General features: G+C 38.8%; 1 protein-coding gene across 1 annotated transcript; it reads left to right on the forward strand.

Annotated features, from left to right (window-relative positions):
* Window positions 1-5,854: 5,854 nt before the first annotated feature.
* On the forward strand, window positions 5,855-51,110 carry OSBPL3 (oxysterol binding protein like 3; the record flags this gene model as incomplete). The annotated part of the gene is made up of 22 exons (XM_080340024.1): window positions 5,855-5,947; window positions 15,499-15,615; window positions 15,817-15,870; window positions 16,079-16,192; window positions 16,695-16,865; window positions 20,688-20,814; window positions 21,637-21,740; window positions 21,889-21,981; window positions 22,583-22,739; window positions 25,214-25,344; window positions 28,140-28,247; window positions 31,082-31,216; window positions 31,921-32,014; window positions 34,950-35,200; window positions 37,047-37,184; window positions 41,025-41,088; window positions 44,033-44,111; window positions 46,208-46,352; window positions 47,660-47,804; window positions 48,679-48,805; window positions 49,375-49,497; window positions 51,014-51,110. The coding sequence occupies 22 exons, from the start codon at window positions 5,855-5,857 to the stop codon at window positions 51,108-51,110; spliced, it is 2,667 nt and encodes an 888-aa protein (XP_080196150.1).
* Window positions 51,111-61,884: the final 10,774 nt, after the last annotated feature.

Consider the following 61,884-nt stretch of genomic DNA (forward strand, 5'->3'; position numbering starts at 1 on the left):
GACTGTGGACTCCTCTGTCACTGGGTCACAAACAAGTTCCTGTGGTCCCCTAGCTCCTGGCTTCTCAGTTGTGTGTGTGCAAGGGTCTCGCAAGGAGCTGGAGGGGACATATGAGTCCCCACTCAGTCTGGTGGCTCCTGCTGGAGAGCCCTGAGCTGTACTTAGAATCACAGAATCATTTCAGTTGGAAGAGACCCTCACGATTGAGTCCAACCATAACCTAACTCTGGCACTAAACTATGTCCATAAGAACCCTGAACCTTAGTCAAATCTTTTTGTGAAAGGGGTGGGGGGGCAAGAAGAATTATTCATTATTTAGGACCTAACTGTGAGCTAGGTCAGTCTTGTTAGTTGTGTTTCTCAACTGTGATTAAAAGTTGAGTGGAAAAGGTGGTTTGACAGCTAACTAATTACCATAATAATGCAGACATTACTGCATGTATTTTCCTTATTGCTAGTCACTAAGATTTTTAACATATCTGTCTAGAATATATACGCAGCAAATTCTTTTTATAGAAGTGTCATCTATTGCAGATCTCCTAGGGGGTAGAAATAATGTCAAGATTATGCATTTAAAGTTAATCATGTTGCATGCAGACTAATTGACCTATTTCTAAATTTCTGTAAAATTTTTATAATATAAGGACTGGATTATTTGCCTCAAAGGCTAGTAGAACAGCAGATATTTGCTTTGCTTCAGGAGTCTGAGTAGCCGTGATATGGAAGTGCAGTGCTCTTTGATGTCTTCTTTGGGATGTATTCTGCTGGAGTGTTTCTGGTTTTTTGGTTTGGATCTTTGTTTTCTGTACATTGGAACATGCAGGATTTTCCTTTATCATGAAATGAACATTATATATGAAATATAATCAGGTGTTAGATGGAGTATATTTGTCATTTTTCTACCTTTTTCCCCACTCTGTGTAGCTCTTGATTAGGCAATTCAGCGAGTTTTGTTTGAACTAGATTTTCCTCTTTTGGGTCAGTGTGATTTAATTACTACAACAGCCTCCCTAAGGAGGTGGGCTAGATGGAAATAACTGTTTCTTTGCATCACAGACTACTTCAGAGAGTAGCATGTGTCTATGGCTAATGAAAGCATCTGCTCAGCAAAGGTTGTGATTTGGTTGATGTCTAGAGATGGCGCCGATCTGATGGTAGGCAGTTCTGAAATACTTCCTGTTGTTCAAATGTTTGCTTTCAAAGATAATTTAATAACTTCGTTGTTTTAAACCATTTTATGCTTGTTTCTGCAAGTTTTCTTCTGCAACACTACAGTATTTGTGCACTTTGCCCTTCAATAATATGAATCTTATGGTAAGTCAGGAACAGCTAATACCCTCCTCAGAAATACACATCCAGTAGTTATACATAGCATATCTGTAGTCTATGAATAATTCTTTCCTTTTTTTTCAGCCAGATAAGACACTAGGGTAGATTAAAGCTGACAACTTGAAGTATAACAGAGAAAGCCATGAAAGCGTTAGTTAGAAAAGGCTATTGTTTTGTTTATTCAGGTGGGCATGAGTGAATGTAACTCAGTCGTTTAATAATAGCTACAGAGCAAATGTTTCAATACAGATTCTTTTTCAATTCAGTGACAGTCACTGAGTGTTGCTGGCAAGTCTGATTGGGATTGCTCCGTCCTGTGCTTGCTGTGTCCACATGACTCTCATCAGGCTTTCTGTTGTTCCCATTCTTCTATCCACAAAACCTTAATTGACTACAGTTATAGAATGAGACGTACGCTTCCAGTTTTGGTGCTCACAATCTCTCTTCAGTGTTCTTTCACTGCTGAATCAGCTCTGAAGCAGCTGCTAAGGCTTTTTTTTTCTTCCAGAGCTGTAATAAAAATAATTGCATCATGTTGCTTTTTTTTTTAGTGCAGTTTTCCATTTTTTCCGAATTTCTGCTTTTCTTCTTTTGTGTGAGATATGGAAGAACTTGGATTTTGCTGTAATCTTATTGCTTTGAGAGTTGCAAGAGATTAATTGTGATACTGAGAAGCTGCCTTGAATTAGTGCAGTTTTAAAGGTTTGAGGACAATTTAGGATGGTACTTTTTTTAAAAAAAAAATAGGTTTTCCTGTTGTACATAGCATCGTGTTTGCATTAGCTTTAATTGATGTAGAATGATAAGGTTCTTAGTACCAGATGATAAGTAGAGATAAGTGCTGTTTATAAGTTTAGGCTGTAGTAGCGATAAATAACACTTGCCTACTCATGTATTCTTAATTCTTTAAAATGCACCTGGTGAGGTCATTTGCAAAAGTACTCTCTTGGCCTACTTTTGCTGCTGTTGACTTGATAATGAACAATTAGGCCAATACTTAGCACCTGTGAAAATTTCCTGCCCTAAATTTATTCGGATTAGCCTCAGTCTCATACCTTTGATTCATCTTTTTGGAATAGACAGAGTAAGTGGTACTGTGTGCTCTGGAGGAAAGGTGACCACAAACACAGTGTGGCTTGGGGAGAAGCAAAATGTATTGCACCTGGATTATAATGGCCTCAAAACATTAATTTTAGCTGCAATCTTAGCTTAGTTAGCATAATACTGATCTTAATGTCTGCTTTACAGTTGTAATTGGGCTTGTACCTGGTAGCCTTAAGTTCCACCAGTAATGTAAAATACCAGTTGCCCTAGAGAGGCCCAGTCACTGCTGCTGGCAGCCAGAATATGAGAGTCAGTTTGGGATGTGAGATCAGTGTTTTCGCACCTTTCAGGAAGAATAAATGGGTTATTGTTGAAGGGCAACCAGTTTTCTTTTTTCTCTCTCTTTTTTTCCCTTACCCTGAACTTGAAGAGATTTTTTTTATTTTTTATTTTTTTTTAAAATGGCACAAAGTAGCTGCTGGAGCATGCACCAGTTTTCACAGATAAGCTGGGGCCGTGTTAATTATTCATATGCACTTGCACATTCAAATCTGGAAATCTCAAGGTAGTAGGTTAAATTACTGGAAAACACACATAAAATAATAAAACAGTTTGAAGAGCGGGCACACTTCACTCCTGACTTCTTCAGGGCTGGTACTAAAAGCTTTTTCTTCAGCCCATGTAGTAGATAATTTGAAGGAATAAAGGGAAATTCCAATGCCCCATTTTGGAAGCAGACTGACAAAATACTTGAGGTGCTCTCTGTCAGATTTACCCCACCTGTCACCTGCTCCTCATTTAAGCACCTCTGGTTAGGTGGCTGAGTCACCTTCAGCTTACTTGAACTCTGGAGAAGTGCCCGTCTCTCTCTCTGATTTGAGAAAGACAAATGATGTTGCCCCGGGAGATCTTAAATACTTAGGTGGTGTAAGTCTGTGTCTAGTTGTCAGTGTAAGCAAGTGGAGCAGTGCAGTAAAAGTGAACCTTTGTAGGGAATCAGTTAAAGGTGAGGACCCAGCATCCACACCAGGACGGGACTAGTCAGGACTAGCTCTAGTCTGGTCTAGTGGACTTAACGCTATGAGCACTGGGTGTGCTCCTAGAGCACAGTTCATCCAAAAGGGATTTGCTTTCCGTGTTTCAAGACTGTCCTGCAGTGCAAACCTAAATGTTGCAAGACTAGGGGCACCAGGAGATTCGCAGCAGAAGTTCCCTTCTGCTCTGTCCTAAAATACTAATACAGCCACACCTTAACTTCCTTTAGACTCCACACCACAAATGTGATGATAGAAATATTCTTCTGATTATATGGATTGTTTTTGTGTTAAAGTCCATGAGACCTCATTTTTTTTTATTTACCTGATGCTTCCAGGACATCACAACCCCTGTGTTATGTGTTCAAACAGGCAAAGGGCATTGTATAACTTGCACACAGTGTGTCCTGTAGATACACCCTCAAGGTACCAATGACAACAACTTTCAGTGCATTTTACTGCAAATTAGAGCCTGTTTCTTGCCATACGCTCTGCCAAGCTTTTCCAAAAAGCCAGATAGTCACCAATGAAAGCCAAGCGATAAAGTGGTCATTTTGGATGTGGAGCAGTGAAGAGGACAGGTGGTTATCTGAGCAAACAGTGTGCCAAAAAAGTAAAGCACTTGCTGCATGGTACGTGCAAGAGGGTATCCGAATGATGAGTTTGCAGGAAGTGTGTTTCCATTCCTGTGGTGAATATTTGACCTCTGCTTCTCAACAGAGATGTTATCATTAAACTCTTTTACTAAATGCAGCTTGAATCTAAGCAAGAAAGTTATAGTTTATGCTTACTCTACAGTTTAAAACCTGCATAAATTGAGAGAAATCTAAACCTGTTAAAAGTGCTAGTTCTTAATGAAATGCCACACAAATTTATCTTTTAGATAGGAAGTGACTATATATTCTCTTAAACTCACTATTCCTAATCTCAGTAGTAATTTCAGTGTAAATCCCATGAGGGTAACTGAGTATTTCTAACTAGAGAAGGTGAAGAAAGACCTTGTTGCAGGTGAAAATAGGGCATGTTGGTTGAAATGTTACAGCAAACTATATTGCCAAAGAGGCAGTGTAGGTTGGAAAAGTTTTTTGTTTGGAATTTGGGTGCTTCAGACTATCTGAATAGGGAGAGAAGTTTTCTGCAGCATACTGTTTTCTTCATTTAAGTCTAACACCTGGGGTTTGTTGGTTGGTTGGGTGTTTTTTGTGTTTTGGTTTTTTTAAGAGAAATGAATTCTGAAAATACATAAAGTGCTTTACTAGAGATCTTAAAATGCTGCTTCTGTCAGTATAGGTTTCTGAGCCTCTTCAAGAAAAGATTAATGGTAAACTTCAGTAACCAGTGAGCCCAGTTCAGGACTGTTCTGACACTGCAAGCAAGAGGACTGTGAAATAGTTGCCTCCCTGTTTCAGCAAGGAAATTTCTCTGTGTGAAAACTTCCTTATCTTCCTCAGTGGTGTTTTTTACACTTTTCCTAATGTGCAAATCCCTTGCCTAAGTGACACGCAATTCACAAAGCCGCTCTGCTACTCCAGGTTTTGGAGAGCATCACCCTTGTGTTATGTCCTCTGTTTGGTTTTCAAAAAAATATGCAGTTACCATGACAGCTCCTGCCCACACTAGAAATCCGTTATTGGGAGTCTCTGGCTTGGCTTTTATTTGCACATGCTGCAAACAGCACTGTTATTAAACAGACTGTTAATTAATCTTCCAGTCACTGACTGAGACAACTGATGTGACAACAGTTAAAACTTTCTGATTCTAGCAAAGAGCGGTCATGCAAACTGAGCTGAGTTTGCAAGCTCACTGCTTTTATGTATTGTTTGTTTATATAGAGATATTTATTATTTTTTCCTTACAAGCTGAAACCATGTTTACTTGATTAATTTATCAAGAAACTGGGAAAAAGAGGGGTTTTTTTTTTTGATTAGTCACCATCTTTTTTGGAAAGTATTTTCTTAGATGCTTTCTTCACAGTTTGAGGATATTATGTTCCATTTTATATAGATATTTATTGTACTATGTGTGTCTTTATTATTTTTTAAAGAATTTAAATATTCTAAAAGATTCTTGATACTGTACTTTGTCCTCTGAATAAATAGTGACAATTGAAGCATGTGTTTAGGATCCAAAATTCATGTTGTTCCTGTTTGAGACTTGATTGCTAGGTGTATTTCTAATAATGTACAGTAGTGCAGTCAGCTTGTATTACTGAAGGCTTTATTATGATTCATGCTACAGAATGACAGGAAGAGACAGTATCTGAGAACTTGACTTTTTGTTTTTCTTTTCCCTTTTAGGAATTTCCCGGGGATGCAGATCATGCCACTGGACTGCATTTGGGTGAAGGATGAGTTCTGCGTTTCTCTCAAGAGTCTTCCAACACATTTTCTTAATTACCTTTTAATGGTGTTCTAAGTGAGCTTATGTGAAACAAATGGTATTGCATCATGAGTGAAGAAAAAAGCCTTGGTGCATCCCAGAAAATGTTGTCTCCTTCAAGAAGTACTAGCAGCTGTTCCTCCAAGCAGGGAAGTCGACAGGTAGTACAAACTTTTTTAACCAAACTGAAAGCATTACTAAGTCTGCCTGTTACTTTTGCTCTTGAATATCAGCAAAACTCTTAAACTCTCTTTTCCTGTTGCTTGTTTATTTCATCACTTCTTTGTTTTCTCTACTCTCTTTTTGTAGTTGGTAGCTCTATCTTATTTTGAGGTGCATTAAACACATTACCAAAGAGCAGGCACTTGCACAACTGGAATGCCAACAGGGACTTTGAATTTCTGCCCCGTTGTATGTATGGTGTCTTTATAGTGAAATATTGCTGGTGTAAAGGCTTGGTCTTAGTGATTTGATGCTGAAATCCCAAATCTTTCATGTAGGATACCACTTTTGTGGTAGGATATTGCATACCTGCTCTTCTTATCGCAGGTTTCCAGGGAAAGGTGTGCCCGTGTGTCTGAAGGAGAAGGCATTTTTCTTAAACTTGAACTAGGGCCTCTTTGACAATGAAAAAGTGCCTGTGAATGCCTGGTTGTTGCTGTAGAACTCTAGTTAAGAAAATAAGTATTTGTGTAATGTGGTGCATCTGGGTGACTAATGCAAAGCATGCTTTGTTTTCTGCAGAGCTGATGCTATACTTTAAACCTCACAGTTTTAAAAGACATGTTTACGAGTGTTTGCACCAGACTGCTGAAGACAGCTTTTGTTGGTGGGCAAGAAACATTGACCTGCAGCCACACTGAGAATTAAGCTTAAACACACTCAATCCATGCTTGCGAAATTGTGAACAATGTGCTCGACATAAACTTCTTTTTTGTACAGCTCCTGGCTTAGTGGAGCTCTTGAAGCTGGCTCAGGTTGAAATATTAATTGGAATTGAGCATCCAAATCCCCCTAAAGCTTTGGAGACCTCAGCTGTGTTTTGAAATAGCACCTGCTTTTCTGGGACTTCTGGCTCTCTACATAAAATTGGCAAGGCAGACAAATCTCTGAACAATTTATGCCTTTTAAAGTGCTCTGCTTATAAGGAATGCTGTGCATGTCTAGTATACTGAGCAAAGAAATACTTGCTTTTGGCATGTCTTTTTTTGTTTTCCTGCAACGTTATTTTTTTGTATCCTCAGTATGAGATTACCTTTAAAAAGTGTAATTTGAAACATTTGGTATTGTCTGTTTCAACAGTTTGTGTCTACTAAGTGTAATAATGTAGTATTTTAGTAACAAGATTTGCATGAGCATGACTAAATCCACTGATGTGTTAAGCAGCCTGTATAAGGAACCATATTTATGCAGAAACAATTTCTGCAAGAACCTCGCTTATTGCCATTTAACATGATTAAATCTGTTGGCTAGCTCAGGTTTTTGATGCTATTATAGTGGGTTCCATTCCTTGTCCATTGTGTCCTCACCTGCTCTCTTTGGAGAAAATGAATAGTTCAGTAAGGTTTAATGTTATCTTGTCAGTCCTGAATTTTTTTTAGTCTCTGATCCTTGTACAAAAATGTGAAGTGTACCTGGTCAAGGTGAGAGCTGCACCTTGGTGCTTTTCTTGCATTCCTGGTACATCCATGATCATGCATTATAGCCAGGCAGATGGTAAATTGCCTCATACACCTGTCAGATCAAGCTAAATGGAGGTATAAAGTAGGTTGTTTCCTAATGTATATCGAAGAGTGATACAGTTGATGTTTCTTTGCGGTATTATAACATGGGACATCATGATAAGTATCCCCACTTTGATCAGTGTTTCAATGTTAATCTTTTCATTGTCAGTCATTGCAATACCAACAGTATACTTTTGCATCTAGGGAACATACACTGGTTGTCTGGCTGTCCATGTTTTCAGGGGCTGGTAATGGCAGAGGCAAGACTACGGAATTGAGGAGTTCGTGTGACTTGTTATGTGCTGGGAAATGATCAAGCTCTGCTTGCTTGCTTTTGCGACATAGTCTGAAAATTTGCAAACATGTTTTTCAGAAATTATGTGTGCTTTTTAAGGTTCAACTGGTCTATTATTTTTATTTTTAAGTAGGAACTTCTGATATTTGTAAGGAATGCTTTCATACTTCATTTCCTTCTTTACCAAGTGCAATAACTTCCTAGCTTATCCTGTAACTTGTTTTGCGTCTGCTAAAGTGATCTAGACGTCTTCCTTCAAATTAGTAAAATTTAGAAAGATAAAAAAATTCTAAATTACAGTTTCTTTCATCATTGTCAGTGTTCATGTGCATGGCTGCATATTGCTGACCATTAATTCCCTGGTGTTTTTCACGTGGCTGGTTTTTCACACTGAAGTTGTCTTGTAGTTTACAGAACAAACTGTTTTGCTCGGGAAAACAAAGATTTAAATATCCCGTGCAGTATACACTCTGGATATTTACTTAAAAATAACATGTGTGTGGTTTTTTTAAAATGTATTTGTTAATTCCTGTTTGTGACAATAGCATGTTTCAGTGGATGTTTTGTTAGACATACACTTCCGTGCTGCATGTGGAAAGAGGGACGCTTAGGTCTAGCAGAGGCAGTATTCTGCAAGACTTACTGGCCTGGACGCAGCAGTGCTTTGGGTGAGAATGGCTATCTTCTCCCTGTTCCTGCTCCCCAAAAGGCTCAGGACTTGCAGATTATAAAGATCTTTACCTTGATAGATAGGACCTCTCTTTAGTTGTGTAAACCGCATAGTATAGTATATATTTTAAAATCTAAATTGTTGGTCTGGGCAGTGAGGAGGTTGAGATTTCTTGTGTCCTGTCCCTTTGCTTCCCCCTTCCCACGCAGGAGTTGTTGTCACACTTGATCGAGTAGTTTTGTTTATTTTGTTAATTGCTTCTTTTCTCACTCAGCCTCCTGTATTGGTAAATTGCAGCCTCATAGTCCATCCCTGCTAATACCCACCTGCTCAGGGCTGACAAAACTGGGCATGAGTGATACCGCTGTCTGAGAGTTATTTAATTTGTTGTTTTCCATCTGTGTGTTAGTTTAAATGACAGCACTTTAGGTGCTCTATTAAGTTAACAGCAACCATCTAAAGTTCTATAAATCTGTTAAAGAAAATCCCCTAATTTAAAAAGTACCACAGACATTTTTTAATTTTTTTTTTTTTTTTTTGCAAATCCCTAGTAGAAAAGAAATACTGTTACTAATACTTTCTTATGCATAGTGCTGTGAAAGTTTAAATCATTTTGCCATATGCTGTGCAGATTGAGGAGTGTAGTGCTATGATTTTGATATTCTTTCCTTCATCTTCCAGCTCCACAGAGGGCTTCTTGTTCCTCCTTCAAACACTTGTGCCTCTCTCAGGGACCTTCAGAGCTGGGCTTGCTGCTTGCAGGTTAACAACAGATCTGCATGACAGGTCTTTTTCTCTGTGCTGCTGATGTGACACAGCAGTTCTTTTAATCTGATAAAGTAGGAAGAAATTCTGAGACATGCAAGGGAAGGGACCTGGACAGCTCATTTGTTTTTCTCCCCAAAATAGTGAGATCTGAGTTTTGAGTCTCTCTGATTTCCTAGGCACAGACTGTGTTGCAGGTACACACTGGCACCAAATAATAAGAAGCTACCCTAGACTGGGCTATGGAACCCCATAGTGCAAAGTACAAGTACATGTGTCTGCGGTGTAGAGTATAAGTAAAGTCCTGTGATGCAGAAGACAGGCCACTGTGCCAAAAATGAACTGAATTAAGCAGAGCTGCAGACTTGGAGGGGCCTGCTCCTTCCTTTGCTAAACTTGGTGCCCTTTTTCCGCCAGATGCAACACATCTGCAATGTGAACTGAAGATGTTAACAGTTAATCCTGTTCCACGAAGTTCAGCTTCACCTTGAAGGCCAATAGCAGGTTGGAGGCTACTGCCACATCCCACCTCTGCTTTCATCTGCTTTTCTACTTCAGTCATTGAATGAGATCTCTTACACAAACCCATAATTCAAACTGTGTTTTGTGAGGAAGGAAAACTGGTATTGATCTTCTTTAAATTTAAATTGACCTGTAAGCAGAAGAAGATATATTCTAGTAGTTATTTTTAAGTCTAATTTGTTAACTAACTTTTAAAATAGATTCAGTAGGGAAAAGCTCTATGTCAGGAGAACTGCTTAAAAAAGCTTGTGTTCTAAAAAAGAAAATTAAATCATTTCTGCCAGTTTTATGAACCGTAACGAATGCTGTAGTTGCAGCTGATGCCAACCCTTATCCTCCACAAAGCGGGCTTCTATTTTTGGCACTTTAAAATATTCGGTACAACTGACTGCATTTTACACTGGAGAAAGTCTGGTACTGTCATCTGTTTCGTTCAGGGAGCTGCAAGTGCAAGCATCGGTCTGAGAGCTGTTCAAACTCATTACTTCATCCTTTCTCCTGAAATAATTTGCTTTGAGGAGCTGTATAGTACAGAATATTGCAAAAAATGAGGAGTCATTTGTTTTATTTAATAAAGGAAAGGACTACTGTTACCTAGTGATAGACTCACCTCTGAAGACCAAAGTGTATGTGTTTTATTTTGTTTTGCTTTGTTTCTCAGCCACAGAGCAGGTATAGCCAAGTAGCAACTACTGCAGGGTGAATTTCCAGTGCTGCAAGGGGTACCTCTGGGCCTGAGAAAAGTAAAGAGTATGTTCCTCCCTCAGCCTCGAGTGAAACTTCTGCCTGGGCAGCAAATGCAGTGTTGATCATTTTGTGCAGATATTGGCCCCTAATGATAAAAAAACCTTTTGTAGTGTCATAACCTTGACACTACCAATCTGGACATCAGGCTTATGCTGGAATTGTTAATGCCATTCAGCTGGGAGTTTGTTGTGCTTTTTTTTTTCCTTTTTTTTTTGGGGGGTGGGGAGGTGGTGGTGGTGGTTTTTGGTTTGGTTGGTTTGTTTAATTTAGCACTGTGGTTTGAGGTACCTCTTCCAGTTCCCTGTTGCAGGATAACAACCAGCAAAATAGAGCGTAACCTGAATTATTCCAGTAGCTTTTAGGAAATCCTGTGTCTCCAATTTGTTCCTCTGCTGTTTCAGACAGATGAGAGCAGTTGATAACCAACCAGCCTGATTAATTTACCTTCATTTTAGAGAGTAAGCAGTTTTCTTTTGCTTCTGCAGCTGCTCCCAGCAACAGCCAACTGACGCTTTTTCCTCATTAAATGAGATGTCAGATCTCTTGCTGAACAAAATACTGATCAAGACCCCGTAGGGTTTGGATCAAGAGTGAATGGATCCAAAATGAGTTGCAACAGCTGTGTGTTGAAAAATGTGTGAGTTTGGGGGCTCAGGTGGGAAAGGTTGGACTCTTTTTGAGAGATACATGTGGAAGGGGACCAAATGCTGTTACTGCGCTGTTGTGCCATGCATATATCCAGCAGATGCCCAAAATGTTAATTCTCTGAGCTATTCCTTGCCTTTCCTTGGGCAACTTAGTTGATTGAATAGTCTTGTGCTTTTAAAAGGATTAATTTCTAATCCAACTAAAGCTACGTTTACATAAAGTTTGCAGTTGAAGTGTGAGGTTCCCAGAGCAGAAATGTGGGTAATAGACTTGCCTTCAGCTGAGACTTGGCAGGACATTGGGCCTGCTTGATGGGAAGAAGTGCTCTCGCTTTTCTTCCTGCTTTCACACTTTTTAATGGTGGAGGCACTTTCTTGGCCACTTCACTGACCTGAAGAACAGTGAGAAATGTGGTTCTCCTGCAGAAACATGGGAGACACCTGGTGCCTGACTGCAGGAGTGGCCCAGACAAAATTTGAGTTGGAATGCAGGCCAGAATATACTCTGTATCTTAAAGTTTTACCAAAACTATTTGACACCATGTCTATTCCAGATGGGTGCAAGTGGCTGAGTAATTTCTCAGCTGCTTCCTTCTGTTCACCTCTGCAAGCAGACCACTCTTATCAACCTTCAGTTGTTCAAGCTTAACCAGAGTCTCTGAGAACTTGATCCGAAATTCTTCGCTAGGTGTAACACTGGAATATTGAAAAGTATCTGCTGTTCACTAGTCTTAACTGCTGCCGGGTTAATTCTCAGTGGAAAAATTATGTGTTTGGGTACTGTAGTTTAATATATTTCAGCTGAGGCAATTACTGAAGCTTGCTCAGTAATCAGGCAAAACAGCTTTTAAGCTCTTTTGGCTGATTTAAAGAAGAAAGAAACAAAAACATAAACACAGCATTTTTCTCAATCTTGCAGATTGTCCTGGTGGTCCTTAATTAGAATTATCTTTCACTACTTCCATCAGGTTTCTCACTTTGTGAGCCATTTACCTTTTTCAAAGTCTCCAATTTGAAACCGGCTAATGTCAAGATTAATTTTTATATTGGCTAATTTAGTAGATAATATTTTCTGAGAAAATGAGATTTCATCCACATGTGGGCATTTAAGCAGCAATAAGTTCAGCTCATACAAGTAAATTGTAGCATTATACTATATTTAATGATATTTAAAGAGGCTGCTCTCTATCATCATAACAGTCCCACTCCTTGTTATCATATAAGGCTTCATCAGTAATCTTTAACAGGAAAAAGAAATCCAAGCCCACTACGGAAAGCACTTAGTGTCACAAAACTTACATTTATGGCACAAGAGGTGGTGGAACGTCATTTTTCTTTGGCTTTCAAGGTTTTGGACTGGAATGTTCTGTCAAAAAGGGAAAAAAAAAAAGAGAGGGGAAAAGTCCTTAATATTGGAGGCTTAGGCTGCCTTTGTACTTGAGTATCTGTCAAACTGCAGCTGGCGAGCTCTACCTGCTGTGCCTGGTGTTAGGCTGATGTACTGGACACAGCCCAGGAGGCTTTCTCCTCTTCCTTCAGCCCAATAAAATAGTGGTATCCATGAGTAGCTTCTCTGTTCCCTCATCTCATATTATAGTAATTTACCCCAAAGCAGGACAGGATTCATGATTATTGAGAATTTTAAGTAAGTCCCAAAGTAGTAAAAATACAAAGAATATGGAGTGTAACTTATGGTTTTCAACAGGAAAAACATGATTTCCTGATCATTGTTTCAAAATAATGGTATCTAATGCGCTGTCAACACACCTTCAAAACTGGAGGGAATAAAGAAGCTATTTGTTACAAAACTGACAAGGATAAAATCCGAACCTGTAGGGATAAAAAAATAAGTGTGCTATGATAACAATTTCAGTTAGAACAACTGCAGTTTTAACTTACCTTCAGGTAGTAGAACATCATTGCGTGGCCTGTAGGGTGTTGAATAACAGGAGCTGCTCAGCACCACATTTCTGCTGCTTGCAGCCTGTTGTGTAGCGCTGGCACGGAAGCAGAGCAGCTTTCCAGTTTGTTCCATGAAGTGCAATGCAAGAAAAATAATAACAAAACAATGGAGTGCTGCCAGCAATGTGGTAGAAAGGAGATCGGATTCCTTAGGCTGTTTAGTGAATGTCTTTTCAAAGATGGTTTACTGTTAGGCCTTGTTACTCAAGTAATCAGCATATTACCTACTGTAGTTTGTTGGGTTTTTTTTGTTTTGTTTTGTTTTTTTCCTTGGTTTCTAGGGGTGAATTTTAAGGATTCTGGAGATAGATAAATGTGGTGGGTTGAGCCTGGCTGGACACCAGGTGCCCACCAAAGCTCCTCTATCATTCCCTTTGATCAGCTGGACAGGGAAGAGAAAATAAAATGAAAGGCTTGGGGTTGAGATAAGGACAGGGAGAGATCACTCCTATTCAGAGTAAGATAATGAGAAATAAAACCAAATCTTAAAACACCTTTCACCCACACCTCCCTTCTTTCCAGGCTTAACTTTATTCCTGAATTCTCTACCTATTCCCACCCCCACAGTGGTGCAGGGGGACAGGGAATGGGGGTTGTGGTCAGTTCACCCCACATTTTCTCTGCCACTCCTTCCTCCTCACACTCCTCCCGTGTTCCAGCGTGGAGTCCCTTCAATGGGAGACAGTCCTCCATGAACTCCAACATGAGTCCTTCCCACAGGCTGTGGTTCTTCATGAACTGCTGCAGTCCAGGTCTCCCATAGAGTCACAAGTCCCGCCAGCAAACCTGCTCCAGCCTGGGCTCCTCTCTCCATGGGTCCGCACATCCTGCCAGGAACCTGCTCCAGCTTGGGCTTCACATGGGGTCACAGCCTCCTTCGGGCATCACCTGCTCCAGTGTGGGGTCCTCCATTACAGGTGGATTTCTGCTCCACCGTGGACATCCATGGGCTGCGGAGGACAGCTCAGCCAGGCTCACCATGGGCTGCAGGGGAACCTCTGCTTCAGCACCTGAAGCACCTCCTGCCCGCCTCCTTCCCTGATCTGGGTGTCTGCAGAGCTGTTTCTCTCAGATATTCCCACTTGTGTCTCTGACTGCAGTTGCTGTGCGTGTGTTTTTGCCCCCTCCTTAACTGTGTTATCCCAGAGCTGCTACCACCATCGCTGATGGGCTCAGCCTTGGCCAGCGGTGGGTCCATCTTGGAGCTGGCTGGCACTGGGTTTGTCAGACACACAGAAGCTTCCACACCTGTAGCCTCCCAGCTACCATAACCTTGCCACACAAACCCAATACAGCCAACTAGCACTCTTGCTGACTTTTCTTTCATTTTTGTTTTAAATTTTTTTTGAGTCAGTCAACTTTTTGGAGGGTAATGCTTCCCTATGTATCTTACAGGGAGGACCACAGGTACTCACCTACCTGGGATAGTTCTGTTTTCCCCAAAGTGTTTCATGCAAGTCCTTTTTTGTCATTAAATTCTATATGTTAAAGTGTTCTTTGTCTTTTTCAAATAGATGGGGATGATACTAGCACATGCCATTTCCTGTCAGTTGTTTGTAATTCTAGATCTGTCAAATCCTATGGTTGCTGGTAATAAATAATTTGTGAGATCTTTGATCAGAAACCTTGAAACTCGTGTTACATTTTCATTAGAGTCAATCCATAAATAAGAACTATAAAAATGTTATGAGATATACTCTCTGTTACATTGCTGCAGGGCCTTTCTTTTAAGAGTTCCTGATGGCAAAAAAGAGATATCCTCTCTTAATTAGAGGTGTATCTGATGAAGGGTTTTTAAAATTTTTCTTGTACACTCTCTTTATGTTTGATTCCTCATAGTACTCTCTAAACAGAGTTATTTCCTTGGCTTTTTCATTATTTCTACTTTATGGAGGCTGCAAGTCACACTAAGCACAAAACCTTGAGTTACTGAATGTGAGCAGAAGAGTTTTATATAAAAGGTGTCTTTTATTTCTGCTTCATAGCGTACAAAGCATGTCCTTTTAGCATAGGCTTTTTGTGCCTGTGATGGCAGAATGTTTTGTATGCTAAATTGAGAGTAGGCTGTGGCTGTACACTGTGTGTATGTATGTACTTACAGAAAAATATACATATAAAATGCTGGTAAGCATATATATTCAACAAAGCGTGTTGTTATGAAAGTAGTGTTTTATTTAGTTTGTATTATTTGTATCAAAATTTTAAAAAAGAATCTTGTCTCTTGGAAGATACATAACAAAGTATAAAGACGGATCTAAGCTTAGATTTCAATGTTATTTGGGTTTTTTGCATTTATAGCCTTCATCCTTCTGAATCTCTCTTAACAATTCTGTTCTTTTGAAGAAACAAGATCTAGATTTGGATTTTCTTTTTTAAGCAGGACAGCTGGGAAATTGTAGAAGGACTCCGGGGAGCAATGAATTGTACCCAGGAGCCCCAGAAGCAGGAGGGCTGCTTGCTGAAAAAGAGGAAATGGCCTTTGAAGGGCTGGCACAAGGTAGGAAAGGAATGTTTGTCTGAAAGCTCCATGTCATGTGAGTGGGACTTGCTTGGTGTGGTTTTGTGGCAAAAAGGTTACTTAAGAACAGAGAAAGTGTTTTCCAAGTAAATATAAGGGGGGATGTTGTGGTTGCTGTTTGTTTGTTTGTTGGTTTTGTTAGTTTGGTTGCTTTTTAATTCTTCATATTTCTGGTTACAGAGATACTTCTTTTTGGACAGAGGGATTTTGAAGTATTCCAAATGCCAAGGTGATGTAAGTGATCAGAAACCCTTTAAGGCCATTTTAAGGTAACAACACTGTTTTGTTCAAAATGACGATAAATTGGTATTGTTGACAATGGGAAATAGAGTTTCAGCAGTTGTAAATGGTAGGTTGAAGGAGGGGAAATGATGATTTCAGTAGGTAATATCTATCCTTTTGCTTTATTCTGGAGTGATTGTATTCTTTTTACTTTTTTCAGATAGAGAGAGGGAAGCTTCATGGCTGTATTGATGTTGGACTTTCTGTCATGTCTGTAAAGAAATCAACAAAATGTATAGATTTGGATACAGAAGAGCAGATATACCATCTGAAGGTAGGTCTTCAAGATTGTTATAACCTTGCTCCTGAAATAACAACGTTAGGTACAGTGGATATCTTCTTTTCTTTTTAATAGTAAGAGGTCTGTTAGTTACAGTAATAACTTAGTTTTTAGTCTCAGCAGACTAGTCTACACTTTATAACTTGAGAGGCCTTAGTGTACAGTTCCAGAGTCAGTAACCCTGTTTCAAATAGAAATATTGAAGATGCCTCACATTTAGCAGCACTCTTTTCACTCAGCACCTTTTTTGGCAAAGGGTATGCACTTGTTGCACAAGTGCTTTTGTTTTCAGTAGTTGTATCTTGCTCTTTGTCTTACCTATAGAGGAAGTATTTTCCACAGTCAAATGTGTATGTAGAAGCATAGTGAGAAAAACTTTTCCAATATTTTGCCAATGAAGGTCAGACAAGCTAGCTGTCTAGTCAGCACACAATACCTTAGTTTATTTTTTTCCGATTTTGAATGCGAATGTTAAAAACCCCGAAATTTTGTGCAGGTGAAATCTCAGGAACTGTTTGATGAATGGGTAGCAAAACTTCGTCACCACAGAATGTACCGTCAGAACGAAATCTCCATGTTTCCTCATGACGTCAATAATATTTTCTTCCCTGTATCTACTACTGCGGACTCTTTCCCTGGTTTCTGTGATTCTACTCCGGGTAGAAAGGTAATAGTTATGATTTATAAATAATCACCTTTCATCAGGGATTAAATTAGTCTGATTTGTGTTTATTAAGTAAAGACTATAATGGAAGTTTGTGGTGGGGTTTAAGTTATGATCTAAAATGTCAGGAGGAAAATTATATTATTTATTGATCTACTCCCAGCAGTTTTCTCTATGATGCTGTTAAATTTTATAATATTGTTTTAATGCAGTAAATTATATTTTGTAATGACTTTTAAAACTGGATATTGAGTTAGAATTCTCTTAACATTTGAGGCATGTATCAGTATTTGTCTGATATGTGCTGGTGAATATTGGTCTGGGTCCCAGAAGAGCACTTGGCTACTTTTTTTTCCCTTCAGCATTTTTTCATTTAGACGTTAGCTAATAAAACCTCTACCCTTTTACATTAATGAATCTGCCTGTGCTTACCTGAGAACGATATAGGAATTATCTGAGAGCCACCACCTGTGACCACTATTTTTATTTTGAACTGAGGTAGAAGAATTATTCAAACCAATCCAAGGACCATGCTGTAGGTGGGTATGGGGTCTGGATGCGCCCGGTTGGCAGTGTACGTCTCTTTAGGTAAATTCTGTGACTTAGTTTCACAAATGACCTGACAAATGCTCAGTCCATCACTATGACTTAATCTCTTTGATGCAGTCTCAAGAAAGAGTGATTGTGCCTGAAAACAATGTCTGTGCCTTCAGCAGTCTTGCTGATGTTCACCCAAATAAGCTCTTCTGTTCCAATCTAGAACCAATGATCTCTTCTGAGAATAATGACTATTTTAGTAATACTGTGTTACTTAGTATAACTCAAACAGCTGTTTCTGCCAAATCCAGAAGAAGTGTCTCCTAAGCAGCAATCACCTCTTTCTCATCCTCCTACCTAAGTTTTTTTTTTCCCCTGGCTCTATTGCTGTAGGATCTGAGTGGGCTTGTTCCATGATACTGGTGGTTCATCACTTTGGTAGGACTATCCTTTCACCAAACAGAAATATGAAGGGCAACGAAGTTGGTGATGGGCCTGGAGCACAAGTCTGAGGAGCAGCTGAGGGAACTGGGGCTGTTCAGCCTGGAGAAAAGGAGGCTGAGGGGAGACATTATCGCTGTCTACAACTACCTGAGAGGAGGTTGTAACATGGAGGGTGTTGGTCTCTTCTCCTGAGTGACAAGTGACAGGACAAGAGGAAATGGTCTCAAGTTGTGCCAGAGGAAGTTTAGTTTGGATGTTAGGAAATGTTTCTTCACAGAAAGGGTTGTCAGGCATTGGAAAAGCATGCCCAGGGAAGTGGTGGAGTCACCATCCCTGGAGATGTTTAAAAGACATGTAGGCATAGCACTTAGGGACATGGTTTAGAGGTGAACTTGACAATGTTAGGTTAACAGTTGGACTCGATCTTAAAGGTCTTTTCCAGCCAAAGTGTTTCCATGTGCCTGCACAGGTCTTTGCTGGTGGCTGAGAGGCAGAAGATCTGTGTGAGTGGGTGGCTGAGCAAACAGTAACTCACCGTGTGTCAGTAGCAGGACTGTTGTGCAAAGAGCTGCCGGCGAGCTCTCTGCTGTGCCAGCACCTCTGTGGCTCTGCCAGCCTGCTCTTCCCAGGCTGTGTCTGCAAGAAAATGGCAAACATCTTGTGGCCATTTGATGATTTTCTCCCAAAAAACAACTGGGATAGAGGAGGAGAATACCGAGGGCAAAACTGGAACATTGCAAAGCCCCTGATATCTCTATCCCTGTGCAATCCCTCTCTCTCTCTCAAAAAAAAACAAAACAAAACCACCCCAAACCAACCACAACAACAACAACAAAACAAAACAAAAACACAAGGAAAAAAAAAATCCACGTGGCCAGCATATCTAAAATCTATGTTCCTTGTCAAGAAACTAACCATTTCTTCTTTGGCATGAAATACTTTAATTCACTTATAATTTATTAATCCAGATTTGCACTGCAAAGAAGCCCTACTTATTTTCATGTGAAAAATAGAACGGGATAGTTCTTAAGCTGCAGTTAATCACCTTAGCTCAGCTGAAGCTAAATGGAAGTTTGCCAACTTACACTAGCCCTAGCTTGATGTTACTTGATATCAATCTACCAGTTAGATTATTGTGAGAAAAATATACCAAGGGAACTTTGCATTACATTTTATTTGCCTTTAGAAACACACAGTCAGTTTTCACTTTTTTTAATTTTGTTTTTTTCAGTTGTTGTTGAGACGTAGGTTTATCTACCTACATACGTTTGTGTGGAATGCTTGGATTCTAAAGCTTAGCCATGCTGATCAAAACTAAAGCTATGCTAACTGGAGCTACACAAACTCTATTTTGCCTGTTTCTTGGTAATGCCTGCTTCCTTCTACCCTTCTGCTTGTGTGCCCTTCATGTATATGAATTCTGGAAAAGCTGATTATATGAGCTAGATTTCTGAAGAGATAAATGTGGGATTTGTTCACAAAGTGCCACTGCAATTGCTCATCTTTAAATTCAGTTTACTTGTGCTTTTAAAGGTGCTGAGGTTATTACATGAGTATACATATATAGATAACTAGAGCTCATACAATTTTATGTATGAATAAAACAGCTAAGCTACCTAGATTAATTTTAAAAGTGTGCTTATTGCATACTGACTATATGAATTGACACCAAACTGAATGACATCACATGGATAGGGCATTTTATTTTATTCTGCAACTCAAGTTGAAGCTTATACTGTAAATTTTAAAAGACCTACTAAGAAAATGGTAACTGACTGAGATGTAGATGATGTTTCCTATGAACAGATTTAAAACCAGTGCTACCTAAGCTACCTGAGTTTTGACATAAGGTGAGCAAGGGGTAACAAAGTTTGTGTTTGCTTTAGAGAAGAGCCAAACACCTTAGTCAGCTTTTCTCATAACTAGTAAAACAGTCATGTAATATTGGTTTAGATGAAACATTGTAAAACTGATTTTAAACAAGATGTTGACAAAGCATGTCATTTGTGCAACTTCTGGACACAGACGTTATTAAAGATGAAAGGTTTTGTAAGGTCTAAAATTAATTAGACATTTGAATCACTATTATTTGTAGTTACATTAGAGAAGAAGACAGCATTATAGGCCATAACGAAGTGACAGTAGTATTGAGTAGAAATTTCTTCCCACTGGAAACTTAATTGCACTGCCTAATGAGCTCTTACACAGAATTTCCAGCATCTCCTGAAGCATCTGGCAGGGGCACTGCTGAAAATGAGATAAGTTTGAAAATGATCACTGAGACGTTGTAAAAGGGTGGTATTTACCCAGATGAGGTGCATAGTCACACATGTATTAAGGCCTGTCAAGCCAAATCACATACTACAGTCACATAACCTTGAGTAAAATTTTTAAATAACATCTAGTAGGTCTTGCTATCTTCACTGGAAAACAGCATGAACAAATACATGCCTGTTGCATTTAAGCTACTTTGAAGGCTTCTTTGGGGAGAATGGAGAGGAACAGAATGTCCAGCTTTGGTCCTGTTCAGATATGGTTCTTTAATTGTATAAAGTTTACTTAATTGATGCAGAATTTTGCCCTTCCTCAAAATTCAGTTTTCAGCATTTTTTTTTGGTTCCTTTAGTATTGCCACTGTTCACGGACAGCAGTTATGTTAGATATCCTGACGCTATGCTCAATGACTGTACACCTAGTCTTGTTCATACACTCTTTTTCTTCCATGTTATTGATGCCTTCAGTCCTTGTGCCTGACTGTGGACCTCAAGAGTTGTTTGTCAAAATTTGTACATACGACACTAAAATATCATTTGTTACTTATTCACTTGTTCTTGTTTGGAACAGGCAGGCGGCTTGACCAAGCAGAATTCGTTGTCAGCTGGAGGTAACTTGTCATTTTCCTTTTCGAGTAATGAGTCCAGGATTTCATCTTGGCTACAGTCTTCTGAAGACATGGAAAAATGTTCAAGAGGTAATGATATTTGAAGGAAATTGAAAATAGGCTAATATTTCCCCTAGTTTTTATTGACAGTGAGAGTACTACACTGTAAGAAGTCATTATAGTTATGAGTTTTGTCTGAAACTGAGGGAGCAAAGGGGTGGTTGTCGATTAGTTGGCAAATCACTTGATTTCAAAAGGACTAGTGATTTTGGATGTTGGGGTATCAATTGTGGGCACCTCTTCAAGGAAGAAATATATTTTATACATTTTCTTTTATATACAAACATCACCTTCAGTAGTAAGTTTTGAACTTTCTTAAGCCGAGCATTCACAAAAGGGAAGCACACAAAATCTAGTCATTTAAAAATCACTAACTGTAATTCAAAGTCACCTTCTGCTTTCACACTTCCCCAGTAGCATGAAGATGTTTCTCTTGTTGGTAATGTCTATGTGATACTTATTTGAAAAGGTTCTAACCACCAGTGAGTTTCAGCTCTAATACAGAGGAGCCTCATCTTTAGCTCTAACTATACAATTCAGTCTTGATGCCTATGGAATTGTTACCCTCACCACGAGGAGCTCTGACTAGTCCCAAACTGCAGTAATGATCACATTATTCTTACTTTTCTGCAACCAATTAGGATAAAATATAGTGATCATTATACACACCATGTAGATACATGTCATATTTTGAATTTGAACTTGAAGATAGAAGGATACAAGCTTTTCATCCAGTCATCTAATGAATAGCTTATATTAGCTATAATAAAAATAAAACTAACCTACAAAGAAAAAACTTCCAGTGTGTCTGTTACTTTAGGGCAACTGAAAATATTCTCTTGTTCAAAACAGACCTCTCGAACTGTCACACATATTTACTGGAAATGAACCAGCTGTTACAGAGCATGGATGTTCTTCACAGGACGTATTCAGCGCCTGCTATAAATGCTATGCAGGTTTGTTGTTCAAAAAACAAAACCAAAAAAGGCTTTGCCTTGCAATTCCAAAAAACAGCCCCAAATCCTAAAGTCTCAATATATTTCTTCTTAGCTCTGCTAGTTTTGTGGCAATCTGTAAAATTTTTGTCCTGCATGTTGTTAAAAGGTTGGACCTTTTGAAAGCCCAAAGAAGGAAAAGAGAACACACAGGAGGTGGCGGTCCAGGGTTGTTGGGAAAGAGGCTAAAGGAATGCTACAGGTAATTTAAGACCTTTCAGTTCCCATCTTTCTCTAAATCTTAGTTACTGATCACTTCTTGGTGTAACCAGTTTAGGAAATATGAATCTTTCCAAGAAGTGTCCTGTGCTACTTCATTCTAAGTGATCAGACAAAACACAGAAATGTTGTCATTGATACCTGCAATAGGATCTGCCCTGTTACCTTCAGGAAACTGGCCACATTTTTACCCATTTTTTCAGTCTGTCTCCAATTTGGGGTGTTGTCGTGTTGGTTTTTTTCATCAATATAGATTTTTGCAAATTCTCCAGATAGTTTTGTACACATTTGCATCCAGAGACCATGTGATAAGTTATTTATAAGTGGGGCAAAATAGTATAGTGATATGCTACAGCTCTCAATGACTTATTTCTTGGAGTTTTGCCAAATCTTCAATTGTGACATCTTGGGCAAAGTTGTATCTATGGTTTCATTTGACAGGTGTCATCCATTTCAAGCCTTTTGGTAACTGTCAGTAGTTTTTCCATTTTTGGTGTCTCCAACATGTAACCCAGGCGGATACAATAAAACAAAATTGTCTTTACAGTTTATGAAAGCGTCACAAATGGCCATCCTCCTTACAGGTGCCTTCAGTATTTTCTGCCCCTATGAGACTGCATGCTTCCAATCCTAACTTATCAACAATAGATTTTGTAGAGGAGAAAAATTACTCTGACGGCTCTGAAACATCATCAGAATTTACTAAAATGCAAGAGGACTTATTTCACATTGCACATAAAGGTAAATGAAATTGTCTTTCGTGGGTGGTTTTATATCATCACAATTTAAATTATGATGTGAAGTCTGAGAATGCTTCCTGTTTGATATTTAGGAAAAGCAGAAAATGCCCTCCCTTCCTGTCATTCCCTTGAGGAATTGCAAATGTTGAGATCTTGACTAATTTGAAAAAAGTGACTTAAACGTGTTGGTTTTTTGTGTTTTGTTTGTTTGTTTGCTGTTGGTTTGTTTTTTGGGTTTTTTGTCTTTGTTTTTTAATTTTTTTTTGTCTAGTAAAGGACAACCCTTTGTTTTATGTGCTAAACTTACGTTGGATTTTTTTGCCAAAAGATAACAATCCTAAAATCAGCTGCTATAAATACAACAGCAGATTTATACTCTTTTGTCTTTGCATGCATGTGTGTATGTGAGCACATGTATGTTTGTGTATTTGGCATGCTTCACTGTGTTTCGGAGTCAACATTTGTTGGTGATGCAAGGGTTGCTATGGTAGTAACCTATTTTTAGTGAATACAGAAGAGTAAAATCATGTAAAGCAGCCAGAGGGGCAGCTTGACTAGAAATGGTTTCTTCTCAGAATCATTTTTCATTAGCAGCCCTTTGCTCCATCATCCTCGCACCAGAAACATTCTTTTTGTTGAAGTGATCTCTGTGAAGAAGGCACTTAAGCATTTATAGACTTTTGGGAGTATTGGCTTTGTCCTCTTTTGCAGAAGAAAATGATTGATGCTATCAATAAGCATTCTTTGCTTGTTTTTCCCTTCTAGTGCTGATGTGTCTTGATTCTTTTATGTAAGAAAAGTATCTAAGTAGTAAACTTTATTAAGTCAATTATAGTCAAAACTGATGTATGTTTTCCAAAACAAGAAAACAAGTGGGGGTGGGGTGCAGTCAGGAAACTTGCTATTAAGCAGAGCAAAGAAATTGCCTACTCAAGGTCATCTTACCTAAAATGTCCGTGTTGGAAATTTTGGTTAGACTGACCCATGCATCAAGGGGACAATTGACTTGGTGCTATTTAATACAGTATCACTTTATTAAGAGTACAAAGATTTTTTTTCCCCGAAAGTTGCTTTATACCCCACCCCTTCCAATAAAGAGTAGCAAAGACAACTTTTGCTTTAGCTTTTGATACAAGTTAAATAAAATGTATCATTAGTACTTAAGTATGTAATAATTATTGAAAATTTAACTATTATACAACTTATTAAATTACATTGAAGGTCACTGAAGATTTTGACATGAAAGGCTAAGATAATAAAATAGATCATAAGATAATAAAGGATAATAAAATAGATCATGGTGGCTGCATCTTCCTCTCTACTCCCTGCGATACTGTTAAAGATTTCCTCAAATAGGTTAAAGCATGAGAATTAGCTTGGGTATTGGTTTGCAGTGTTGAAATACACCTAAGATGATATTCTTATAAGAGTAAATTAGGTTACATTATTTAATGAAGTGGTGATGATTCAGGTTAGCCCTGAGTGGATGATGAGGAGAGGTATCAGACATTCCTTTCTCTTTGCCCTTTCCATGCATCCATGCTCAGATTTCATGTTATTTCCCTGTAGGTGGATAGATTTTTACATTGCCCATTCTCATGACTGTATTACAAGGCTTAATTAGGCCTCCAGAAATCCTGTAATTCTCCAATTGAATATGAATGGTGAAATCCTGCATAAACAAATATTACTTGAATAAATTTTTGTTCCTTGTGGTTAAAGAAAAGATTAAACGCCTTAGAAGTAAAAAAACAAGGAAAGTGCATTTCCCCTTTAAAAATCTAGTAATTTTAAAATTGCATGATCTGTTGTCTGATTTGAATGTTTCAGGCTGGTGATACTGACTCAGGAAGGAGTAGAAGTAGCAGCGTAATGTGGACAACATTCAGGATCTGACCCTTTGAGTCACTAAATCATCTAACAAGCTGAAATTTCTTTATCCCAAAGAGATAACAAAACTCAACACCACAGTTGGCTTGCTTGTGGGGAAACTACTAACCCTATAGCTGTGGCACAGTATGTGTTATAGCTGCTTTTTGATTTTTTTTTGTTGTTTTTTTTTTTTCCTATTTCACTTTTTTTCTTCCCTCTCTTCTTCTCCACCACTGGCATTATTAAAGGAATGTGGAATAGAGTCATGACCATCTGAAGAGTCAAGCTAATTGGGGAACAAAAGAAAGTGAAGAGCAGATGTGGTTAGTTAGCTTTGTTGCCATCTGTCACAAATAATCGGAGTAATTTTGACTGTGGCTAATATAGTCAACACGGTAGCATTCACCATAAACATTTCTTCTACTAAAAAATCTACCCTATAACCTTGATTAATATGACTTGTTTTTAGTAACCTACCCTGGATCTCTTAAACTAAATTCTTGTTTCTGTCATCATAAATGATGTTTTGTTGAAGTTTTACATAATTGGCTGAATACCATTTGTAGCTGGTTTTAACTGTCACTTTTTATGAAATGGTTCTAGTTTACTTCACCTTGAGGTCAGCGTTCAGCACCATATCTACAGAGAGAGAAAAGCTGAAGCAGATGCTGGAGCACGATGCATCTTCCTCTCCATCTGCACAAATAGTTGGCTTGAAGAATGCCTTAACATCTGTAAGTGACATGCCAAAGTTTGGCAGGCTTCATTGTCATCAGATACTACTTCTATATTTCATAGTAGTTAATTTCTGTTTCTTTAGTGACTATTCTGTGCTATTATTTGCAGTATAGATATAGATAGTATAGATAGTATAGATAGCGTTTTTCAAAGACTCTTTCCTAAATGTTAAAGGTATTGTGAAATCACTGAAGTTGATAGATTGATTTAGGTATATCATACAATCTGTATCATTTAATGTTAAGAATCAAAAGGCTGCTCTGTGACAATGAGTCTACTTTCTCTCAAAATGTTCAGTCGCTCAGTTCTGGTAGATTGCGGGTTTCCCTTTCCTGTTCCTAAACAGCACTCAAGAATTCACACTGTGACTTGGCATAAAATAAAGATGGTAGTTGCTGAAAGCACTCAGCTGGCCCTTGTAATGCCCTAGAGTTTCATCACACTGCACCAAGACACTACAATTTGTTTATATTGACTTCCAACCTTAATTATCTGTAGTCACCTAAAAGCAGCAATGGAGCTGTTAGGGCAGAGGCCTATTATAAATGACGGAAGATTGTGTTCTTTAAAAAGGCAGGGGCTTTTGTTTGGTGTGCTTTTTGTAATTGATTGAGACCAGAACTTTCAGCTTGGTCATGTTGAAATATGTCAACCAAACAGTGATCTGATTTCAGAGCAACAAGGGCCATCTTTACCATGGTCTTAAAATTTTAGTGTTTGTTGCGAATTCCTAATCAGAGGCAAGGGAGACTCCTTGGTGTTGATAAATGTGATATCGGTCATCTTAGAATCATTTCAGTATGCAAACTTCCTTTTGCTTTAAAAAAGCTATATATGGTTATAGCTTTTTAGGCACACATTATACCTCTTTGCCTAAAACCTTAGAGGCCATAATGTCTACAGTGTATTTAGAGAAAGCTGAACCCTGTTGCATGGCAATGATACTCACTCACTTGCACTTCTTTGTTTTTAGCTTTCAGATGTTCTACTCATGATAGTTGAATAGATGACTTTTGTTTTTCCAGTCTTATTTGTCTACCATTTTATATCCAAAATTCTGGTTTAAGATTTCTGAACTCCACGAACACTCAGCATGATTTTTTTTTTTCCTGAGCAATGAAATTCTGTTGACCATCTTCAACCTCTAAATGTTGTTTTGGAAGTCATGCTTTTAGGTCTTATCTGATACTTAATAAGCTTTTTGTAGCCAATCCAGAAGTCATCTGTGAACCCTGGCAGTTTCAGCAGAGGTTAACACCTGTGAAAGCTCTTTGTAGCCTATAGATCTGTAAAGCCATAATGCCAACAGAAAGTTTCTCACCTTGTACAGCAAAGCATCCTGAAGGAGAAAGGAATAAGCTTCTCTGAAGATGTATGGAAGCACAGATCTGATAAACTTGACATATTTATAGGACTTCCTTGCAAGAGTCCTGTGTTGATGACTTTGACTTAGTGTTTGTTGTTGTTCATTTCACTTTGTTTTCTGTACATGAAGAACAAAAAAAAATCAAACATAACTCTGTTTTGCTTTCGTTAGCCTGGCAGGGGAAGAAAAGTGAACAGATTTAAAGTGGATAAAACACCACAAACGTGGCATCCCTGTCTCTGCTTCTCCTTCATTAAGACAGGATCCTTGACCTATACACAGTCTAAGCAAAGCAAAGACAGAATGAGAAAAAGTACAATATTTTTATTTTGGGGGGGGGGGGGGGGGAGAAGACAATAGAAGAAGAAAACACTATGTAGCAAACATAAAAATTGGAGAATACTATTACAGGAAAGCTGTGTTAATTCTTTTTTGCACTCATTTGTTGTTGTGAGTGTAATGCAGTGCTGTCCACTTGAATACTTTACACAGCAGTGATTTTTGCCTGTATGGCGAATTCAGACCACACTCATGTAAAGCCAGAAATTATATTCTCCCTTCCATCACCACTTTGAGCTTATTGTCTTTCCTGCCCTCCAGACTATTTCCAACAAAAATTACTGTTGAAATCAGAAGCATCTGTGGGACAAAGTGAATGTGTGAACAGCAGGGTTCTCCACATCCTGGTATTGATTCAGGTCGCTAAAATGGGCAGTAAGTCTTTAGTATTGTTCCAAAGTTAGTAACTCCATCTTTTTTTTTACAGATATATTTTCATTGCAGAGAGGGTTGCATTCTCTTCCTATTAATCTAATCTGACACCTGTCCATTAGATGCACCCAGCAGGACAAAATAACATGAAACAAACATGACTTTGCAGTAGAGGCTTTTTATTCTGATCACTGCTCTTATAAGCTTATAGGGCACAAATTGTGGTTCTACCTGTCTGAATTTAAGTTGTGTTTCTCTGCCAGTGGAAGGAAAAAGGAACAGTCTGTAAATGAGGCTAATGGCAAAATCAAATGGTTTGGGATGTGGCAAGAGTAAGAATTAATGTTGAGAGAGGCTAGGTTGAAGGTGGGGGTGAAGGAAGAAAGCTTGAAAAGAAAAAAGATGCACAAAATTCATTTATAACTTATTAAATCAGCTTGCAAAATCTGGTAACTTGAAATATCCCTGCCATCTTTGGCTTTTTTCCTCCATTTATGTGTCTTTTCTCTCACACCGAACAAAAATAGTTTTGAGAGCTAAGGAACAAGGTTTGAAGCATTTATAATAAATGATTTGCTGAGCCAGTAAAAAAAATCACGTGGTGGTGTTTTATGCTGCACTTTAAATACTCTTCACCCCTTTTTACGCAATAAAGCCACATTCAAGATAGTTGAGAGAACTTTATATCCCCAATATTTTTGTTAAATATTCCAGGCAATAGCACAAAACACAGATCTTAAAGACCGGTTACGCAGAATACATGCCGAGTCTATGATCCTTGATTCAGCATCTAATGCAAAATCAAGTCCAGATTTGGTGAAGGTGGGTATGGATTTCCTCTTTCAGTGGTGTCTGTTCCTCAAGCCCTCACATCTAGACAGTGCTGCGTTAGCTGCGTCTTGTCCTGTTCTTCGTGTCCTCCCTATGGTGTGTCGTGTTAGTAAAACGAGCCCGCTTTCGTGGTCATGAGTCGTTTCTGATGATGCATTGTGAAATATGTGATTTGAAAGACTTTCCTTGTGAGCAGTTTTCCTGAGCACATTTTCATTGCTTTGTGCTGCTGGTTCCCAATGTTCTCCCCTACCTTCCATCTGCTTCCTATTCAGCATGAACAGACCTGCCACCTTGATGCCCTTGCGCTGCTGTTTCTCTCCCCCTTATTCCCTTGTTAACTTTCAAGTTCTGCAGTTTTTTCTGTTGCCTGTCTAAATATTGTTAGCTCAGAACGCTGGTTACCGCTGTGGCTCCTGTAAGGTTTAGAACAACTACCAGACATCTCCATGAAAGGATCAAAGAAGCAAGACATACAATAGCCCTTTCAGCTGTTTCCCTGTTTTCACACAAAGAAAAGCAGTCTTCTACATATCCAGTTAGACATTTGGGACGTGCTGATGTTCAGACAGTTTTTTGGCTTGCTGTAGAATGCATGTGAGTCTGCTGTATTTATATAGGATCTGGGTGTTAATGGTGCTAGTGAGGGAAGCAAGAACTGGGTTATTTCTGATGGATTTTCCTAAATGTTAACTCGTATAGAAACTTCTGCTGTGCTTGGAGGATAAATCTTTCATTAGAACTTGAGTGGATGTTGATACTGGGGGTTTTTTATAACTTATTATTTCCTTTTAAAGACAGTTTAAGTGTTCTGGCTATTCACTTCTGGTTCAGTTCTGTTTTAGTAGAGCTGTTCTTTGGTCCTATTTATATGTTTGAGATTATTTGGTGTGGGTTTTGTTGTTGTTATTTGTTTGTTTGGGGTTTTTTTTAAGGTATTTAATAATTCTAATGTCTTTTGCTTTTAATCCCAGGAGAATTTGAACAGCACTTAAACTGCTATCCAGACAAGCATTAATGTATTGGTTTTAATTTCAGGAGTTCTTTATTTTCGTATTTAGTGGAGGTCCTTGCAATGACAATGGATTATTTCTGAAACTTGTTCTATGCACTATATATACACACACACACAGATGAGACAAAAATAGCTTCCAAAACGTCCTTCAGAGGTTTCATTCACAAATTCTTTCTGGCGTGGTTTGGAAAGGAACTTAAGGATGAAATCACTTATACTGCAGAAATTTAGTTTTAGATTTTTCTGAGGACTATGACAGAGTAGTGCTGCTGTGAGGAAGACGAGGCCACTGCACAAAATGCTGCTCTAAATGGTACATCAGGTGCTATGATAGATCTGTGAAAATTGAAACAGTATGAACTAGTACCTCAAGCCTTTGCGTAAGGTAAAAGCTTAGTTTGTCTATTGGGCAGTTTATTTTGTAGTTTAGCATGTCAGGGTGGGAACATGGAAGAAGACAACCTGAAACTTTCATGTGATAAATATAAAAGCCTGCTGTTCTTTTATGAGTCTTTCCTGCTCACTTTCCTTCTCAGATTCAAAATAGTATTGGAAAGAATCCCAGTAGCAATGCTCACATGTTTAAGATTTTTTTTTTAACTTGTAAGCTCCTGTAGCTGTCTTCCCACACACAGACAATGTTGAAGTTTCCTCTTTTGTTGCTGCTATATCAGAAGTATTTTTTTTAAAGTCTTTTGTATGATAACAGTTTGGTTTGTTACCATGTCACCAATATCAGCCCGTACTGAATACCATTCCAAACTATCACAGAATCTACCAGCAGAAAAGCTTTGAAAGATTTGTCAGCTTGATTATAGACTTGTCAGATTGTTCATTATGTTGTTTTCAAAGTAAAACACTACAATTCCAGCAACATTATGATAGAGCAGTCACAGTTACAGGTTAGTAAAGCATCTCATGCAGAAAAGCTTGAGAGCAGCTAATACACTCCTTTGGGGCAGGCAGCCCTTTTCCTTAGTCTTGGTGGAGTTATCAGGGAAAACAATTGTGCACAGTGTTCTCCAACTTTTTTTACTGCATTCACAGAATGAACCAAGTCTCACTGGTCACCCCATTTTTGCTAGGCCACCTTTTGGAACTCTGCTTATGCCAAACATCTGTAGAGCTTCCGTGGGATGAGTTACTGAGATGTCCGTGGCAGTCAAATGTGCCTGCAGCAGCAAAAGCAATGTCACTTATATGGCTTTGATAATGTGCTGGTTTTGGTTATCACAGAGCTATCTCAGGCATGGACATGAAGGAAAACCTCCCAAAGAACAGCATAGAAAATTATCTAGTGATAAGACAGAGAGCTAGGAAAGTATTACTATTATAAAGGAAGCAACTTTGCCCCTCCGAATTTTTTATGCCACTGCATCACAGGCTTTGCATTAAGCAAGGCTTGGGAGGAAAAGACTAATTCATTTGCTAAGATCAGAAAGGATTGTGAATCTAAGATGTAATATAAAGAGATGGGAGTTTTGTCCTTTTGGGGGCTTTTTGATGATACATTTGTGCATATCTGGCTGAATCCCTCAAATATTTTTTCATCCTTTTTTTTTTTTTTTTAAAAAAAACTGATTTACTGAATAAGCATTGCTCTTTTCCTTCTTTTTTGTTCTCTTTGGCCTGTTTTACTCTGGTTTTAAATCCCTCTTTGAAACACATGCTGCCTTTTACTAAATAGGAGGGGAGCATGTGCAATCTTCTCCCAGTGTTTTGCAGCCCTTTAAGTTATGTGACTGTGGAACTGCATGCATGAATGCTATTTGTGGTACTTCTCTCAAAACTTGTTATTTCTTTTAAACAGGAAAATTCAAGAGAAGAAAGCAGGGGTCTGGTTCACCAGGTCTCCAATGAAAGCAGGCTGTCTCTTGCTGACTCTCTCACAGAATTTTTTGATGCACAGGAAGTCCTGCTGTCTGCTAGTTCTTCAGAAAATGAGGTCTGAGCATTAAGGTTGACATCATTCTGATGTAGTTTCTTATTTGCCACTTAACATCTAACATGCAGTTTTTCTGAGTGCTAACTGCGCATCAGATGGCTGCTAGAAAATGAATATTTTCAAAACATTTAGAAGTCAATATGCTGCATATATTTATTTGTTGTCATTGTCTCTTCACAGTAAAATGTAGCAATTATTATGAAGAACACTTATATGCACATTAATGCACATGACAATTAGGTGGCTAGTATGCAGATACTCCGTATATTGTACTGTCTGCCTTGAGTCATTATACACATGCTTAAGAAATTGTACTATAGAAATATATCTTCATACTTGTGGTATCTGTAGGTACCTTGGGGCTGATGTCATGCATCTTGAAACTTAATAACTCATTTTGCCACCTCTTCTTGGACTCCATAAAAACCTTGGCTTTGATATAAGGAAAGACTTAGCTGTGGGGTCAAGAAGACGAAGCATGTCTCCACTAAAAGAATAGTCGAATTTTCAATGATGATGATCTCTCCCAAACTCAATTGTTTCTTCTTAGGACTTCTTAGTACTTTCCCGTAGTACCGAAACAGAGCTTAAACAGTTCAAATCTATTAAAATAATAATTGCAGGGGAAAGTAACAATTTTCGTGTGCATATGGGGTTATTTTAACGAGTGGTGTATCTTGCTTATTTCCTCACCCCACACTCAGGTATCAGATGATGACTCATATGTAAGTGATATCAGTGATAATGTCTCAGAAGATAACCTAAGCAATGACATAGAGAATGAACGACAAACTTTAGGTAAGTTCAATGTTGTTTTGTGTTTGTTTCTTTTTTTGGGGATTTTTTTTTTTCTTCTCTTACTAGAGATAATTTGATATTACAGGTTTTGAGATGTAAACAGCCTGCTGTTTTCTGTTACAGCCTCAGTTTGGCTTTGAACAGCACATTCTGGCTAATCTGATTAACAGAGCCCAGGCACCATTGCAGCAGGATGGTAGTTCTTTATCAGCAGAGAAACCTGCTTTCTTGGCTGCTTTAGTGCAGCTCCCACTTTTCAGTTCTTTTCATGGTCACACGATTTTTCAAAGTAGCAAAGCCTAGCTGCTTTCTTCTTTTTTTTTTTTCCAGAAGTAGTTTTCCATTTGTCACTTGTTTTTTGCAGTTTGCAATTTAACAACCACATTAAGAATTCTGTTGCTTTTAGCAGAACTCAGTGTTTAAAGGAAAACACTGGGAGGCCTGATGTATGACTGTAAGGATTTTTTTCTTGTGTTTTTTAATCATGAGAGCCTTGTTAGCACAAATGCTTGTTTAATTGTCTTGCTAATTAGAAACAGAACAAAAAAAACAAAGAGGGAGAAGAATTTGTCATAACAAACTAATTGGCTTCAACTCCTTTCAGTAATCCTGATGTTCTTCCCCCTCTATCAATATATTTTTAACTTCAAAATGGCTGAACTATGGTTTCTTACTAGCAGCTGTTTCCTGGTCATCTCCAGGGACCAGTGGATTCCTATGAACTTGGGTAGTTTGAAATGCCTGGAGATCTGTTGTATTTTCTAACTGTTTACAAATGAAGATTTTATTGAAAGAAAGGAAAGAATACATATTGATTTACCTGTTATCTGGACCTTAGTAAACTGTACTAACTTGACTGTTCATATTCTCATAACAAAGACCATCACTGAAGCTCTTCCATATTAGCAACACCTCCACATGCTTCTGGTACCTGCTCTCTGTGTGCTTCAGTCAGCCTGCACATTCCCACTAGTAGCAAACTGGAGGCCTTTTTCCTACGGGGTATTAGCTAAACCATGAATTGTGGGTTTACTATCAAATCCTCTGGCCACTGTAATGTAAAAGGTCAGACCAGATGATGGTGATGGTCCAGTCTGGCATTGAAAGTCATTGAGTCTAGGTGGAGGTCAGATGTCTAAATCTCTTTCAGTATTGTTGCTGGCCATTGCAAACCAGATCTACATGGGCTTCTCTTTTCTTGGAGAGATGGCTGTCTAGAAAATTTGGTATCTGAATATCTTAGTTGTTTCTCATATCTGTTTTGTCACCAGATTACCCCAATTAATGGTCTGGCCCCGAATATGTAGTTCAGTCAATTAGTATTCTACTTTTAATCAGAAACTGTCAAGGGATGTAACCAAATCCCATTACAGAGAGCTCTTTTGAACAAGGGTAAATTTTTAGCATTTACCTTCTTCCTCTCCAGATATCTCCCCATTCCTGAGGTATCTAAGGGAGCATCCTTCTTTTTGGCCTCTTCTTATTTTCAATAATCTATTCCAAGATGGAAGCATAGGAGCCAACCTCTTAACAGTATATTTTTTTCAGGTAGATTTTTTGGTTTGTAGTGCCCATGCCATTTTTATGCAAAAAGAAAGAGTAACAGCAACTCGGTCACATGAGATATTAGGACTTCTAGTTTGTGAGTAGCAGGGAAGATGGAAACTTCTTCCTCAAAACTCTGGGGGTGCTGATTACACTTGAAAACCTCCATGTGAGGCATAGGCTAACATACATGGCAGTGATGGAGAAATTAGCCCTGGTGGTTATTTGTGCTTTGTCACTGTTGGAAGCTCTGCTGATATCATATTCATGTCAGTGGAACAGCAGAGGAAATACTGCTTGAAATCCTGCATTTAGGGGCAGTGATTCACAGGAAAGAGGTGCTGCCCAGTGCTGGTTTAATTCTTCCAAGACAAATCTCTGTGAGGAAAGCCAGATGAGGACAAGGGTTGACAGACTCGCACTCTACATGAATGCATCTGAATGGCAGCTGATTCTGGGGCAGGAGCTTCCTAGGTGCTTCTAAGGACATTTAAAGATAAAGTATGTTCTTGTAACAGCAACTGTATACCTCTCTGAAGTGAGACTGATGTACAGATAAGCCAACATAATCACTTGAGACTAGTTCCTGATGCAGAAGCTTGTAGCTCTATTTTAATCATGCCACAAATCATTTCATGGCACACTTAGAACTATTTATCCTGTTCCAATTGCTTTGACATAGCAACACAGACCTCAGATATTCATGTCAAGGACTCTCCACATGAGTCCTTTATTATAATCTTCAGCAAACCCATTAGCTCCACAGTTGCTTAATTTCTTCCACCTTTAAAACAGGCCATTTCTTCACTAATGTATGGCAGTCTCTAAAAGCTAACATCACTCTATTTTTTTTAAATGCTAAGCACTATAGGGAGCACTGTGGAAAAGCCTGCATGTAAATCTATGGTGTAGTACATTTCCCTGGTAGGAATATTCTAAAAAGTCGGAAAAAATAGGTAGGAGTTTGTTATTATGCTTGGATCTCTAAGTTACTCCTTGCCTTCTGAGAAGTGTCAACTTAATTGAAGCTCTGTCAAGGAGGGAGGTTTTAGGTCACTTTAACAGATAGGAATCTGTCTCTGTTAGAAATAAAATATAATATTTACTCTTTCACACTCAATGGAAAGCCTGAGCCTTTCTTATAGCTTTTAAGGGGAAGGAAGGTCATTTTTAATGCATCTTTTGTATCTGGCATTTACCTCGGTTAACATACAGAAATTAAAATCTTGTTCTTAATTTTATCATTTTTATAACAGGCTATCTTCAATCACAAGTGAAATACTTGCATGAATTGTGCCAGAGAAAAGATGGTTGCATTTTAGTGTATGTTTGCAAAGGGGATGAAACTAAGTAAACAGTGAATTGATTTGTTCTACCGCTTCCTTTTCAGACTGTATTTCTGAAAGTGGAATGGGATGCAATTCTAAACGGAGAACATGTTTACCAGCTCCATGTCCTAATACGAGCAACATCAGCCTGTGGAATATCCTGAGAAACAACATAGGAAAGGATCTCTCCAAAGTGGCCATGCCTGTTGAATTAAATGAGCCACTTAACACCCTTCAGCGTCTCTGCGAGGAGCTGGAGTACAGTGAACTACTAGATAAAGCAGCGCATACGCCTAACCCATTTGAACGGATGGTAAATATTTTATTCCAAGTACCTAGTAACATTCAACATGATTAGAATAGAGTAAATATAAAAACAGTCTACCAAAGGAGTGAAGATGTTCTGTTCCATTATTTTTTTCACCCAGCTAAGAGAGGCAGACTCTCTGAATGTGTGTCTGTACACACTTACATACCTACTATTTTTGACTCTTCTGCATAATTTGTGTTGCTTTATCAGCAAGTCTCTCTCCTCGAATGCCTCGCTGTCCTGCAAGGTTAAACAAAGTAGTTTAGTTCTGTTTTGCAGCTCTTACTCTGTAAAATTAACATTTTACAGCAAAAAAGGAGGGGAGTTGAATTGATGTACTTCCCTCTTGAGTATGAAAGCTACAGTATGTCTTTTTTTAAGGGTGTTTAATCTGGTAATGCATTTGTGCATAGAGGATGGTGGATCTTCCAGCCCTACACTACCATGATGTCTTTATATTAACTAAAAGAGTTCCATTTGTTTTATTAACTGGTTTTGTGAAGTTTTGGGGTTGATACAGAATGTTCAGGACCTCAAAACTAGGCCATATTCATGTATGTTTAGTACAATAATGGTGTCATCTTCTGCCAGTGCAGAACCCTGAATTCAGCATTTGGCAAAAGAATACGAGAAAAATGCATTTCAGTTCTTCTGCTTCCAGGTGCATAAAAGCTACTTAATATGTAATCTTGTAAATAAAGGATTAAAAACTCTCTAAATTCTCTTAAATGGAAGCTATAGATTGTCCCTTAAACTCAATTAAGCTTTTGTAATTCAATATATCTTGTATTAAAATGAGCTTATTAATGGATGTAAATAGTCATGTAACAGACACTGTTTGAATAGCCTCCTGCTCCATTCTGACACTCTGCAAGGGTGACAATTTAGTGTGAGTTCTCAGGACAGAGGGTCTGGCTATTAACTGGGGAGTTGGTGCAGAGCTTTTTTTGTATTGAGAATATACGTTAAAACGAAAAGGAAATGAGCAGCAGTTGTTCATATGGGAGTGAAAACAAGCCTTTTCCCTCCTTCCCACACTTAAGCATCTGGAAATTACCTCAGAATGGAGTATTCTTTGAGAAATCCTGAGGCAAAATTTTTGCTAGCATCTACTTTTTCACAAGATGAGGAAAGGGAGAAAAATCGTACAAAAGAGACCTGAACAGACAACCCCAAATTCTAATTCCTCAGGTTTAGAAGGAATTATGCTTGAGTTGACCACAAACATTTGGAAGGGTTACCCGTGTCTCAGTCATAATCAGGAACAGTTTCATTATTAGGTAATAGCACACAGCAGGTAAAATGCAATTCATTTCAAACTGCATTAGAAATATAATAGCAACTTGGTGAAAACTCATCCAGTGCTGCCTGTGCCATATTTAGGAAAAGGATAGTTGGTAGATCCTTAGAATCACAGACCACAACTATAAAAGCCAGTTATAATACAAAATCTAATAGTGATTTTTGAGGGTACTGTTTTGAACTGTGTTGCAGAATGCCAAGCTGTTTCAAACAGTTTTCAGAAATGCTGTTTTCAGTTGATGAAATTTGCAGTGTTTGACCCTAATAACTCCATCCTGGAATGACTCTCTGAAAACTGAATAATTCTCTGATATGTGAAGTAGTGCTTAACTTGCAGGAAAAATGCATGTTTGTAGTCTGCAAATGATGGGAAAAATAGCAGAATTTGATGTCAGGATAAAAAACATATTTTGTTGTGGTGGTATTTTTGGTTTTGGGGGGCTCTTGGTGTGTGTTTGTTTTTCCCCATTAAACCAGAATGTATAGCAAAAATTGTGCATAGCTATGGTAAATTAATTAATCAGAATTCCACATATGTTATTCCCAGGTGTATATAGCTGCATTTGCAGTCTCTGCATATGCATCCAGTTACTACCGAGCTGGAAGTAAACCATTTAATCCTGTGCTTGGAGAAACCTATGAATGTATTCGTGAAGATAAGGGTTTCCAGTTCTTTGCCGAACAGGTATTGTATGCTGCAGCCCTTAGATTTGCTTCTTGACACGCTGTTTAATTCTAAATGTATGGCTGAGATCCTCTGGAATCAGTAGCAAAACACAAAATTACTTCACATAGCCTGAGCCAAACACAACTCAAGGGATGTTGCAGAATTATAAATGAAGGAAATTGTTTTTTGAGGGAAGTCCAGTAACTCTGGGATGGAACATGACAATGAACAGCTGACACTCGAGAAGCCAAGGCTGGCAAGCTGCCCTCTCCAGTAACCAGATAACCTGTTTAAGCAGAGTGCGATTCCCCATGCGGAAATCTGATCATGACTGCAACAAGCATTCACATTCTTGTCACTTTCTTTTGTGTGTGATCATTAATGTAACAAGGTGGATGGATGATGGCAGAGCGGTGGATGTGGTCTACCTTGACTTCAGCAAAGCGTTTGACACAGTCTCCCACAGCATCCTAGTTGCTAAGTTGAGGAGGTGTGGTCTGGACAATAGAGTAGTGAGGTGAATTGCAAACTGGCTTAAGGAGAGAAGCCAGAGAGTGGTAGTCAATGGTGCGGAGTCTAGTTGGAGGCCAGTATCTAGCGGAGTGCCTCAGGGGTCCATACTGGGGCCAGTATTATTCAATATATTCATTAACGATTTAGATGAGGGAATAGAGTGTACTATCAGCAAGTTTGCTGATGACACTAAGCTGGGAGGAGTGGCTGACACACCAGAAGGCTGTGCTGCCATCCAGCGAGACCGGGACAGGCTGGAGAGTTGGGTGGGGAATAACCTAATGAAATTTAACAAGGGAAAGTGTAGAGTCCTGCATCTGGGCAGGAACAACCCCAGGTTCCAGTATAGGTTGGGAAATTACGTATTAGAGAGCAGTGTAGGGGAAAGGGACCTGAGGGTCCTGGTGGACAACAGGATGACCATGAGCCAGCACTGTGCCCTTGTGGCCAGGAAGGCCAATGGGGTGTATTAGAAGGGGAGTGGTCAGTAGATCGAGAGAACTTCTCCTTCCCCTCTACTCCGCCCTGGTGAGACCCCATCTGGAGTATTGTGTCCAGTTCTGGGCCCCTCAGTTCCAGAAGGACAGGGAACTGCTGGAGAGGGTCCAGCGCAGGGCAACAAAGATGATTAAGGGAGTGGAGCACCTCCCTTATGAGGAAAGGCTGAGGGAGCTGGGTCTCTTTAGTTTGGAGGAGACTGAGGGGTGACCTTATTAATGTTTATAAATATATAAAGGGTGAGTGCCGTGAGGGTGGAGCCAGGCTCTTCTCGTTGGCAAACAATGATAGGACAAGGGTTAATGGGATCAAGCTGGAACACAAGAGGTTCCACTTAAATTTGAGAAAAAATTTCTTCTCAGTGAGGGTGACAGACACTGGAACAGGCTGCCCAGGGAGGTTGTGGAGTCTCCTTCCCTGGAGACATTCAAAACCCACCTGGACATGTTCCTGTGTAACCTCACCTAGGCGTTCCTGCTCCGGCAGGGGGATTGGACTAGATGATCTTCTGAGGTCCCTTCCAATCCCAAACATACTATGATACTGTGATTAAAAATACCGTATCTTCAGCCATTTAATGTCTTTTTTTTAAAGAAATATATCCCCCATGTGAGTCAATCAATGACTAGTATTTTCCATGGCACCATAAATATTTCTACTTCCTGTCCAAATACTTTGTGAGCTAAGCCTTTCACATCTGCTACCACAGCTTAGTAGCTGAAGAATGTCAACAACACACCAAGGTCTGAGTGTTTAGGAAAATAATTCCCCAATAGGAGAATAATTACTTAAGTATGGGTGAAAATTATTAAGTTTAAACCAGTCAAGTTACCAGAATTGCCAAGCTTGAGACATATGTTAGAAAGAGATAAAACTTAAATAATCTGGTGCCTAGCAGAGTAAGAATGATTGAAAGCTGTCTCATTCTGTCCAGACATAACAAAGAAACCCCAACAAACCTACAAAAAGTGCAGTGGGCAAGGGTCTAAGAGGCTTCTTTTAGGAAAAGTGTTTTTACCACTTCTGAAGATACAACATTTTGTACATTATGTTTTAGAACTGACAAAAAGAAGTGCTATGATCTTCCCTTAGTCTCAGGAGATGTCACAGGCAAGAGTTAAAATGAGAAAAAAAAAAGGCACAAAGCAAGAATAAAATTTAAAGTTGGAGTAATATATCTGGTTCTTCATTGTGTTACTTCAGTTCTAAGGTGATGTATACAGAGCACTGCAGTTACCAATGTAAAATCAAGCTGGAGTAACAAAGCGGTGAATAGAAGTTGGTACTGAATTAAAGGAAGTGAATATTGGATAAATCATTACAAAGACTAATTTTTCTAAAGAATTTTAATACATGAGGGGGCTTGGACTGTTAACAGCAATGTGAGTTTATAGAGTGGTAAAGTTACTGTAATAGTATGGGGTGGAGGAATATTAGGAAGCAAGGGCAGTATAAGAGAAAAGATATTTCATGTAGCTTGCGAGCATTGAATATTTATCTTTGCATCAGCAGCTGTTGCTTCTTGCCTGTTTGCTCAAGCATTTTGATGCTTACTCTAGGTAACTTGTTAGTGCAGATAGTATGCAATCCATGGCATAGATAGGCAAAACGTATAAAATAAGACATTCTGCTCTATTACTGGAGTGAGTTTAGAATAACTCCACTTAGCACCATGACCTTAGGCTGGAATTATAACAGTTTAAGTGAGAGCTATGTTTAACCCATGAATTATAGTGACATCTGGGGTTAATCTGGGTGCAGTATGTGAGAGAGAGTGTGTTGCTCCTGGTGGATTAGGGCACAGCTGAGAGTAATTAGTACTATTTTCTCTCTTTTTTTTTTACACCAAGATGTTCAGTGAATAACTGGATGCCTGCACAGAAAATGCTTGATAAGAGATTTGCCAAATGAGTGACAAAAAAACCCCTAAAACTGCATATAAGCCATGTGTAGGTGGTCAAGAAATTAGATTCCTAGTGGGAAATAGTAATTTGACTTGAAAATAAAGTTGTCTTTGTCAAAAGAACAGACATTACACATCAAAGAGTTGGTCTTGGTCAGTTGTTAGTTGTGTTCGCCCAGAAGGGAGATTTTACAGTGAAGGAGGAGTGGCTGCTTCACTTTGTGGAGTTACTATATTATTTACTATTTCCTTTTAATAGTCTGCATTGTGTATTTGTTTATTTACTCACGGTCCTTGTTTCACTGTTTTGATGGTTGCCCTAGTTCATGTATGTGCTGTTGCCCAAAGCTGATAAAACACAGTGCGTGGGATTAGAGTTTTGCACTAGAAACGCCGGGGTGTCACTACTGCAGCAGTAAGGGTTGCTGGATGGAATTTCATGGCTTGATTTTTGCCACCTGTGGAACCCTCAGAGATCATTGTCTCCTCCATCACAGTCAGGGTTTCGTTGGTATTTTCTGTACAGAAGAATTTGGCCCTTTGTGGGGTTTTGTTTGGTTGGTTTTGTTTTTTAAAAATTTTTGTGTGTGTACTCTAAGTGCAGCTTCGGTTACTCTGTGAAGGGGTCCTGAAGGTAAATGTAATTATCATCTTAGAGACAATGTACAACATATGTAGTTAGATTTTCACTCAAGGAACAAATTCAGTGGCCTTCTAAAATAAGTGCTTCCCATTTGTTTGAAGGCTTCTTAGGTCTCTGTACCTTATTAATCTCACTGGCTCCCTCTTCAGGAAACAACTGCAAAAGGAAAGTAGATGGAATTGAAAATGCCAGATATGAATGAAAAATGAAGGGAAAAAAAAGAAGAACCCAAATTAAAATGCCTGTTCAAGTGTTAATATGTCCATCTTTTTTTTTTTCCCCTTTCATGTCTTGCTATTAGGTCAGTCACCATCCACCTATTTCTGCATGCCATGCTGAATCTGTGAATTTTGCTTTTTGGCAAGGTAACTCTTCAGTCTATCATTTTCTTTTACAGTGTTCGTAATATTTTCAATGTATGTCTAACATGAAATATCCAGAAATTGGGAAAAGTTGAAATTCCCTGCTTAAATTGTACTAGAATGACTTTTAGAAATGCTGGCCTATACTTACTTGTACACTTCTTACTTAAATGTTCTGCCATTATAAAAATGTTGAAGTTTTTTCTTATAACGTTAATTGATTTTTCTTTTCATGTGAAAATATCTGCATTTCTTTAAAATCAGGTTAGTTTGGAGTGGGGTTCTTTAATAAAGAAGAGTTGTACCTCAATCTGTTTATAAAACAAACAAGCTGGAACACAGCTTGAAACACTACAAGTTAAATCTTGAGCCTTGGCAAATCTTGTAAACCTGTTCTGAAAATAATTTCCAAAAACGAGCGTAACGGCAAGGATAAATATAATTACCTTTCTCTGCTGGCATTATTACAGTATGTTAAGATTTTGTGCTATTCAACTACTAACATTGTGTTTCAAAAGAAGTGTGTTGGAGCTTTGTAATGCTGGTGAAGATGTCAGCCAGTCACGGTACCTGTGTGGTTAGATATTTTTGGAGTGTACACAGGATATAACTATGTCTTTTAACTCAGTTAAAATCCTTCACCCAGAGGTTTGTCAATTCACAGTGTAGCCATATTATAACCTTTAATTCTGTTAGGATTGACTCTGCTGACTTAATTATAGTTATTAGGGATTAAGCCATACTGAACAGAAATGGAACTCTGTCATTAGTCTGGATTTCATTATTCAATATAATTCTTTGCTTTGTAAACAAATACAGGGACAAGAGTTCTTTTCTTCTCAGCCAAATAGCAGAGATGACTGAAAATTTATTCTGTCACTGAAAACTATAAATAAGACTAGAGAGCAGCCTTTCTTAATAAAAACGGGTGAGACTGATTTGTTCAACACATCATGGCAATGGTTATCGCTCAAATATTTTAACACTTGCATTTAGAGAGCAAAGCTCTTCTGTAAAGATGAGAGCTGAGAATTTGATCAATGAGAAGGAGTATAAGATTTGGTCTAGATGAGCACAGCAGACCGAGTGAGGGTACTGCAGTGTTGTTGGGGCTGTTTTGTTTTTAATTGTGGCTAGCTGAGCTTATGGGAGACCTAGACAATGTGTTGTTTTTATTCTTTTCCAATGCAAAGGCAGTTTGTAAATGCTATGGCCTCTTGTTGTGGGGCTATATTAACTTACGTGGAAAGATTAACTTCAAGTTAATCATAAAGGTAGCTCGTCAATGAGGTAAGTTTTTTCTGTGTGCAAAGCTCTTTTCATTTACCATATTAGCTCCTCAGCAGCATTGCCAGAGTAGTGCTGTCATTCCACCAGACACTGACCTTAGTTCAGCTGTTTCAAAGTCAAGAAATCTCTTGATCATCTCTAGTGAGCCAGCAGGCTGGGTTCTGACAGGGACAGTTCTTTTGGAAATCATTTTCCCTGACTTATGAAGCTGACTCTGCTTTCGCAAAGGAGTGTGGACACATCAACACTGGAAATTCAGAGAAGACAGTTCCAGCTATTAAAGCATCTGTGCGCTTTTCTTAGCTGTCCTAAAATTTTTGCATGAGCAAGTTACACATTGCTTCCCAAGATGTTTCCCATGTACTGATATCCATGGGACAGCTTCGCCATTTATGAGAACAGAGAATGTAACAGAGTCTGATGACAGATTTTAGCTGTTAAACTCAGCAGGTTGTGCCTTTGCCCTTTCTCTTCCATCCCCCTGCAGAAGAGAGGAAGCTAGTACAGAATTGGGCTCAACACCATCAACACCTGTGTAGTACAGGAATCACAACAGAATTGCTGCCACTAAGGAGGCTGGCCCAGCATCTAGCTTCAAATTTATTTTATTTTTCTAAGTCCTTTTCTCAGGTGATAAGAAGAGGGTTACTTCGTTCATGAGGAATTCTGCCCTATGTCCCATTCCAGCCACTGTGATGGTACGCAGCTCGATGTGACTCAGTCCTGTCACTTGCACATATATACTCAGGAGATATGTAATCTCCTAATTACAGTTCAAGCATCCACCTCACAGCCAGTGTAACAGCTGCCCCAGACAGCTGCATCAGGAACAGTGTTTTGGTGTTCCGTGTGTTAGTACTAGCATCTTTGTGAGACTGGAGATTAATTTTTCCCTCTTTTTCAGGTTGTGCAGGGAATGGGGGGTTCCTAGTGTCCAGTACAGCAGGGAAACTATTCTTCTGAGCCCTGAAGTTACTATGAAAGCTACTGCCTGATTATCTAACCAAATTTAACTCTATATCCCTTCTGCCGTGCTTTTCTGTCCTTGTTTCTTTCTCTTCCAGGTGTTTTTGCTCAATAAATTTGTCTAAACTTGCACTGAGATTTCTAATCTTTTTTGGAGAAATGACGTGAGGCTTGGACACATCTCTCTGTGATTCAGACAAGATTTTTAAAGGGCCAGTTAAACTTACAGAAAAAAATGGACTAATTCCCTCTGCAGTTTTGTCCCTTTTGAAACATTCTCTCGCTTCTTCACTGTGGATGCTCTTATTTGCTATTTTTTTTTCTTTGGAATTCTGTATTTGTTTTTGGAAATGTCTGCTCTCATTCACTGGCAACTGCATTGCAGATAAATATACACTGTCTATAGCTTACTCAAATTCATCTCTTTTAGAAAAGGTTTTGAGAGAGGACTTTTAAACCTCTTTTGCTTTGCTATTTAAATAATCAATAATGTAATGGGGGGAAAAATAAGGAAAAACAAACAAAACCATGTTTGAAGGTCCACAGCATTCTTTGAACACTTCTAGTATGTTGCAATTCATTATTTTGCATTTCTTGACAATAAAATAGAACCCAAAAATAGATTGTTTCACCCATGCCTATGACTAAACCTGTCTCTCTTTGTTTGTTTTTTTTCCTCTTCCTGTTTCAGATGTAAGATGGAAAAACAAATTCTGGGGAAAGTCCATGGAAATTGTTCCAGTTGGTACAACACACGTAACTCTTCCAGCGTAAGTGCTGCGGTTGTGCATTGCTGTTCACACACAGGCACAGACGTGCCTTCACACACAGGAACCACGTTTATATGGATAAGAACAAACTGTGCTGTATTAAACCTGTGGAAAAATTGGTGATTATGGTTTAGTTAAAAAAAAAAAAAAAAGGGTGGTGGGGGAGAAAAAACCCCACCAAACCCAAACCAGAAGCATAAAACAGAAGCAATAACTCTTATAAAGGTTATAAAAAATGAAAGATGAAATTTAAAAAGTCACTCCTGTGTAAAAAAAGCAAAGTTGGTGTTTTCATACTTCAGTTGAATTTCAAACTTCATGCATTATAAAATCACAGGGAAAAACTGCATGGTAGAGGAAGCTATGAATTCTTTTGTTTGAAACATGGACTTGGGGAAGGGGGTGTTGTTTTTGTCTTCTGTATCTATATTTGTATGGACCTTAACACCATGAGGTCCTGGTCTTTAGGTGAGGCTGATAACCATCATCACTGCATAAATAATTATGGCAAGTGATTAAAAAAAAACCCAGTTGCATATCTGGTGTTTATTATCCAAGGAAGTAAGCAGATATTGTAGTTCAGTGTTGACTAAGGTTTAATATTTTTTTAAAAATAAAAATCTGCAGTGTTTCTATGCTAGCTTGTCAGAGTGCCCATTATAGATCAGCAGTTAAAATCTCTTAAAATTTGGCATGTATCCATCATGTTTCAGAACCAGAGGTCTAAAGGTTAAGCAGCGTTCTAATTAAATCTGTTTTCCAAAGAGAGTCTGCAAAATTAATTACTCTGCCATCTGAAAAACGAAAAATGACCCAAGAACCTAGCACTTGTCAGATTAAGCAACTAAGCATGCTTTTTTCTTACGTGGGTAAAATTGTGATATAGAAAGATAGTATCTAAAAGGTAAGGTATAAAACATGTTGTGTTCATAGCAGCTGGCCTGAGCAGTGGAGTGAAAGGACTTTAGGATGTGAGGGTTCAGAGACAAGGTAACTGATGGATTAGGGCCCCTGGTTGGCTGATGACCTGGAAAATAATCTGATTCATATGTGTTTTCCACATGCTGGTTTGTATCCCTGTGTATCTGATAAAGAATTGGGTACAAAAAAGGTACTGAGGCTATAGGCAAAAGTGAAGCATTAGTATTGAGGTTATTCTTGGAGCAAATACAGTATTTTTAGCATGCATAAAAGAGCATGTGACCTGCAAGTAGGGGCAAGAAAACAAGTTATTGCAGGGTAAATTGGCTGCATATCTGCTAGTCTGTAAAAACTGTCCTTGTGCATGCTCTTACAAAGCAGCAAGTGGAAGCAAGTGGTAAAGGGGAGGTAAGGAAAGATTCTAATATTCTCACAGGACCTGTGTGTGAGGCAGTCACTGTGGGGAAACTGGTGCTTTGTAAGCTTACCCTTTACCTTTTCAGTAGCATGGTAGCTATTGATATCCAGAACAAATTGTAGAATAGATGTCTTCACAAGACTCTCCTTTTCTTGAGGATTTATAAAACTGTTTTATAAGAACATCTACTCTTTCAATAAAAGGTAAAATGTTGTATTACCTATTGGTATTTGTTCATCTCTCCATGTCTGCTGTCTTCCAGCGTGCAACTGTGTCTTGAACTACCTGGTGAAAACTTCCACTCTTGCCTGAAGCACACACATAGGCTCAGTCTTGAGAGCTTGAGCTAAGCTCATTCTAGTCACTAAAGAGTCTTCTGACAACTCCAGTGGCCAATGTCCTTCTGTTTTTCAGTTGTCACTGTGTTACAACCTGTGAAATAGGCATTCCAGCCAGTAGAAGATATTAGCATTATTACTTTTGGAAACTTAAAACTGGTAAAGAGGGGCAAGTAAATTGAGAGAAAACTGAATTCAAGAGCAAAGTTTATAGCGGAAGTGAAAAGGATTTTCTGGGAGACAGGATTGTTGTCACAGGGTTTGTTTTTGAGAAGGTGTGGGACATGAAGATGAGGCATTCCAGAAAAAAATTGTTTTGTGGGGTTTTTCTAATCAAGTTCTCTGCAATTTTTTCCCACAAATTTATGAGTTTGTTTGAACACGGTGTGAGATTTTCCCTGTGTGTATTTTTCTTACAGTTTTAAAGACCATTTTGCATGGAACAAGGTGACATCTTGCATCCATAACATCTTAAGTGGGCAAAGATGGATTGAACACTATGGAGAGATCATCATCAAAAATCTTAACGATGACACTTGCCACTGCAAACTGACTTTCATAAAGGTAAGTGCAGCAGCGAGCACAGCAACGCTGGCAGTGCCTGTTCTAACAGACACAGCAGCGGGTGGATGCTCTCAGCACAAGCTCAGTAAGACAAGCTTTGTCTGCCTATAGTTCTGTAATTACCTGTGATTTTTTGAGAAACTTAACTCTGAAGGAACTGCTGCTCACTAGGCAGAGCCAGACAACAAAGAGAAGCAACAGCTTTCTCACGTGATTCCACTTGAGACACAGACAAGCATGGGGAAAGGAAGGGAAGAAATATGATGAAAAACCTCTTCTGTGTTTTATGAGAGAGGTACACACAAGGTGTCTACTAACAGTGGTTTACCACATGCCTTCATTCTGCAACTGTAGAACCAGTGCTTACGTGGGGTGCTTCACCCAACGCTCTGTTCTAGCCCTTTGCAGGTACTTGGAGGAGCTTCTGGGAGAGGTTGTGGTGTTACTCATAGCTTTTCCTTTGCTACAAGGCATCAAGATATGAATTCCTCAGGAAATCCCCTTATGACTGAAATTAAAAATTAGGTTTTGGCAACAGTTGACTTCTTCCTGGAAGAGGAAAATCAATGAAAACCTAAAATGATGCTAGAATTTCTAACCTGAGAAATAGTTTTGCAAAGCATGCTAGGAGACTTGCCTTCTCCTGCATTTTCTGTATCATCTGATTGCTGGAGAAACGCTGTGCTTTGCATAGAAACAGACTATACGGATACAAGCCAAGTACTTCAGTGTACCTATGCAGCATGGCATGCTCAGCAGCAGAAAAACAGTTTCCTTTTCTGATTTGTTTTCCTGAATACTTTGTGCTTTCTAAGAAAAATTAGGATGATTTTTTTTTCTTCAAATACTTATTTGAAAGTAATGTATTTACAGAGTTGCAGTGGATGTTTAGAGTTCAAATTTTAAAGACTAAGAGCCTGCAAATCTTACACCTTTGATATTGTAAATTATCTGAACTGGAGATTACTGTATCAGTTCTTTTTCTTCCTTTTCTGCAAATTTGAGAAAGATGCAGATTAACTTAGGACTCAGTGTTACCAGTCACTGAGCAAAATTCAAGGTCAGCTGTGCTTCACCTAGTACTGCCCCTAAAAAAGGCAAACAAAATAAATATGATTCTTAACATTAGTGTTTTAATAAGCTGATTAACAGTACTGGCACCAGTTGTTTGCATATAATATTGTAATGTGCAGCTAAATGAATGGCTTTCATTTCAGAAAACCACTCTACAGCATGGTGCTACTGACATGGCAAAGTCACACTTGATCTCTAATGCACGTTGTTCCCCTTGTTCCTTCTAATTCTAGGCAAAGTATTGGAATCCAAATGCACATGAGATTGAAGGCAGCGTCATGGATAAAGCTGGGAAAGTTGTGCATCGACTCTTTGGAAAGTGGCATGAAAGCTTATACTGTGGGACAACTTCATCTTCAAACTGCATATGGAGAGCAAGTTAGTGATCAGAATGGCTAACGGGCAGAACTTATAATTTGTTTGAGAATAAGCTTATTGTTTTCATCTCTTTATTAGGACCCAACTTCTTGTTACTTCTATGTGAAATACTAGATTCTTGTTGTTACAATTTAGACTAGAAGAATACGTTATTTAATTTAAATAATATCATCGAATCATTTCAGTTGGAAGAGACCCAAAAGATATCCAACCATAACCTAACTCTAGCACTAAACCATGTGCCTAAGCACCTCATCTAAACACCTTTTAAACACCTCCAGGGATGGTGACTCCACCACTTCCCTGGGCAGCCTGTTCCAATGCCTGACAACCCTTTCCATGAAGGCTTTTTCCTAACATCCAAGCTGAACCTTATGGAGAACTTAATCTCATGGCTTCTTTCATTTTCTCCATTCTCCCTCATTTTCAAGTTTGGGCATGAAGTGGATATTGAGGACTCTAAAAGGCAGAACAAACCAAAGCCCCCACTTTTTGTGTGGAGAAGTGTGGTGTATTTTATGTATTATACATTGGAGGACAGCCCACAAAACTCAGTTCTGTAATGACAGCTATATCTGAACTTCTCCCAAACTCATGAGTTTTAGTCTACTGTAGTTTGAAAAAGCACTATGATAATAGCATGGCCTTCATCACAGTTGTGCTCTGATCCAGCTGAGAGAACAGAGATCTGTTTTGCTGCAGTGCAATTATCAAGGGGAATGTTCTCTTTTGTCACACTATTAAAAACCTCTCATTCCCCCAGAACTGAGACCATGGTTCAGATACGAACAAATGACTGTAGGGAGCTTGGAATTTTCCTTCTAAAGATAAGAACATTTAACTGGAATTCTGAATGTACTCTTTTCTTCTGTAGATCCAATGCCTAAAGGTTATGAACAGTGGTACGGATTTACGCAATTTGCACTGGAGTTAAATGAGCTGGACCCGCAAACTAGGTCATTACTCCCATCCACTGATACACGTTTTAGGCCAGACCAAAGGTAAGAAGTATTAACTCTTGCATGTCTTCCTCAAATAGTACTTAATCTTCTGTATGCTCACTTTGCCCTAAGCTCAGGCTGTTTTGTGTAGATACCTGCAGTATGTTTCTATTTCTACATTAACGTGCATCTGAAACAGACATTTCAATCACTTATCAAGAGATGGTCTCGTCATTATGGACCAGTGTTTCCTAAAATTGACTTATGGATGCTTCTAGAACTGCCTTTCCAAAGATGTTAAAACTTCAGTACTTCAGGTACTGGATGTTGAGCGTACTGTGTTTGAACAGCCAAAAACTGAGACACTATAAATTTATTTCTGCAGTGGAATTTCTACTGTTGCCAACTTCCAACTAAAAGAATATAATATAACGATGACTCTGAGCTTGTTATCAGTTACTTTTCTTTAAGTGCTTTTGGATAGTGCAGTTGTCTACAGATGTAGCTGTTTACCTTTCAAACACTGTGAACTGCCTGCTGTAAAGATTAAATTCTGGAGCTCTAGAGGACCTGGGAAAGATAGGGGGCAGGAGGATCAATTTTGTCTCTTACCACTGCTGGTGCTACAGGTTTCTAGAAGAAGGGAATATTGAGGGAGCTGAAATGCAAAAGCAGAGAATCGAGCAGCTACAGAGAGAACGACGGAAGGTGCTGGAAGAAAACAATCTGGAGCATCAGCCTAGATTTTTCAGGTACTATATAATAATTACCATATGCTATCCTTTATTGAAATTCTTAGTATAGATCTGCTTCTAAACTGCTGTAGAGTGGGCTCCAGTTTTTTCCAGATTTCTTCTATATTCTTGATGTTTGTACTTTGGCAACGTAGAACACTCCGGACTTAGTTAAAACTCAGGATTATATATTGCTTTTTCATTAGTGCATCCCTGAATTTCTTTCTGATTTTTCTTGCCTTGATGGTGATTGGTATTTATCCTATGTTTGAATTTGCCTGCGTGAATGCAGCATTTTGATTCTTTCAAGCAAGGTGAAGTAGCTGGATTTAGCTTAATTGCCTCTACTGAACTTCTGCTGGAGTGTGCAGAGTTGGAGCCTTTCATTTTCAGGGCTGTTTTTGAACATTTCCCCTGTTTCTTGGAGAGAGGATTATCATTCAGAGGGCACTTTATTTCTTCTTGTTGTAAATCAATTAACAGGAGACTTCAGCCATTGAAAAACAAAACTGAATGCTTGGTGAGGACTTGGCCCAGTTGAATGGGCCAAGAGGTGGAGCCCAGTTGAATGTTGTATGGGCCTGTGTATCACAGTTAACAGATCTGGGATCCTAATTTTTTGCTGGATAGATAGGTACTGTACTTCTGAAGAACACAGAAACATTCGAAATAAGTGCAAATAGGTGCAAAAAGGGAATGGCACAGATCACTACATGTTTAATGAGCTGGTGAGCTAACTCATCACATGTCAATCACACCTGCTAAGGAGAAGCAAATGTTGCTTCCAGTAGGATAGAGGCAAAGTCTAACACTTCTTAATTACAGATTCACAATGAGAATAGTGAATAAGGATGAGAATTTGAGTCCTCACAGTGAGGATTTGAAAACTGAGATTTGTGCTGTAGATTTAAATACCAGAATAAAGAATTTAATTACTGTGTAGCAAAGTGTTACACAGTATCAGAGTAGATATGAATTATCCATTTGGCTTTTCAATAGTGATTTCTCTCTTCAACAAATCACAGGCCTGGATTTACTTAAAATAGTAATTAGGTGTTGTGCCAAAAATGTTGCACACTAGATTAAAAGCAGACTGATTCCTTCAGGGTACGGTACTAAGTGCAATGAATCCTGCCTCTTGACTGAGAGCTATAGGCTCTCTTTCTGTAATAACTGTGGTGAGCCATGTTTGGAGGGGTAAAAAGTTTCCACTTCCCACTCAAAGCTGCCTTTGAGACTGTGAAATAAACCTGGACTGTAGTTTTAAGTGCTAAGCCCTGGCATATGACAGTGGAATAAGTGTGTTGATCTCAGCTGAACCCGAGGCTACAGAGCTGGGTCTCTGAGGCCCAGTGCAGACACACCGGTTCTACTCTCCAAGATCTATCTCTTTGTTTGAAGGGTGAACTGAGTTGCACTGCACCTGGTTCATGGGCTGGATTGGGTACCTGTGCACAGCGCCACATGGCATTACACAGCACGTGTACGGCGAATATAAGCTTTACATTTAAGGCATTTGTTTTATCTTTGATAGGAAATCCAGTGATGACTCTTGGGTGAGCAATGGAACCTACATGGACCTCAGAAAAGAACCTGGTTTTTCCAAACTGGACAATCCTGTCCTCTGGTGAAAGAGGAGCTACATGAAGATATTCTGTGCTGTATTCTCAGATCTGATTTAAAAGAAGTATATGTAAAATGTATCTAAATATATAAACCTATATATATATATACACGCATATATGTGTGAGGCGTGTGTATGTGTGCAAGTGTGCATATCTCCAGAATTGTGCTTAATTTAGAATCTGATAATTCTTTTCTTTATTCTGACTATTGCCGTGATTGTTTGAATGTATAAATACACTGACTTCTTTTTATAAAATATTTAATAAATAGGACTGAATGTTATCAGCGAGAGGGAAAAGAGGAGCTTTTACACTACTTTTCCAATGTGTAATAATGTCAGTTCTGAGTTAACTTATGCCTTACTGAATTGCATTGGAGACAGTAGCATCAGCATCTCCTAAGCTGTGCTGAGAAATCAGAGTGCAAGCCTTAGTAACTCAAACTGTAAGTAGGCTTCCACAGTTCAACGAGTAGTTCAGCTGACTCTGGGCTGGTATAAATTGCTAAAACAGATTTATCAGCTGGTGCTGGAATCTGAGTATGATCTTTTGCTGCCTGTAGAAAAGATTTAAATAAGCTTTTGTTTCTGTTAGCTTTCTTTTTAGCATTATGGAAGAGGTAGTTCGGAGCTCACGTCAGTGGTTCTACTGCCTTATACATAAATTGTACCCAGCTAAATGTAGTGCTAGAAATTCAGGAATCGCCAAAATTTTCTGCTGGGAATCTTCAGATTTATAGCCCCCAACAGGGCAAGAGGAGGGAGGAGATCCTTTGTATATACTGCTTGAGCACTGACTAGATGAAGACGCTCTCTCTTTTCCCAGTAAGTAAAACCTATACAGAGCACGAAATCCTGTGCTTCCACAGCTTCATTTGTCTTTATTAACCTAAAAATTGCAACAGTAAGACTTTTTAAAAAGTAAGCAAACTGATTGTTTTAAGCTAGAAATTTTTTCTTAGTATTTTGATATTTTCTACCTCTTAAGAAATAAACAGCATATTTAAGATCTTATATTTAAAAAATGACCATCTGCCTTATGGAGAAATGTATGGAGTCTTTGATCTTCCTCTGTTGGTTTGTTATGTTCAGATAAATATTCAAGTGTCTTGCACTAAATCAATTGCATCTCTTTCCTGTAATTTTACACATATGTCTAGATTTGTGAAACTACTAAACCATAGGTCAGAAATTTAGCAGAAAGCAAATGTAGCACTTTTGAATGAAGATTATAGAGGTGTGCAGTATTTTTTTTTCCATCAAATCATAATGTCATAATCATTAACAGAATAATTTGCATTCTTACCTATCTGCAACTCAAGCCTGACCCAGGATTCTTCAAGTCTGTTCCATGTGTCTGTGACACTGGCAACAATATGGTTTCCAAGTTACAGATCTATATGTCACCACCACACTCCACCCCCCCCTTTTTTTTTCTTACATGCCACTTTAATGGCACAAAATAAACCCAAATGTTGTTGGGATGTTTAACTGGCTTATGACTGGAACAGTTGGACAGGCACGGGTAAGGGAGACTCCTAGAGGGACTAGTAGCTTAGAAAAGCTTGCACTTTACTGTGTGCTGTGTTGTTCTAAACAAAACCTATTAAAACCAGATCCATGTATTATATGTAACATGAAGGAAATACTCTGAATGCTTCCATTTTAAACCAAATCTGTCAGAATAGATGTGTATGTGAACTTTGCTTTTTGTTATGTTGAAGCCCCATTGTTGTGGAGGCAGACAGATGCTGTTTTCACCATTTCTCACTTTGCCCAGGAACTCGGTATCATTTCCATAATTTATAACCAAAGAAGTTAGCATAATTCTTTCTTTTAAATGTGTCTTTTAAAGACTTGACTACCACGCCAGCAGCTTACAACAAGACAAGGTTCACATCAACATGAAGACAAAATCTGGGCTTTGATTCCAAAGGAAATCTCAACCTTTGGGAGCTGTTTGACTTTCCAAGGAAAGTGAGGATCTTTCATGGCTTGTTCCCATCCCGTGTTTTATTCTTGTATTAACTGGCAAAACTTGGCACAGAAATGAGTTGATATTTGTACTTAACTTTGTTGTTGGTAATTATCATTTGTACTAAAAATAACATTCATTTAACAACAAAAGAGGGCAGGGGAAATAATTAAAAAGAAAAAAAAAAGCTTTCCAGAAAGGGAGGAAAATTTGTGGAGGATCCATTAAACTTGCTTAACATCATATTTGGCAGCTACTGTGTTTACTGTCTATCTGATTGCTGGGTTTTTTATTTTCTACATATGGAGAGGATTTTCCCCATACTTTGTCATATGACCTAATGGTTGATAGCGTCTGAAATTTAAAGGATGGAGACCAAAAGTCGAAGTTAAAAAACTGTAATGCATTAAAATCAGCAGATAGTTAATGAAACGGATCTCATTTTGGGTGCATGAGTCATGATTTTTGAGAACTCTAACTGGCAGTGTTGCCTTCTATTTTGCAATCTAAAACGTCTAAAGTACATTTGACTAATGACAAGAAGCATTGGGCAGAAGAGTGCCTTATACAAAACTTTCTTCAGCAAAATTTGCATGTAAAGAAGGTAAACTTCAGTATTTTACCATTGTCTTGAGAAAAACAATACCTGAGAATAATCCAGGGCATTTCTTAAATACATGAAGCAAAGTCTCCTTTTGTAAACCTCTGATATGCACCTGCAAACCTGGTGTAACCAGTTGTGAATGATCTCATGTTTCCAACTGTAGGTATGCTTGGCCCTGCTTACTTTTGTACGAAACAATTTCGTTTAGTTGTTAAACTTCTATCAGCTGTATATTAAGAAGTGGAAGAAAATTGTCTCGATGTTACTTCTGTGTATTTCTGCATACAAATATATTCATAATTCACAAACCTTAATATACCCTATACAGTTATTCTTGGTAAAATATGAAATTTTGGTAATTTTCTTCTCCAAAACTTCAGATGTGTTAATGGGTGCAGAATGTACATTAGCTTTCTGCAATATAACTTAAGACAGCTGTTGTTTATAATAACTGACATGGAGGGACTTTTTTCCCCCCCATTTCCACCCTGAATGGTAAAAAGAACTTTCTAGGCAACTTACTGGCTCCTTTCTTGCCCAGCGATGATCCCAAAGCTGTTGAGCTCAAAGGATCACTCTTAAAATTTCCTGATGACCATTGCCTGCTATGATAGCTCTTTATTTGATGACCCTATAAATATTACTTAATATCATTTTGGAGTGCACTTTGAGAAGCACTCATCTAGCACTGCCTTCCTTTGTGCTCCCATTCACAAAGTCAGAAACTCACTATAAACTTATGTTGAGATGATGGAGCAGCTCAGGCCTTTGGGTATCAACACACTGGCTTGGTTTTCAACTTGCACAGCAAAGAAAGAAAGAAAAATCCAGGGAAATTATGTTGATAGAAACAGAAACCCACAGCTCTGCTTCCGGATTTGCAGTTTCTGATTTTCGTGCAGTGTAAGTTTGGGTTTACGAAACAGCATAACTTGTTTAGGAGGCTACTCCTGACAGCGAAAAAGAGCCCTTTAGAGTGAGCGGAACTGGAAAGCACTGTTAACCATTGTATCTCTTTCTTAATCTCTGCTCTCTGAGACTTGCTTTATATGTTAGTTTGCCAGCACATATCCACTTCTTGTAGATGCTTTTTGAAATACAGATCCAGCAAAGTACTTAGGTTCTTTATACAGAGCTTGGAAAATTAGATGCATGGAAAGAAGAATGAAAACAGCCAAAATTTTGAGAAGGAAACATCCTGGAAATCTTTTGTTCTACCACCACGTTTTCTTTGGAGGACTGGAAGCAGGATTGCTGCTTTCTTTTAAAACTTGGCTCCTGAAGGAGGTTGTGGTTGCAGACACGGTCACCTTATCATTTGGCAGTTTAGTGTTGAGGCCAGATCACTGTATGGAAAGGAACACAAATTTGTGGGGCCAGAACATACAACTGGGGACAACTTTGGAGTTGCATGAAGGTCCAGTGCTGGTCCCAAAACAAAACAACACCCAAACCCCAACCTAATGAAAAACCTCACCCCTTCCCATGTTGCCTGCTTTCTCTCAGCTGTTTACGGTTCTGTTTATGTTTTCTCTGTGGGCTGTCACATCTGAAAGTCTTTATTCGGTGTCTCATTTTCTCTTTAAATAAAGACATTCTGAAGAACAGGAAAACAGTTCATTCTAACAAACTTTTAAATGAGAAATCTTGCCTAAAAGCTGCAGTTAAAACTAAAAAACCCAACACATTGTGGCTTACTTCTGTGTGTTCTCCTTGACTGTGAACAAGCCTTCCTTCCCACTTGCACTCGAGTCAGTCAGACCACAGCCTGGTAAGGGTGGCTACGGAAATGTGCAGCTACATCTGCCTAATGAATGTTCTTACTTCTTCTTTTGTGGAAATCTCCACTGTCATCTCTCTAGATGACCAGCTTTACAGAGCAGGACATTTTCAGCATTTGTTATTTTGTCAATACAATTTCGTGTGTGTTTGTGTGTGTACGACTGGTACAGAGGGAGCAGGCTGAAGAGGAGTGTGAAACTTGGCCCACTGTGCATATATAACAGAGAGAAGGATGAAATCCAGCTTCTCCACACAGCTGAATACGTCTTGCAAGGGCTAGAATCAGATGGTGCTATTCAGGGAAGTGAAGTGAAGATGGAAGGGATTTCTTTTTCATGTTAGGTGTGTTTTCATTCATGGATTATGCCTACTATAAATAAATTTCACAATATTCACTAACTCATCCTTTCTGTTTTCTAGCTACTGGTGGGTGCAACTTACTCCAGCAGCATAAGAAACTGCATGTTATGTGGTTTATCTGTTGAAGCTTAGTAAATGCTGTAACTTATCACCATACGTATTACTGTACTGCTCAGTTCTTAGATACTGTTCTTGCTGCCGCTTTTGAAAGCAATAAGATAAATTTTCCACATAAATAGTTGCCATATGTTTAAAAGTTATATTAAGTTGTTCCTTTTTTATATAAATTGTGAATTTGGTGTTTTTGTTGTTTAAAACAAAACTATCAAAGCTTATGAGAATGTTTGGGAGGCTGACCACGAGAGGTGACGAGCTCCTTCAGCTCCACACCTTTCAGATGGCTGCTGTCCCTGAGAATCAGGCAGTCTCCTATTTATGTTAACAGTATTTTACTAGTTCCAGTATCAGAAAAACATACCACATATATGAGGTATTACATATGCAAAGCTGCTAAATGCTGGATTTGTTTGTTTTGATAGGGCATTAGTGATTTCAGAATGAAGAAAAGTATCTTATGTGTTAGGATTATCAGTGGCTTTCAGATTTGTGAGAAAACTTTCTGTAGTCAGGATCATTCCTGTTTTCTGCTTCACTTACTCCAAAAGTTTGTAATAATGTTGGAGCACCTTGATGCACAATTTGATTTATTATCTTTGTCTCTGTAACCAATTTAGTTGGATGTTAATAAATCATACTTGCAAAAGGTCGTATAGCGCCCTGACTTTTTCCCAGGGGTTATAGGCATCTTTCTTCAAAGGTTGTTGTGACAGCTAAAATAAGTCTAGTTGCTGTAGTGATCTGTGCTTTTTACACTTGCGAAAATGGTGAGTATGAAACAGATTCCATCTGCCAGGAGCTTTATTTATCACTTTACAAGCTGTCTGGGAGTTGTGCAGTGTTCTAGTTGTTTACCAGTTACCTGTATGCATGGTACAGCAGTGTCGTGTGGCTATTACACCAGACACTGGGGCAGGGTGAGGGGTAAGTGTATGGAATTCATTTAGAGCTGGAGCTGATTCTTGCAAGCAGTTTTTAGTAGGCAGATGTGCAGCATAAATGTTATGCTTTAGCATGAATCTGGAGACCATTAACCTTGTGCTCTCCGTGTAACAACTTTTAAAAACAAAGAAACATAGTATTTACTGGATAAAATAAATAACTGGAAGGAAACTGTATCAATGTGGTGTTTTCTCCCTCAGAAATGGTGATTCAGGGGAGCTCTGCTAATCACATCTCAACTATGTCTCATGATCTCACCGTATACGTATAAGATGCAATACGGATGGATTAGGGTCTTGAAAACCGTCGGAGTATAGTGAGTGTAATTCCTGACCAACCTGTGATTCCTCATGGCAGTTCTGCAGCACTTTCCAGGCTCGGTCTGTACAAAGATTTGGTGGGAAGGAGCATGGAGGTTCCAGGAAGAGATGGGAAAATTGGATCGATAAACCTGTTACCACACAAAACATTCTCAGCTGTTGTACATGGCAGAATAAGGACTGAGGCCAAAAGAACAACAGTTTTTGTAATGGGCAAGAATCAGCTCATATTTTTTGAAATGCAGCCATTTTGGTTCTGTATTGGGCTAGGAACTTCGGAACTTGATCATCGTGTCAGTGAGAATCACATCATTGCTGATTAATTTTGTCAAATCACAGAACAGTTTGGGTTGGAACGGACCTTCAAAGCTGATCTAGGCCAAGCCTCCTGCACTGAGCAGGGACACCTTCAACTAGATCAGGTTGGTCAGAACCCCATCCAGCCTGGCCTTGAATCTCTCCAGAGATGAGGCATCTACCACCTCTCTGGGCAAATCTAATATGCTTTCATTGGTACCTCAATTAGCCAGCATTTTGTTCAAATTGCTGGGAAAATAGCCATTTACTGAAGCAGCAGTATTTTTTTCATAAGTATAAAAAGGAGAGGAAGATGGTACGGGATCGTCATTGTCGACACCCAGATGATCAGAACTTCTCTTACAGAGATCAGAATGTGGGGTGGATCCCTCATGGTTGCCCCTGGTGGTAATAACATGCACCAACCCACAGCGTGGTCAGCACTACTCAGGCAAAACAGCCAATTCTGCTCTACGGAAGTGTAAGGTAAACTTGGCTCCTATAGACCTTGCATCCAATTTGTGTTTAAGTTCAGTTGTCTGTTCATTTACAGTAATCTCCATTTTAAAGTCATTTTGCTTGCTGCAAAATGATTCAAACCACCATAGCGTAAGGAAAAACACTGACAGCTGAGCAAAGCTTGCTCTGCGTAGTAGCTGTCACATCTTGGCTTCTTTTTATTTATTTATTTTTATAATGCCTCTGTTACATTTCTTTCATCTGTCAAACATTGCTCTCCATGCTCAATTTGTTGATTTTAACTTAAACTCCGCTCCCCGCCGCCAGTGCAGCAGATGAGTAAGAATTTGTAGGGTTACTCTCAGCTTTTTAAATAAGGGTAAAAGCTGGCCCGGTACCAAAATCTGCTGTATACTTATGAATTTGTATCTTTGCTTAGTCTGTACCAAGGAAAATATTTGAAATTGCTATGTGTAAACCCTTATTTGAGGTAAATCAACATTGCTCTCCTGAGCTAACTGAGGCTTAAGTTAACCAAGAATTTGACTCTGTGGGTCCATTGATGTAAGTTTTTACAGGCTCTTGAAACAATAATAACTTCCTGGAAGACAAGATGGTGTATATGAACATCAGCTGACGTTTCTGTCCATAATTTCAGAGACTTCAGGAATTATTTGCTTTCTCAAACATGTTAGGCCACTATTTCAGGATTTTTTGAGCTGATGTTTCACTTGCTGTTTTACTAAGATGGGCTGTTAGAATTTGAAAACATTTTTTGCTTAGTTAACACTTTATTTAAATTACTTTAATACAAACTTGCTTTCCTAAATTACAAATTTCTTACCTTTTAACTTGTGTTAGTAAAAAAGAAGCTATGATAAAGGCTGCAGTAAATCTAGTTTGAATTACTGCAGTACGTGCCTTGAAAAATCCTTTCCTTCTTAGGTTTTATGAGGATATGTCTGGCATGCCTAGATTGCTGCCTAGAGCAAGGAAGATTATGTAGATTTATCAAGAGATGAGAACCTGTCTAATAGCTGAGGGAGATTTACTGGTTTGTTTACTCTTAGGTTTGTTATAATTTCAGCCATTGACAGACTGAAGATAGAGTGAAGTCAAGAGATCATCCTGCTTGTATTCATTGTTTGCTACTTGCAAGAGTAAAGTGAAACAAATCGTGTGAAAGCAACTAGAGCTATATTTTATAATAGCAATATCATTTTTGGGGATGGGAAAATAATTTTTCTGATTAAGTTCAAAAATAGTGCACCAAATTTCAAAGTTCTTTCATGGCAAAAACTTGCGATGAGGACTTTGCCTGAGAAAGTGCAACACAAGTAGGTCAGTTAGAACAAGCTTGACTTCTTCTGAGTTCTCTAGTTACCAGAGGATAGTGAGCACAGCCCATCCCTAACCTGTCCTTTTTTCATTTTGGACAGAGAGTAAAACTTCAGTCAAAGTTGATGGAGGGTGGAGAGCTCAAGGATGTTATATTCTCACCTTCTGTGAATATAAGAAACTGGAAAAGAGTTTGTGCCACGTCATAAGAAAGGCCATAGTAGGAGCTCCATTATATTTTATCCAGCTGTAAAGCTTCCTGAAGCTCATGCTCATGTGAATATTTTGGTCTTGATACCAAGAGGAATTGTTTGTTTGAAATGATGGGGGAAAGGAATGAGAAGAAAGCATATATATTGTTGAAATAAGGTTCTCAGTATTGAAGTGTGCAGTCACGAGGCCCCAGCCAAAAGAATGGCTGCAGTTCATGCTTTCCCAGTACCAGTTGCTCATCATTTCCTTTCATACTAACGCTTCCTCTCAGGACACAACTGCTCTTCCTGCTTTCTTAGGAACTGCATTACTCACACTGTGGTGTACAGGCAATGCTGAGGCTGGACAGGAACTGCGGAAAAGCAAAATAAGCCCCAGCTCAAGCTGACTGCGACCAGTTCTGTAAGAGGAAGCCCATTCCTGTCTCCCAGTTGCAAAGAGGATAGTACTGGCAATAAGAAAGCCATCCACCCAAGGTCACTTGCATCACACATTACAGATGCTACTCACCCAAATCAATGTGTCATTCAGACAAACAAGGATGGTACAAGCAGCAAGGACAGCAGTTTCAGTCCTATGATAGAACAAATAAAACAAGTTTTTAATTGTCAGAGAACAGGGCAATTAGTTTCATATGTGGTCTTTTCTTCCAGCATAATGCAGACCTGGTCTGTTTGTAACTCCAGTATAACAAACAGCATCAATGACCTGGCATTGTGTGACTCCAGCCCTTGTCACCACCTGTACAAATGTGGAGGACACCACTGGTGCTTCCTTGCTCCATGTTTCAAAAAGAATTGTGTTCTCTTCACCCTGTGTCCCTCCAGTGGGGAAAACCCAGGTATGTTCTTACCGTGCTGTCTGTAAGATGCTGAAAATAAGGCCCTCTGCGTGCTGAAACTAGGAGGCAGCAGCAGCAAGCTGAAAAATGAAATGGCTTTACAAAGAAACCTTAGTCTTCATACCTAATGGGGTTGAATTAGAAACAGGGTAGGTTTGGGTTTTTTTCCTTTTGTTCCCTCTCACAGTGTATATTTCCACTGCTGAGGATGCAGACCTGGCAGCTCCTGCTGCAGAGGCCCCAGGAAGCCCCAGGAGCCTGGACTCAACCTGTAGTAGCAACGCAGCCTCACAGCTCCTCAGGAGCCTTTGCAGCCACTCACTTCTTTGTTGTTTGTGGTCTTCTCCTTGGTACATCTGCTGCTTTTGTGGGCCACGGCCTGCTTTAAAGATCTCTACATAAAATTCTCAATTTCTGTCTTTGTGGGTACTTAAAAAAATGCATTTACTCTTTGTTCTCCTAGAGAAAGTCCTTTCAGAATGCCCAAGAACAGGAATTAGAGTTGTTCAGTTCTGAAACAGAGATGGAGCTGACAGTAAACAGGTAATGAGAATGGAGGTTAAGGAGCTGCAAAATAATTGGGAAATAAACCAAAGGACGTATACATGCACAACCCAACAACAACAAAAGACAAAATGTGTTTTAAATCATAATAAAGTTATTGCTACAAATGTTGTAGTAGATGAAAACACTTGTCAGGTGTTATTCGCTGAAATATTAATGTTAGCTTCTGAACATTTTGCAAGGTTTGGCTATGGCCGTGCTCGGCTGCCCTGCAAGGAGCTGCAATCACACACTGTGGATTCCTTGGACAATTCTACCCAAATCATTTGCTCCCACAGTCAGATGGTGAGTGTTTTGGAGGGCACTCGTGTGTACACATCCATTCAGAGGATACAAGAGGAATTGTGTGAAGCAGAATAAATCTGGGAAGCTAATCAGAGAAAACTGTTCCTTACAGTTTTCCTCTCTACAGACAGCTTCAGTCAAAGGCTCTTCCCCATGGATCACTTAACTCCTCTTGTTTTGCCAATTTTATCGTGAGCTTTCTATGTATTCCTTAGATGTGCTTTCCTTAGTTCCTCCATCCGCTATAACTTTAAGGTTATCTGTAAATAACAAAATCAATATGAACTGCCCTAATTTTAGGATCACAGTTTCATTGATCTTAAAATGTAACAGCGGAACAATAATGAGTGGAGGTACCATCTACCAAATCAATGTGTATTATGCAATCATTTACAATCAGTTGTACCTAGCTGCCTGTAGTACCAGGCACTGTACAACTGTACTTGTGCTATACAGCTATATGCCTTAGTTATATTTGAAAGAACCCTGCCAGAGTGCTTAGAGTCTCAAAGGTGTTTGTGTGCAGAAACAGAATGACGAAGGTCCTCATTTTTTCAAGGCTCAGTGGCAGGTATCTTCTGTCTGCAATGTTTTATCAAAAAAACCCCACCCTAGTATTTGTTATTTTAATATAATTCACCATTTGAGTTCGTAGGTCCTGTTCCAACCAGTTGAGAACTAAAG

The sequence above is a fragment of the Nesoenas mayeri genome (assembly GCF_963082525.1).
Source record: "Nesoenas mayeri genome assembly, chromosome: 2".
NCBI lineage: Eukaryota > Metazoa > Chordata > Aves > Columbiformes > Columbidae > Nesoenas > Nesoenas mayeri.